Raw genomic sequence first — 69,107 nt, forward strand, 5'->3', positions numbered from 1 at the left:
GGCGGCCGTGGGGGTGGGCTGGAAGGCCCATGCCTGTGAGATGGGGGCAGCACAGAGCCAGTGACAGCCACGGCCTTTGTCTTGTGGGCCCCCCAAGCTGGCACAGGCGGCCCCCCAAGCTGGCACAGGCTGGCCTCGCCCGCGAGGGGGCCCCGGACGTCTCGGCGCTCAGCCAGCAGGGACCCGATTCCTGAGTCAAGCTGTTCCCCAAGTGCCCGTGGCCCCGAGACAGGAGCCCCGCTCCCAGCAGGGGGAGGAGGAAGCTGCTGCCCGCTGAGTGCCCCACAAAGCCCGGGCCCCTCCGGTGTGTCCTAGCAATAGCCTCATCTGGGCCTGATCCTGCCCGGGGCCTTCTCTGGGGAACTGGGAGAGGAGGGGGCCCAGAAAGTCCTGCCCTTGGGCTCATCCCTCTCAGGGACCCACCCTTTGCCTTGCTGGGCTTCGGGCAGCAGTCGCTGCGACAGGGCAGGCCTGGCACCAGCTCCCGCCCCCTCCGTGCATGCCCCCCCCGCCAGCGTGCCCCCCCCCGCATACCCCCTGCCTCGCTGGTGCACCCCCCTGCCCCCCCCGTGCATGACCCCCCCCGTGCATACCCACCCCCCCGCCGGCACGCCCCCCACCCCCTCCGTGCATGCCCACCCCCTTACCAGCATGCACCCCCCGTGCATGCCCCCACCTCGCCGGCACGCACACACCCACCCCCTCGCCAGCGCGCACACACAGCCGCCCCTTTGCACGCTGACGGCTAGACACCTGCGCTTTCCCTGTGACACACTTGGGGGCTGCTGGGGCTGCAGGGGTGGAGAGTGGGGGCTGAGGTAAAGGGAAGGGATTAGATCCAAGGTGGCTCCTTGCTGTCTGGCAGGGGGGAGGGGCGGGGTGCCAGGGGCACTTCATACTAGAGACCTGCAACAGCACTTGGGCCCTTCCTGCTCCATGGGGCCTCCACGGGCTCAATTGCCCGTTGGGGTGGTGGGGTTAGGGCAGGGGTGGGCAAACTGCAGCCCGGGGGCCACATCCGGCCCTTCAGACGCTTTAATCCGGCCCTCGAGCTCTCGCCGGGGAGCACAGTCCGGGGCTTGCCCTGCTCCGCACGTACCGTGGCTCCACGTGGCTCCCGGAAGCAGCGGCATGTCCTCCCTCCGGCTCCTACGCGTAGGGGCAGCTAGAGGGCTCCACACACTGCCCCTGCCCCTGCCCCAAGTGCTGCCCCACAGCTCCCACTGGCTGGGAACCAGGAGCATTCATGGCCAGCCATACAATTTCCATACCCAGATGTGGCCCTCGGGCCAAAAAGTTTGCCCACCCCTGGGTTAGGGTCTGCTCCAGTCCCCCAGTGGGGGAGCCCACTGGAATGAAAGGGCAAAAGGCCAACAGCTGAGACAAGGAAAAGGTCATGCACAATTCACTGTTAGCCTGCGGAACTCACTGCCACAAGGAACCACGGAGGCTAAAAGCTCAGCAGGTTCCCCCAGTCGTTTCCTGTGGCTAATGAGTGGGTGTCCCAAGTGTCATCACAGGGGACGTGGAAGGGCCACAAACCCTCCTGCCCCAGGGCATGAGCCAGCCCCTGAATGCCACAGCCAGGGAGAAACTCTCCCCAGGGGCCAGATATTCTATAAGTCTCCATCGGGGGGCATCTTACACCTTCCCCTGGGGTCAGCCTTGATGCTGGGCTTGACAGCCCCTAGCGGATCCAGTCCCTGGTCTGGCAATTCCTAGATACCTAGTGGGGGGTTGGCAGCCCCAGGACAGAGGCGGGGTCCCCCCTCCCTGCCCCCTGGGCACCAGCCCCAGCTGCCTATCCCGGGGCAGGCTCCGCCTGTCATTAGGGGCGGGGGGGAGGGTGTAGCTCAAACTCCCCTCCCCTCATGACGCCTGTGCATCTGGGCCAGGAGAGGGCTGGCCTGGTGCCAAGCAGAGGAAGTGGCCCAGAAGTGGCAGGGAGGGGGATGCCGGGAACCAGCCCTGTGGGGGCCCCAGCTCCCGCCCGTGCCCCTCCATGCGTGTCTCCGGCAGCAGCTGGGCCCAGGGCTACGGCCCCGGGGCCTGGCAGGCAGCACTGGGTACAGGACCCAGGGACCCTGGCCTGTTCTAGTGGGGGCAGCTGCAGAGGGAGAGCGCGGACCCCTAGCCCTGCTCCGGCGGGGACGGGGGTGGGAGCAGCTGCCCTGGGTGCTCCCCTTGGCTGGGCTGCGGGGAGCAGGGCACAGCTGGCCCACTTGAGCGGGGAGGGGGGCTGCAGTGCTCAGGGATCCTTCAGGGAGACACTGAGGCAGCGCCAGGCTGGATGCTTGGAAGAGCCACACGCCCGAGACAGTCTCTCCAGCGGCCTCCTTCCCCACTACGGCCTGTCCCTCTGTGTGTCTGTCCCTCTCCCTGGCCCCTCCGTCTGTCTGCCCAAGGAGACGAACCTAGGGCTTCAGTGGGGAGCCTTGCCCTGCTCCCACCGGGACCTACTGTGTGGAGAAGCAAACCCAAAGCTGGTTTCCAGGGGGCATGATCCCTGCAAGGGACTGGGGGTCTAGGGGCCAGGATGGGACCCGGGGCAGTCCCCCTGCAGAAGAGCCAGAGCTGGATCTCCGAGCTCACTGGGATAATGGACCCCGGGGACAACACGCCCCTCCCAAGGAGAAAGGAGCCGGATCCCTAGGGCTCTCCAATTCTGCTTCTTCCCCTCCCCTGGGGCACTGTATTCCGGCTCCGTTGCAGGCACAGGGACCGAGGCGGGGCTCGTCCCCCCCGGGCACCGCGCAGGGCAGGGCCCAGGCGGGGCTCGTCCCCCCAGGACACAGCACGGGGCACAGGGACCCAGGCGGAGTTCCTCCCCGCCAGCACTGCGCGGGGCACAGGGACCCAGGCGGGGCTCGTCCCCCCCGGGCACCGCGCAGGGCAGGGACCCAGGCGGGGCTCGTCCCCCCCCCGGGCACCGCGCAGGGCACAGGGACCCAGGCGGGGCTCGTCCCCCCCGGGCACCGCACGGGGCACAGGGACCCAGGCGGGGTTCCTCCCCCCCCAGCACTGCGCGGGGCACAGGGACCCAGGCGGGGCTCGTCCCCCCAGGGCACCGCGCAGGGCAGGGACCCAGGCGGGGCTCGTCCCCCCCCGGGCACCGCGCGGGGCACAGGGACCCAGGCGGGGCTCGTCCCCCCCCGGGCACCGCGCGGGGCACAGGGACCCAGGTGGGGCTCGTCCCCCCCGGGCACCGCGCGGGGCACAGGGACCCAGGCGGGGCTCGTCCCCCCCCGGGCACTGCGCGGGGCACAGGGATCCAGGCTGTGCTCACTGCCCCGCCCCCCCTGGGCGCTGCGCAGGTGGGGCTCAGTGGCTCCTTGCTGGGCTGAACTGGGATTTCGGAGGCACATGGTATGACGAAGTGGGGGGGTTTCTTGTTTTCGGTGGGGTTTCAATGGTTTGCATGCGGAGGGGGTGGGACTCAGTGTCCCTGGGTGTTACTGGTTTAACGAGGTGAGGGGAGAGGGAGTTTGTTGTTGCAGAGGACCGGAGAGAGGGAACGTGGGACCCCAGCCAACGGCCTGGAGGATGGATACCCCAATGACCGGTGACCTGGCGACCTGGTGACCGGGAGGCCCAGCTGAGGAGACGCAGCCGGTTCTGACCAGTGGGCGGACAATGGGCTGCAGAGTGAGGACCCAGTGACCTAACCAGCCGGTTCCAGCCAGAGGACAGAAGCGAGGAGAGGAGGCCCCGGTTTACGACCCTGTTTACCTGGAGAGAAGACAATGGACAGAGGCGGGGCCTGGGGCCGGGGAGCTCAGATGCCCAGCTGGGAAGCAGAGGGGCTCTGGGCTGGAGAGGGGGAGCAGGCAGAGCCCACCTGGATGCAGAGAGACTGGGATGTGCTGGGCTGAGGGAGGCCAGGCCTGAGGCCCTGAGAGTTTCCTGTGCTGTGTTCAACTCTCAATAAACCCTCCTGTTTCATGCTGGCTGAGAGTCACTCTGGTCTAGAGAACAGGGTGGCATCAACCCCTTCGGGGGGTGGAGGCCCCGGGGGTCCAGAGCGGGTGGACTCCCTGAGGGGGCCCACGGCGAGAGACAGATGTGCTAAGGCTCAGAGAGGTGCGGCTCCAGGAGGTGGAGGGGCCTGACCCCGAGAGAGAGTGGACCCCCGAGAAGGGCTGTCGCACTGAAAGGGGCACCCCCCCCAGACCACACGGGGCCAAGAGTGGGCACGATCACCTCTGGCCATGGCAACGCAGCGGGCGCCGAGAGGCTGGACAGGCAGCCATGACCAGTGATTGCCTGTGAACTAGAAACAGGCATCTGGGCCCCAGCCCAGCCCCCCTCTACTGCCCTGAACCCCCTCACAGCCTCTTCCTCCCTGATCCCACGGTACACCTTTCCTTCCCCTCCCTGCCCCCCATGCTCCCAGCTCCCCACCCCCTCTTCCTCCTAGACCTCCCACCTCCTTCCCCACCCCACCCCCCTAGCCCTCCCCAACACGTTCCCCGACCCCACTGTATCACCAGACCCCCTCTAAGTCCCCGCCTGGCTCATGTTACACCAGGCAGCCCATGGGGCCCCACGGCTCCGTTCAGGTCCAGCCCCTGTATGCTGCTCTGTTAGCTCCAGGCCCAGGCCAGAGGGGTCAGCCAGTCCGACCCCCACGGGAAGGGGCTGCTGCACCCAGGCAATGCGGGGTGTCCTCACTCCTGTGCTGTGCCAGGGACAGCAAGGATGGGGTGCGCACACACATGTGCTCGCACACGTGTATGTGCACACGCACACACACATACATGGTCACACATGCATGTATGTGCACACACCTGCACACACCTGCACATAGTGTGCACACACACATGCACACATGGTCACACATGGGTGTACACACGCACACATAGCTGCATACACATGCATGTGCATACATGGCCACACATGTACATACACGCACACACATGGGCCTATGCGCACACCCAGATGCAGTCACACATACATGCACTCTGGCCCTGCCATCGCCCACCCCACAGACACGGGCACACACACGTACCTGCACACACATGCACATAGTGCACATACACACACACGCATAGGCGGCCACACATGCCCGTATACGTACACACACACCATGCACACACACATCCACGTATGCACACAAAGATGTACACACACATACACAGTCACACACGCAGGTATATGCACACACACGGGTCCATGCGCACACCCAGACGCGGACGCACACTGGCACTGCCTCCCCCACACGTTTGTGCACACGCGCGCGCACACACACACGTATGTGCACACGCGGGGCCACGCATGTACACAGCGCGCCCCCACACACGTCCACACGCATGCCCGAACGCACACGCACGTACACACGCGCACCCCCCGGGTCCGTGCGCACCCCAGACGCAGCCGCACACGCACGCACGCTGGCCCCGCCCTCGCACACGCACACGCACTCTCTCTCACACACACACGCGCACGCGCGCGCGCAGCAGCACAATCACCATGTCAGAGATTTCGGCTCCGGCCCGGTTTTTTCCGCGCTGCGTCACGCGCCCGTGACTCCCCCCGGGGCGGCCAGCGCGTGGGAGCAGCGCCGCGGGGAGCCCCTGCGCCGGGGGCCCCGCTCGGGGGGGCCGGCTCGTGTCCCGCTCGCCAAGGGCAGCCCATGCCCGGAGCCCGCCGCGGGGGCACCTCCAAGCTCGCCGGGGCCCGGCCGGGCATGTGAAGATGTCAGTGGGGTGCGCATGCCCTGGTGAGTGGCTCCGGCCTGTCCCCTTCGCGCGTGGGGGGGCGCTGCGGGGGGAGGGGTCGGGCTGCCCCCTCCGGCCCCCTAGAGCGGGGGGCGCAGGGGCAGAGCCCGGCACTGGGCACCCACGGGAGACGCGGGGCTGGGGTGCGCGCAGGAAACCCGCCTCTCCGTGGGGCCCGGGGGGGTACGAGCCTGGGGGTTGCAGCGCCTTTTGCGGGGGGGCGGCAAGCGGCGGGCCCCAGGGGAGCTGGCATGCGGGGCGCTGGGGGGTCCGTGTCGGGCTGTGTTTTGACCCGGGCTGGTGGAGCACAAGGGGCGTCGTTCCCAGCACAGGGGAGACGGACCCACAGAGTCTGGCTGCATCTAGTGGGCGGTGGTGCCCCTTGGCCCGGCTTGGGGGGCTCGGGGCACCGTGACGGGGGTGCAGTGGTGCCCCTTGGCCCGGCTTGGGGGGCTCGGGGCACCGTGACGGGGGTGCAGTGGTGCCCCTTGGCCCGGCTTGGGGGGCTCGGGGCACCGTGACGGGGGTGCAGTGGTGCCCCTTGGCCCGGCTTGGGGGGCTCGGGGCACCGTGACGGGGATGCAGTGGTGCCCCTTGGCCCGGCTTGGGGGGCTCGGGGCACCGTGACGGGGGTGCAGTGGTGCCCCTTGGCCCGGCTTGGGGGGCTCGGGGCACCGTGACGGGGATGCAGTGGTGCCCCTTGGCCCGGCTTGGGGGGCTCGGGGCACCGTGACGGGGGTGCAGTGGTGCCCCTTGGCCCGGCTTGGGGGGCTCGGGGCACCGTGACGGGGGTGCAGTGGTGCCCCTTGGCCCGGCTTGGGGGGCTCGGGGCACCGTGACGGGGGTGCAGTGGTGCCCCTTGGCCCGGCTTGGGGGGCTCGGGGCACCGTGACGGGGATGCAGTGGTGCCCCTTGGCCCGGCTTGGGGGGCTCGGGGCACCGTGACGGGGGTGCAGTGGTGCCCCTTGGCCCGGCTTGGGGGGCTCGGGGCACCGTGACGGGGATGCAGTGGTGCCCCTTGGCCCGGCTTGGGGGGCTCGGGGCACCGTGACGGGGATGCAGTGGTGCCCTTGGCCCGGCTTGGGGGGCTCGGGGCACCGTGACGGGGATGCAGTGGTGCCCCTTGGCCCGGCTTGGGGGGCTCGGGGCACCGTGACGGGGATGCAGTGGTGCCCCTTGGCCCGGCTTGGGGGGCTCGGGGCACCGTGACGGGGATGCAGTGGTGCCCCTTGGCCCGGCTTGGGGGGCTCGGGGCACCGTGACGGGGATGCAGTGGTGCCCCTTGGCCCGGCTTGGGGGGCTCGGGGCACCGTGACGGGGGTGCAGTGGTGCCCCTTGGCCCGGCTTGGGGGGCTCGGGGCACCGTGACGGGGGTGCAGTGGTGCCCCTTGGCCCGGCTTGGGGGGCTCGGGGCACCGTGACGGGGGTGCAGTGGTGCCCCTTGGCCCGGCTTGGGGGGCTCGGGGCACCGTGACGGGGGTGCAGTGGTGCCCCTTGGCCCGGCTTGGGGGGCTCGGGGCACCGTGACGGGGATGCAGTGGTGCCCCTTGGCCCGGCTTGGGGGGCTCGGGGCACCGTGACGGGGATGCAGTGGTGCCCTTGGCCTGGCTTGGGGGGCTCAGGGCACTGTGGAGGATGTGCCAGACTGGCACTGGAGGTGGAGCCGTGGGCACCCGCCAGCTCTAACTCAGAGAGGAAACGGTTGTAACCACCTGGCTGTTGAGGGGCATAAGCTGGGTGCAGGTGGCACCTGGGGGGAGTGGGTGGGGAGAAGTGTGATGAGGTGGCAAGGCCTCAGCTTTGTCCCAGCCAGGCTCTTGGCCCCCTTTCCCAGCCTCGGGCCCTTGCCCTGCAGGGAGGCTGCCCCGAAATGGCCCATGGGGAGCGTCTCTGGGCTCCGAGGGGCCTTTCAGCCTTGCCAAGCAGAGGGGGGGGCGTGTGGGGCGATAGTGGGTCTCCTGGAACAGTGCAACAGCTGCCCCATGCTGGGAGGAGAAGCGGGCCTCAGTGCCCCTCCGGCCCTGTGCATGGGTGCTGTGAGCTGGCCGGGGTAAAGGCCGAGGGTTGGGGCGGATGTGGAGTCGTTGAGGACGTGGGCAGTGCTGGTTCAGGAGTGTGGGGGCAGCGAGGAAGGGGTGAGATGTTGCTCATTCCCTCCCGTTCCCTCACTCCCTTCCTTTGCCCCATCTGCCCAAAGCCATTTGGGGACCTGCAGGGCACTGCAGACTGCGGGGAGAGTGTACTGATGGGTTAGGGCTGTTGTGGGGTCTGGCTGGCAGAGCCGGCAGCCAGTGAGGGGTGTGCGGGGTCTGGCTGGCAGTGGGGGGTGCCGGATCGGACTGGCAGAGCCTGCGGGCAGTGGAGGGGGTGGGGGGGTCTGGCGGGCAGTGGAGGGGGTGGGGTCTGGGTGGCAGGGCTGGTGGGCAGTGGGGGGTGCCGGATCGGGCTGGCAGAGCCAGCAGCCAGTGGGGGGTGCAGGGTCTGGCTGGCAGGGCCGACGGGCAGTAGGGGGTGCGGGGTGAGGCCCTTCCTCACGTGGGGCGTTAGCTGATGCCCCCTGAGCCTGGCCTGAAAGCTCTTGTCTTTGATGTGCCTGGAACCTGTCTGGGAGCAGCCTTTGGCAGGGCCAGCTGGGTCTCCCGGGCACGGCCCGGGGGCTGGGTATGGGCTGAGCCCCCCCCAGTGCTGCCCTTCCCCTGACCGGGAAGGGTTTGGCTGGGGCTGATGCTGTCGTCTGTGGGTCCTGTGCAGACCTGGGGGGGGGGGTGGCTCGGGGGCCAAGGCACTAGCCTGGGACCAGGCGACCTGGATTCAAGTCCCTGCTCTGCCACAGACTCCTTGTGTGACCTTGGGTGAGTCACTCAGCTCTGTGCCTCAGTTTCTCTGCCTGTCCAGTGGCTGCCTCGTGGGGCGGGTACAAGGAGAGCGTTGCATGTGGCCATGCGATTGCCCGGGCGCGATGTGGCTCCAGCCGCCCCCACGTAGCGCTGTGCTGTGCGTGGGGTGAGGAGGTGTGCTCGGGGGGGGGGGGGTCGAGAGCCCGAGCACAGGGGCCTGCCTGCCCCCCGCCGTGGGGCCAGCCCCCCCAGCAGGGCACAGTGCAGGCTGTGCAGCCCCTGGGCCCAGCCCCCCATCCAGCTCCCCCTCTGTGCGGGGGCAGGGGGCCCCCCGTGGTTCCTGCCCAGCTGCCCCTCCCCCGCACTGGTTCAGGCGGCCCCTTCCCCCACCCGCCCCCCCCAGCTCCCGTGGAAACTGCCAGAGTGCTGCTTCCTCGAGCAGAAAGTCACGTGAGCCTCCCTGCCAGCCCGGCCAGCCTTTAAAGGGCCAGCCGGCGCCGTGCAGCCCCCCAGGCCGGGCACTGCCCCACACGGCGCACAGGGCCTGCGCACAGGGCCTGCACCCCTTCTGTCCACGCTGCCGGGGGGCCCCCTTGGACCTGAGGCGGTCCCGCTGCAGCCTGGGGTGTAGCACCGGCCCCCCACCCAGCTGTGCCAGGAGGTTGTGTTGGGGGGCAGTGCCCGCTGCAGGGCACAGCAGGGGTGACAGGCGGGAGTTGGGGGCACACCCTGACGCGGTGCAGAGCCCTGTGGGGTCACCGAGTCCGGCCCCTCCCCCCACCCCTTGCCAGGGCAGCGGTAATCGTTTCCTAGGGCTCCCAGAGCACCAGCCAGTGCTGTCCTCCCCACACGTCTCCCCCTCCCCGACTGGGGTGTGTGTGTGTGTTATGGCCCAGGGGAAACAGCCGGGAGTGGATACACATGCGTGTGTGTGTGCGTGTGCGTTATCCATCCCTGCCTCCCTCCCCACGCAGGGCTCGAAATGCAGCGAGAGATTTCCCCGCCAGCCGCCTCCTCGGCCCCCCGCCCTGCCTGGGCTGTTTATGGGAATATAGAACAAGCAACCTCTGCCTCTGGCCGCCTGCCAGCCAGAAACATTTAATGAGCCTCTGGGCCCAGGCTGCGCGCTGGGGCTGCGTTAACTTGGAGCAGTTTCCTGCTTGGGATTGGCCATTGGGGGGGTCTGCTGCTCCTCCCCCCCCCCGAGGAACCGCTCACCCCATGGAGGGAGTGGGGTCCATGCCCACCCCTCTCCCCCTGCTCTGTTAGGGGCGAAAAAGCAACGGGGGGAGGGCAGATACCCTGTCCCCTGGAGGGAGCGGTCCCGCTCATCCCCTTCCTGCACCCCCCGATCTTGCATCAGCAATTCCCACCCCACCCCCCTGCTCTGCGCCCGGGTGAGAGAACGGAGCCTGGGGGCCGGTGCAGTGTAACGAGTGGGGCAATGCCAGGGCCCGAGCGCTGCCCTCGGCCCGGTGGGATTGGAGCAGCTCTGCTGCGTTGCACGGGGATCATAGGCCCTCTATTGCTAAAGGGGGGGGGATTCTCCTGCGGCTCGGGTGGCGGGGGAGGGTTGCTTTGTGGAGCAGGGGGGTCAGAGCTCTGTGCCCACTGGCACCGTGGATACCCGTGCGGACAGCGGTGGGCGTCGGGTGCTTGCCCCGGTTCCCCTTTGTGCTGAGCCCACCGTGGGGTGAGGTTGGGGGGTGAGTGTATGCATGCCCCCCGCGCCCCAGCAACGGAGAGACAGCAGGAGAAGGGAACAGGCCCCACTCGGGGCTCGGCCCTGTGCTGAATCGCAAACCTTGGGGGGCGGGGGAGTCTGGCAGCTGCCGGAGGAGCTGGGCTGAACTCAGACCCCTGGGGGCAGCAGTTTCCATAGTGCTCCGGGCTAGTCCCATGGTAGCTGAGTCACAGGCCCCGGGGAGGGGGGCAGTGAGCAGAGTTGCTCTCCCTGCCCTGCCCTGCCCTGCGTGTGGGCCAGGACCTCGCTCAGCCGCTCTGCTATGCATCCGAAGAAGTGAGGTTTTTACTCACGAAAGCTTATGCCCAAATAAATCTGTTAGTCTTTAAGGTGCCACCAGACTCCTTGTTGTTTTTGCAGAGGGGAAGTGACTTGCTGACACAGGGACCTAGTAGCAGAGCCAGGGAGAGAACCCAGGTGTCCTGACATGCAGGCTTCTGCTCTAACTACTAGTCCTCCTTCCTCCGGTGCGCTGGGCACCCCCGTCAGCCCCAGGACGCTGCCCTAGATCAGCCCCTCAGTGCCTCTTGTCCGGCCTCCTCCTCTTGCCCAGCAAAACGGAGAGCATGGGGGTGTCTCGGGAGGCGCTGGGGTGCTTTGGGGGAGCAGGCGGGGTGTCTGGGGATGTGGGGCTGGCTATGGGGGAGATTTCCCAGCAGGGCTGGCTGTGGGGAGCGGGGCAGGGCTGGCTGTGGGGGAGGGTTCCCAGCACATGCGACGGTATATATGCCCCCCCCCCCCCCGCGCACATGACTGCGCACGCACACACACACCCCCCCCTCTCCAGGGGTCTCAGACCCATATCCTGTTGGCTGCAGGGTCTCCGGCGCATCCCATGGGACAGGGTCTGTGGGGACTTGTCTGTGGGAAGAAGGCAGGGCTGGGCCCCTCCACTCCTGGTCCCCGAACCCAGCTCCCTGCTGTCTCTGGGTCTTTCTCTTTCTAAGCAGAACTAGAAGTTTTCCACCCCCCCTTGCCTCCTCCCCCACGCTCAGCTGCTGGGCCTAGATCAAAACAAGAGGGACCGTTGGGGAGGGTTTGAACTCCCAAGTGTCCCAGACACCAGCCCCACCCTCCGGGGCTCCGCCAGTGACCACAGATAACAGCCTGCCCCTCCCCTAGGGCTGCCTTTCCAGGGCCCTGGCATGGGAGGGGTGAGTCCCGCAGCCCCCAGGGCTGGGTGCAAGAACAGCAGATAGCCAGAGTGCAGAAGGACGTGTGGGGGGGTGCAGAGCCCCTGGCATGGGGTGGGGGTTGCAGGCATTCCCTGACCCCGAGGGGGATGCGAGCGTGGTGCGCAGGGAGCTTGGAGGCTGGAGGGATGCCAGGAGCTTGGTGGTAGAAGCTGTAAAGTGGGGGGACCCTCGGCTTGTTTTACAGATGGTGATTTGTTATCTGATGGCGGCAGCTCCCAAGAGCCCAGCCAAGGCCCAGGCTCCCGCTGCGCCAGGCGCTGTACAAACAGGGGACAGAGAGACGGTCCCTGTCCCAAGCGCTTAGGTGGAATGTTCTGCTTTATTTCACGCCCCCCATTGCGTCTGCCAGGGAAACGAACTGGAAAGGCCAGGGCGCCCTGGCTGGGGGCTCAGGGCAGAGTGGGAGCCAATGGTGGGGGGCCAAAGCAAAGCGGGGTCAAGCTCCTGCAGTCGTCCCCTGTGCATGGACCCTGCTGGGGTTTGCCAGGCCCTGGAGGGGGTGGGGACGAGCAACAGCCTTGATGGAGGATTCTTAGAACTGGGAACCCAGCGTATTGTCCTGGGCTGGCCAGTGGGCGGAATCAGAAGTGCCCAGCTGTGTGTCATAGGCACTTCACTGCGTGCAGCTTGTGGGAATTCTCCCTGAGTGCAGGGGCCTGTGGTGTTGGAGGCTTGGCGCTCTCCCCAGCCTGCGGCTGTGAAGCTTGGCGTGATTGGCAAGGGCAGTGTGGGGAGAGGCGCGTGGGCCACGTGCCTCGGAGCCCCCAGGTCAGCGTGTTACGTGTCCCCCTGGGGGGGTCTGATCCACAGACAATGAGTCCGGTGCAGCCAGACACCGGGCCTGGCTTTTTCGCTTCAGCTGTAGGGACTTGTGCTTTCGGCTTTGGAGGCCCCCTTCAGTGCTGAGGTGTGGGCCAGGATGGTTCTCGTCTCAGTGTCCTGTTTGCACCTCACCTTCCCCTTGTGCTGTGGGTGCTGGCGTGAGGAATCCCTAGTGAAACTGCCCCCCGGCAGGTGTGAATCACGCAGGGAGGCCCTGGGCTCAGGCTCTGCAGGGCGGGGAGCTGGCGGCGCCCCTTGGAAGGGGCCCAGAGCGCACTGCAGCGGAGGATCTGGTTGTCTCTGAGTGGCTCCCGGTGCAGACCGGCTAGCCGTGCCAGGGCACTGCTGGGGGGAAGCTCCCAGCGCAACACACGGCTCGGAGGGAGGTCGCGTGGCACTGGATTTCCAGCACGGCTCTCACCGCCGTAGGGCCTGCCTGGCACATGTTGCTCCAAGCCCCGGAGAATCGCCTGCCGGTGCAGCAGCCCGGTCCCTCCTCCAGGCCCTGTGAAGGAGGAGAGGCTGCAGGCACAACTCAGCAATGGCTGCAGCTGCCTCACTGCCCCCCACCGGCCCCGAATGCTGGCAGTGAATGGCTCCTCCCCCCAGTGCACATCCCCCCCCCCCCCCCCGGGTCCCAGACCCAGCCTTCCCGCTGGTCCCCCGGGCGTGGGAGAGGGGTGGAGTGTGGCCCAGGCCGCAGGACAGGCTGGGGCTCAGGGGCAAGCTGGGGCAGGGCTAGCGGGGACCTTGCCCCATTGGGGACTGCTGCAGGAAAACTCGGCCTCAGAACCATTGCAGCTCGCAGAGGGAGCCGGGGACAGACGTGAGTTAGTGGCTCTTAGGAGCCATCCGAGCCAGGGCCTGTGGGGTCTCTGGGGCAGCCTGTTAACATTGTGGAGGGGGCCAGGGCAGGTGGCCCTTGTCCTCAGCCTCACGTGGGGTGGGGGGCAGAATGCCCTGAGGGCAGAGGGACAGGCAGAAGCAAAACAGTGTCAAGCTTCCCCCTGGGGCGTGGGGGTGCAGGGATGGTTGCATCAGGACTGCCCGTGGTTCACTGGCAGAGCGGGTGTGATCAGGAGCCCAGGGCTGGGGTAACGGGGCTGCAGGTCAGGAGTGAGGGGCACCAGCAAAGATGGGGTGGGAGGAGCCCAGGGCTGGGCTAGCAGGGGCTGCGGGTTGGGACTGAGATGGGGGGAGGTCAGGGTTGGGCTAGCAGGGGGCTGCGGGTTGGGACTGAGATGGGGGGAGGTCAGGGCTGGGCTAGCAGGGGCTGCGGGTTGGGACTGAGATGGGGGGAGGTCAGGGTTGGGCTAGCAGGGGGCTGCGGGTTGGGACTGAGGGGCACCAGCAGAGATGGGGGGGGGAGGGCTGGGCTAGCAGGGGGCTGTGGATCAGGACTGAGGGTGATTTTGAGATCACAGGGTCCCCGAGCAGCCTGTTGGTTTCCCCTCCGTCAGTACAGACGTGCCTTGCCGTGCTGGTTTTGCCCACACCTGATCTCCGAGTTGTGCCTGGCTTCCTCCGTATCCTGGTTCCATTTGCAGGCTCCATCGGTGCGTTTGCTGGGACACGTTGAGCTTGTCAGTGGCTTTAATTATCCTTCCCCACCCTTGAAACTCCGGCGAGCCCCTGGGTGTCGCTTGGCCCCGGCGTGTGGGACCAGGGCAGGGGTTCTGAGCCCCCGTGGGTCTGCGGACTGTGTCTAAGGAGTCCGCGAAAGACTTAGACTGAAAACTGACGCAACAGAACTGAACTATAGATACAGACAGTAGATTTCCAGAGGGGGCCGCACCTGCATTTGAAAATGAAAAGAGGTTGAGAACCACTGGGCTGGGGGATATTTCCCGCCCTGCAGCCCCCCCGGGCAGGGCGGAGTTGGCGGTTGGGGTGCCCATTGGTTTGGTGGGCGCTGGCGAGGAGCTCCCGGCTGTGGCAGCAGGTCGCCTTTGGCCCAGCTGGCAGAACCGGGGCGGCTGTTCCACAGGAAGGACACACGTATCAGTAACAGGAAAGAAGCAGCAAAAGGAAACAGAAGCGATACATTATTGATGGGGCCGTTTGCTGCTGCTATATTCGGAGAGCAGCTCTTGAGCACTCAGCCGCCCGGCACTGAGCGGGGGAGAATGCGCGCGGTGAATGGCCTGGGGAAACACTGAACCCCGCGTTGCCCTCATGGGGGATGGAAAAGCCAATTTTAAAATAAATGTTTATAGTTTATGGAGTTAACATTCTCCAGTGGTTCGAGCCGGGGTGTCTGGGAGCCAGGACTCCTGGGTTCTGTCTCTGGGAGGGGAGTGGGGTAGAAATGGGGGGAGGGGGACTGAGAGCCAGGACTCCTGGGTTCTGTCCCAGCTCTGGGAGGGGAGTGGGGTAGAGCAGAGAACTGGCAATCGGGTTCCTGGCTCTGGCCCTGACGGGCAGTGTGACTCTGGGTGAGTGATGTGCCTCAGTTTCCCCTTGTGTAGCCTGGCGGTGATGCTGCTCACACTGGGAGCGTGAGGATTAGCAGATGGGTGCTGATGGCCTGAGGTGGAAGTTGTGCTGGGTTTGCAGGAGGCCAGGGTCTGTTCCCATCTATGTGTGGCTCCTGGGCTGACGTGACCAAAAAGCTCCCAGAGAAACCAACATAAATGAGGGGGAAATGCGCACAGTCCCGGGACACTGGCCCAGCCAGACCACCCTCCCACCCCCTTTCTGTGCGGAGATAGCCAGAGCGGACTGGCTGGTGAGATGAGCCTGAGGCTGGGAGACTGGTCAGAAACCGAGAAAATCCAGGTTGGGAGCTGTCAAACCCAGAGGTTCTGGCTGACTCGCCCGGGCCATGGGCCGCTGAGCTGCAGGCGCCTCTACCCCGCTCGCAGGCCCAGCGTGCAGTGCCTGGCGTGGGTCAGAAATCCAGAGAATGGCAAAGACCTGCTACGGGGTGTCAAAAGACCCACTCGCCACGGGGGGGCTGAGCCATCGATTTCTGCAGAATCTGACTTTTAATGTTTTTTTTACAAAAACCCAACGTTTCTGGCCCTGGTGTTTTGGGAGCAGCTGTCCCCGTGGGCGAGCAGCGTAACAGTGCAGTGATACCTGCCGGAGACTGCAGACAAGGGCTCCCAGCCCCGCTGCTGCCCTGCCAAACTGGGAGTGAAATTCACCTGGCTCCGGTCAGTTTCAGGCGGCTCTGCCAGGCATTGTGCCCAGCAGGGAAACTGTCAGGCATCAGGTCGGTTTCACCCTGGCCTCACTGCCAAGGGGTGAAGCTCTGGACCCAAAGGCAGAGGCTTGCGGGGGGGAGGGGAACGCATAGCAAAGACCCCCTCCCCCCCCTTCTGCGGCTGCTGGGTGGCCCAGGGGACAGAAGACAGAAAGCAGCTGGAGTGGGGGGAGCCCAGATTTAGCAGACAACATCTGGCTGGAGGCTGAGGGATGGAGCTGGCCCCAGGGTGCAGCTGCCAGCAGTTCCAGCCCCTCCCCATCCCCCCAGGAGTCTGAGGGCTTCCCCCTCCCCCATTCCTGGAGAGCTGATCGCAGCCTGATCCAGCTCCCTGGCTGGGGGTGTGTCTGACAGGTTCTTCCCCTTGCTCCTGCCTGCATGCCCAGCCACTCCTGCAGGATGCTGTCCTGACGCCGCACACCCTCCACCCGGCCACGCGAGGCACGTCCTGCAGCTGTGCCTTCCCCATGGGCCAGTTCCCCCAGCTCCTCAGCTACTAGCCATGTGTGTGAGAGCGGCACCTAGCGCCCCCCTGACCGAGATCCGGGCCCCGCTGTGCCGGGTGCGGCACCTAGCCCCCCCCAACCGAGATCCGGGCCCCGCTGTGCCGGGTGCGGCACCTAGAGCCCCCCCTGACCGAGATCCGGGCCCCGCTGTGCCGGGTGCGGCACCTAGCCCCCCCCCCAACCGAGATCCGGGCCCCGCTGTGCCGGGTGCGGCACCTAGAGCCCCCCCCAACCGAGATCCGGGCCCCGCTGTGCTGGGTGCGGCACCTAGAGCCCCCCCCCCCGACCGAGATCCGGGCCCCGCTGTGCCGGGTGTGGCACCTAGAGCCTCCCCCCCCCCCCCCGACTGAGATCCGGGCCCTGTTGTGCCGGGTGCAGCACCTAGAGCCCCCCCGACCGAGATCCGGGCCCTGTTGTGCCGGGTGCGGCACCTAGAGCCCCCCCGACCGAGATCCGGGCCCTGTTGTGCCGGGTATATAATCAGAACCAGTCCTTGCCTGGAAGCGCTCGCGGTGCAAACAGCCAAAGGGGGGCGGGGGGCAGAGTCTGTCTCCCCAGAGGGCGAGCTCAGGGGACCCCCCAGCTACAGAGGGAGTCTCTCTAGTTCTGCTGCTCTGTGCTGAGCTCCCCCACTTTCCCCGTCTGTAATGTGGTGCGTGGGAGTGAATGTGACATTGCCGCTGTGGTTACACCAGAGCCTCCCTCCCACCCACCGTGTGTGCGGCTCCGGTCTCCTTTGCAGCCGTCTCAGATTGCAAACTCCTCACTGCCTGCTGTCACCCTGTCCCCAGCTTTCGCCGCTGGCTGGCTCTAGGGCTGGGGTTATTTCCCCCGCCCCCGGGATTTACTTGTCTGTTTCCCAGCCAAGTCTCTCTGTCGCTATTTGTCAGGTCTCGCTGGATCCCCTTGGGTCATCTCTCTGTGCTCCCTGCCCTTTGCAGCTCCTCCCAGCTGGGCACCCCGCTGCCCGTTGGCGCTGGGCACCCCGCTGCGGGTGGTTGAATAAGGACAGTCCTAGTAACGATGGCTTTGGGCACCTCCCGGTCACTCACCGTCCTCCAGCCATTTTCGCTGCACGTCCCAGAGTTTTGCCCTGGCCACTTGGAATGATTTTTTCCCCCATTCATACTCCAAGACACCGGATCCAAAGGGCTAATTGCAGGAGCCCAGCGGGATCTGATGTCCGTGATGACTCATTTCTATGCACAAATGTTGGGTTCACAGGCACAGTCCAGCCGCCTCGGCCTGATGATCCAGCGGGTGGTAGGATATTTTCAGGGTGAATGATTCATTCTCTGTGAGAAATACTGTCTGTGTGTCTGACTGTGCAGCGCCTGGCATGGCCTGGGGCTCCTGGGGGCTTTGAGAATACAAATAGATAATCATAAAAAGGCTCCATTCCCTCCTCCCCACCCCCCTACAGCCAGAAGCCAAAGGGAGTTCACAGACCCTTCCTCTGAACGTTGGGGGGTGGAAATTCTCAGCGGAGAGCCCTCAACCCTGCAGCTTGGTCCTGCCGTTGGTTTGACACAGTCTGAGTCTGTTGATCTGCGGAGCATGATGTGAAGCCATAAGAGCGGCCAGACTGGGTCAGACCAAGGGTCCGTCTAGCCCAGTCTCCTGTCTTCCGACAGTGGCCAATGCCAGGTGCCCCAGAGGGAACGAACAGAACAGGGAATCATCCAGTGACCCATCCCCTGTCGCCCATTCCCAGCTTCTGGCAAACAGAGGGTTAGAGACACCCAGAGCATGGGGTTGTGTCCCTGCCCATCCTGGCTAATAGCCATTGCTGGGCCTGTCCTCTGTGAACTTACCTCGTTCTTTTCTGAACCCTGTTATACTTGTGGCCTTCACAACATCCCCTATCAAGGAGTTCCACAGGCTGGCTGTGCACAGTGTGAAGAATTTCCTTGTGTTTGTTTTCAACCTACTGCCTATTAATTTCATTGAGTGACCCCTGGTTCTTGTGTTATGAGAAGGAGTAAATAACACTTCCCTATTCACTTCCTCCACACCAGTCATGATTTTATAGACCTCAATCATATCCCCCCCACCCCTTAGTCATCTCTTTTTCTAAACAGTCCCAGACTTTTTAATCTCTCCTATGGAAGCTGTTCCATACCCTTCATCATTTTTGTTGCCCTTCTCTGTACTTTTTCCCATTCTAATATATCTTTTTTTGAGATGGGGCGACCAGAACTGCATGCAGTGTTCATGGTGTGGATGTACCATAGATTTATATAGTGGCATTATGATATTTTCTGTCTTATCTATCCTTTTCCTAATGGTTCCAACATTCTGTTCGCTTTGTTGACTGCTGCTGCACATTGAGTGGATGTTTTCAGAGAACTATCCATGGTGACTCCAAGATCTCTTTCTTGAGCTAATTTAGACCCCATCATTTTATATGTATAGTTGGGATTATGTTTTCCAATGTGCATTACTTTGCATTTATCAACATTGAATTTCATCTGCTATTTTGCTGCCCAGTCACCCAGTTTTGTGAGATCCCTTTGTAGCTCTTTGCAGTCTGCCTGGGACTTAACTATCTTGAGTAGTTTTGTATCATCTGCAAACTTTGCCCCCCTCACTGTTTACCCCTTTTCCCAGATTGTTTATGAACATGTTGAACAGCGCTGGTCCCAGTACAGATCCTTGGGAGACCCCGCTACTTACCTCGCTCCACTGTGAAAACTGCTTATTCCAACCCTTTGACCAGTTACTGATCCATGAGAGAACCTTCCCTCTTATCCCATGGCAGCTTACTTTGCTTAAGAGCCTTTGCTGAGGGACCTTGTCAAAGGCTTTCTGAAAATCTAAATACACTATATCCACTGGATCCCCCTTGGCCACATGCTTGTTGACCCCCTCCAAGAATTGTAACAGCTTGGTGAGCCCAATGTGCTTTGCCTGCCGGGGTGGCTCGCAGCGACCTGTGTGTCTAGGTGCGTTATGTGATCCCAGGCCCTGCAGTACCTGAGCCCCCTCCCCACAGAGCAATCGCTCTCTGCTTCTCTGCTTGGGGGAGTCATGGAGAGAGTTAGAATTTTTTTTTATTTGAATGTGAGTGAGGTTTGTGTGTTGTGTGTGTCTGTGCCATGTAGTGTGTGTGTGTGTCTGTGCCATGTAGTGTGTGAAAGCCTGTGCCATGTGTTGTGTGTCCCTGCGGGGATGTGTGTGTGTGTGAAGAATCTCAGTCCCAGCTCTGAGCGTCGTGAGGCCCCGTCTCTCCTCTCTTGTGGCAGTGAGTTCCATAGGCCCCGGCACCGGTGACAGTTCTGTCTCCCACGCTCACGAACCTTTCCTGACGGTCGATGGGGTCACTGGTCCAGTGGGGGACAGCTGTGGCGGGAGGTTGTGCTCACACAGCGGGGGAGGACGGGGTGTCTCAGAGGAGCCAGGGTTTGAATACCAGACACCTTGCACTGCGTGCTGGGAGCTGGGCAGCGAGGGGGCCCTGGGATGCTGGTCAGTATGGTGCTGAGGCCTGTCCCAGCTGGCGCTGGCCCAGGGCGCGTGGCAGCTTCATTCCTAGGCTCGCTGATCCTGGCAGTGGCAGATGTGCGGGTCACCGTGACTGCGTCTGTGCCTGGCTGGAGAGGACCGGCTCTCCTGGCCAGGCCGTTGGAAGGGCTGGCGGAGTGATTGGGGGTGGGGCCGAATTCTCTAGTTCTGCCAAAGGAGTTTCCTGATGTGAATGTGCTGGGACTCAATCGATAAATCCCTAGGCCTGTGTTTAGAGACGAGGCGGGGAAAGCAGCCGCAGGCATTGATGGAGCGTAATGCTCGGGGTGGGGTATTTTCCCGTATTAATTTACTTGCCTTAATGGCTGCAGGGGACTGCTGGGAATGCAAAGCATCAGGCTTTGGACTAGCTGGTGTCCCTGGAGCCCCAGGCTGAGCTCTCCGCCAGGCTCCCTCGCTTCCCCCGCCCGGTGCCGGCAAGGACGCAAGGCCTTCGATTGCCGTATTCGACTGCGGGGGCAGCGGCCGGGGCTCGGCTCCACCTGTGCAGCTCCCAGCCCGAGGGGGCCCCTTCGGCCCCCCACGCCAGAGACCCTGGTGCTCCAACCCCTGTGGCCAGTAGTGAGCAGCCAGCTGTTAGCCTGGCAGGAGCTGGCCGCGGGGCTGGGACGGAGTCACGCACGGCTGGCGTTACACAGCGGTCAGCTACTGACCTTCCAGCGTAAGGACCGTGCCTGGTGCAGGCTGGTGCCTGGGGTTTTGCAGTGTCTGCTCTACCTGGGGCTGGAAGATCCCAGTGGCGCTTTTTGGGAGGAGCAGGGGTTTCCCTTGATCAGAATATCCCCACTCGTGCAGCCTGCTGCCGGCAGCTGCTTGCAGTGCTCCACCCCAGAGGTGGCTGCATTTCAGCAGTGCTGCGTGTGTAGGGTTTGTGAAGGGCTTCGGCCTGAGAGGTGTCATATACCTGTGACAGGTGGTTACTCCCTGTGAGACGAGCCCTGAGCGAGGTGTGTGTGGGGGGCCCTGTACTGTATGGGGCGTGGCCCATTGGAGGGGCAGAAGGCTGGGCCAGCTCCTAGGTGGGTGTCCATACTCCCCCTCACTGCCCCCCCTGGGGTCTGCTGGATGGGACTTTGTTCTCCACTCCCTGGCCCCCCGGCTGTCCCCAGGGCAGGGGCTCTGCAGGGCAACGGCTGACAGGCTGCCCTGGTGGTGGCAGCTGCCGTGTTCTGTGTGTGCAACACGGCTGGTGTGCGAGGGGAGAGGGTGCTGCATGCGGGGGCACTTCCAGCTCCTCCTGGGGGATCGGGGGCTGGAATAGCGGGGGACTGCAGGGCAGGACCTGGACAGAGCTGGCTTTGCTCTGCCTGTACTAAGGCCTGGCAGGGTGCAGCAGAACAGAGGTGAGGGGGCTGGCAGGACTCCATAGGACTAGGGGGATCCCATGCTGCTGGGGGGTAGCCCCCTCAGGTCTGGCTGCGAGGGGGAGCAGCCCCTGGGAACGAGTGCCACCCAGGATTGCCTGGGCTGGAAGACAGACTACCCCAGACAACAGGGTCAGATTTTGTAATGCCACCACCTGGCCTGTGGCCCCAGTGAGTCCGCTCTGGAGCCCTGTGTGTCTGGCTCTCCATTCCCCGCCCAGCAGTGCCAGGGAGCTGCCGGTAATTGGCTGGCTGAGCCAGGCCCCATGTGCAGTGAGTTTGGTGGGTCTCAGCTCAGTTCCTACCAGATCACAAGAACCCCCTGACTGAGGCTGCCTGGGGCCTCGGCTGCCTGCTCACCAAGGAGACCCCACAAGAGCAGGGCCCTTCCGGGGCAGGGCTGGGCAGCGGTGGAGATACGCGGAGGCATTCGCTTCCCAGGGCTGTTACACGCTGGCCTTGGGATTGGAACAGGCCTGAGTCCCCCCAGCCACTCTCGGTGCCTCTGACGTGTTCCATTGGGTCTGCCCTGGGCCGGTGTAAGCGACACGCCCCTGCCAGCTGCTGCCTGTCGCTCAGCCCAAGATGGCCTGGGTGCCACTTGGGCTGCTCAGTAGCCATAAGCCCCGCACTGCCGGCTCGGAGACCCTTCCCCCCCTCCCCCGCACACCCAGAACGCACGGGGCAGAGCCAGGCTGTGGAGGGATCTGGGGGGCCGCAGACAGAAGTGGGATCAGGGCCCCAGAGATGGGGGGGATTCAAGGTGAAGGGGCCCCGCTGGGCTGCACCCCGTAAATGCAAGAAGGGGCTCCAGTGCCCCCGGAGGGAGGGAATGGACACGCCCCTCCCCAGCTGCAGCCCAGCCTTCCCTCTCCAGCCAGCGCCTATTTAATTATTAACTCGGCTATAACCATAAACAGCTGGGGCTGCTGCAGCCACGTGGACCCAGTGTCGTCAGAGCCGGGCAGGACCGTGTGAGCAGCCACCCAGGGCCGCTGAGCCTTTGTGGGAATCACAGGGATGTACTCCCTCTGGGTGTCCTGGGGTACCGGCCTTCAAGCGCTCGGTGTGTGAAATTCGCGCATGCGCCGTGCACGTCTCTCTGCGCCATGTGACCGTCACACGGGCGCTGGAATCTCTGGTGCCCGGCTAGATCTTATAAGGCGGAAAATTGCCCAATTTTGCAATATTTGAAAATACAACAGCAGCCCAGCTGCTATGTCCGCATCCCCACTTAGCACAAAGAGCATGTAAACACGTGGAAACGAACAGACAAGTGTTGTTTCATTTCAGGCACCATCTGAACGGGGAACGTGTTCGAACACTTATCTGCCTTCCCCCACCCATTGTTGTTACTGGGTATGTGTGCTGTGGAAGTGTGTAGCTGCGAAGATCAGGGCCCCCTTGTGCTGGGCATCGCACAGACGCAGAGATAGAGAGAGACCGGCCCTGCCCTAAGAAGCTTGCTAGCTAAATAGGCAACGTAGACAAAGGGTGGGGGCGGAGGGGAAACTGAGGCATGGAGCAGGGAAGCGACTTGGCCAGGGTCACCCAGCAGGACAGTGGCAAAGTCAGGAACAGCACGGAGGTCTCCTGAGCCGCGGGCTAGAGCTTTGTGCACTGGACCGTGCTGCATTTCTGTAGCTTTCGGTGCCCGGGCCCGTCGGCTGCTCGGTGCACGGACGCTGCACCAGACCTGATTTACGTTTAACAGCCCTTTTGGTCTGTTGGCGGCAGCGTGCGGTGTTAGACGCGTGTGCACGTCCACGTGCGCACGCAGGGGAAGCGGATCTGAGCGGCAGAGCCTTGAGTTGCTTGCGGGGGGCGTGGCACGCTACGGCAGGGCCGAAGGAGCGGTACTTCGGCATGATCTATATCTGTGCCCCAGGTAGAAGGTGGCTGGCCATGCCTGGCGTGTCGGGAGGGCACAGAAGACCAGGCACAGCCTAGGAGCACGGGCATGCGGGGGCTGGGCGTGGGTAGCCTGGCCAGCTTCCCAGAAGGGGGGACCAGCAGGGTGAGAGCAAGGCCACATGAGTCCCCCCTGCCCTGGCTGATGTCCTGCGGGAAGATAGCTGGCCTCCTTCAGGGAGTCCCCCAAGCTGCCTCCCCTTATTGGCTGGCTCTGCATGGGGTTTCCCCCGGCCCGGGGGCTCAGTGGGATGGTCACAGGGTGGCTGTGCCAGAGGGGTGGTCCTGGGTGGCCCCTAGGAGAGGGGTTAGCTCCGGCACGGCTGACCCAGGCCCTGATCCCATGTGAGGAGTCTCAGCGGCTTAGTGGGAGTGGGCCTTGTGAGTATGTCTACACTGCAGTTAAACCACTGCAGCTGGCCTGACTCCGGCTGGCGGGGTCTAAAGGGCTGTGTAGACGTCTGGGCTCGGGCTGGAGCCTGAGCTGTGGTACCCTCCCCCCTCGCAGGGTCCCAGTTATACAGCCCCACCGCCCGATCCCTGTGAACCCGAGTCAGCTGGTCTGGGCTGGCCACGGGGGGTTAATTCCAGAGACAGGTTGGTGAGGACGCACCGAGCACCCCAACCTGCGTCGTGGGGTTAGCCGTGCGTCTCCTGTGGGTACCACGGCAGAGATGTGTTACTCGGAGAGGGCCTGGCCGGCTGCGTCCGCATGCATGGGGTCACGTGTTGTTTTGTGCCTGCCTCCGGGCGGGGAGGAACACGGGCGGACAGAGAAGTGTGAGGTGCTGCAGCATGCTGGCGTGTATGGGTAAGTACTGGGGTCCCCCAGTGCTGTCTCCCTGCGGAAGAGAAGGGACCCCATTTGCTACCTACGGGAGTGGCCCCCCTGTTACCGTTCCTGGGAGGACAAGGCGCCCCGATGCTGCTGCCCCAGGCTCTCGGGGGAGGAGGGGGCCCCAGAAGGATGGTGGGGTCAGAGGGCAGCGCATGGGGGGTGTTCTGGCCCCAGGTGTGGAGCTGAGATCTTTAGCTTCGGCTGTGCAGACTCCTGTTTTGGGTCCAGAGGGCCTTGGTGTCAGCCTGGCTGATGGCTGTGACATAACACAGGGAGCCGGGTGAAGCTGATAACATCAGGGCGTGTGCGCAACAGCAGGATTGTTGGTGTGTGATAGGGGGTTGGTTTGTGCACGTGCTTTCCACTGGAGGGTTGCTGTTTCCTACCACCTGCATTGCCCGACGTGGACAACACTTCAGTGATGGGTGCGCCAGAAGTACTGTAGGCAGACAGATGTCTTAACAGCCTGCCGCTGCGCCGGCACCCCCCTCCGCGAAGCAGCAGTGGTACAGGTGTGGGGAGTTGCGGGGGAGAGACTCAGTACAATACGTGTGCCATTAGCTAAACCCCAGGGATGGTACGTTCTCCTGCCTACACCTTGTCCGTCTGGGCTGTGAGCTCTGTAGGGCAGGGACCTGGCCTTCTAGACTGTAAAGTGCCTGGCCCCGGGGGAGGCTAAGATAACCTGGGCTGGGGGCTCACAGTACCACAAGCCGAATGCTGTACAACGCAGAGCTCCCATTGGCTGAGCCCCATCCCCAGCGTCCTAACCCAGCCCAGCACTGGGGTGACTGGAAAATTTCCATTCAAATGTTTGTTTTTCAAAATGAAATTGGATTTTTGACCAAATGCAGATTTTTCATGAAAACTCCCATTGAAAAAATAAAAAGGGATGTTTGTCAAGAAACTGGAAATATTCGGGGTTTTAGAAACTGAAAACCAACTTTTTAAAATTTCAAATAGGAAAAAAATGTGATTTCCGGTTGCGGAAAGCTGAAAAAGATGCAGTTTTCTGATGAAAACCTGAAAAAAATCTAAGAAAAAAAATGAAACAATAAAAAAATTGTAATTTTCTCTGGGCGGGAAAACCCCACAACCATTTCCCGGCCAGCTGTGCTCAGTGTGCAGCTGTCTTCGCCACACTGACGCTCCCCTGCCCCGCCCGGCCCGGCTGCAGGCATGTCACCGAGGGGGCGGGAGTCTCTTATCGCCCCGGAGCAGCAGTTCCCAGGCCTGGGTTGTATCAGCCGGTTGCAGCGCGTGGGCCTGAGCTCCGCTGCGATGGACGGTGGCTCCTCTTTAATATGTGCAGGCAGCTAGACGCATTTAGTTGCTGGATTTCTGTCCGTCCCCCCCGCGCCTTCCCTCCATTCAGTGCCTGACCCCGCTCCTGCACAGGGCGCAGTGGGAGAGATGCCCCAGAATACCCCAGCGCAGCCATGGTTGGCAGGTGTGCTGGGTGTGACCGTGGCTTTGTCAGAAACCACGGGGAGGGTTATACTGGTGCAAGGACAAATGAGCCACTGGCCACTTCATGCAGCCAGTGTCCCTGCTTCGTGCAGACACCCCGAGAAATGAGGAGTCACGTTGTGATGTGAGAACCTCAGTTGTCTTTCTTTGTTAGAAGTAAGTTCCTAGCCCTCCTGGTTGCAGAGAAGAGCTTGTAATAAAGACCCCTAATGCTCAGAACCTCAAAGGCAAATAAAAGACGCAAAACACGTTACTTTTAAAATCATGATTTGTAAGCCAATCTCATGATTTTTAGTGCTGGGGGGTTGGCTGTGTCTGTTTGTTTTCTAGAGCAGCCCAGTATGAATGACTCTTCCATTTAGTTGAGGGGAAAAGAAGAAAGAACAAAAGCAAAGTCTCCAGGAGAGAGCACAGTGTGTGTGTCTCCTCTGGATCATACCACATCTGCGCCGCCTCACAAAATGGCAGCTGCTTCTAACCGTGTAAAATTGCCACAGGCAGCCAAACGGACTTGGCTGACACGAAATAGGGTTAGGAAGTGAACGGGGCGGTTCTTTTGGAGACTGCTGATTCCTAGCGCTTTGCATCTCTGCAGCCCAGCCACTCCTGCCCCTCTTGGTGTATGGAGCAGGACAGAAGTGGAGGCAGCTGCAGGAACAGGATGGAGAGGGGAAGGAAGCAGCATGGTCCACTCACCCTGCACAGGGTGGGGAGCCAAAGCCTGTTCCCGGCTTGTGGCTCTTGTTATAACGACCCGGCCTGGACACCCCTGCACCTGGGGGAGTCCAGCTCTGAATTTCACAGCGCAGGCCCCTCCCTTGTTAAAAATCCACAGCAGTAGCACAGATTAAAGGGGTACACCTCTCCCACCCCCGATCCTTCCATCAGCCTCGGTACCAGCTTTGTCCCAGAGCTGCAGGCCGCGTGAGCCGGTGAATATGTGATCAGATTGATTGTTATTTTCTCAAGGCCTTTTCTATTCAATTCCCAAACCACCCGCCTCTCAGAAAAGCCTCCGAAAGCCCTCACTTTATTTCTTTATTTTTTATTTAAATGTGGCTGCTCCAGATTGATAGCAGTTAAGGGGAGGTGGGCGAGAGCCATCCTTTCATGGTGCATCCTCCCTGGGCCCATACACCAGGCTGCCTTCTCCTCCTAAAGACCCACTTTCCCTGTGATTCTAGCCGTGCCCGGCCATCTCCCTGCCTCCCTCTCCTTCGGCCTGGGCTACAAGCCGGTTTTGTACCGATTTAAACAGAGTTACATTGGTGCCACCCCCTGGCTCCTGCGGATGCAGGCACAGCGGTCTGACAGGGCAGCTTATTTCCACCTTGATGGGAAGCACCTGGCACATCACTGGGGCTCCCACAAACAGACCATCCTTGCAGTGTCCCCACCTGAGCCCTGGCTGGCTCCGGCCCCTGCTTTAGTTGAGCATGATCCTTGGCTCCCAGGCCCGAACCCGGCCAGCGTTGCCAACTCTGGTGTGTGGCTTAAAGCCCTAGCTCCTGGAGGCACGGGAATGAGGGGAGACCCTTAGCTTGCCTTTAGAAAGGAGAGGACAAGGTCCTAGCCCTCGCCAGAGAGCCGCTGGGAAAGGGCAGTTCACAAAGGCTCAGGCCTCACCCCCGTTTCTGATTTTTGAAAAGCCTGGTGATTTTTTTTAAGCCGGGCGCCTGACTTTTGGGGGGCGCCTGGCTCATGGTTTGTAAACCTTTGGGGCTGGCCCTGCCTGGCAGGACCCCCCTTTGCACCCCGCAGCCCCCCGCGCCCAGGCAGGGCGGGTCGCTGATCCGAGGGGGGCTCTGCCCTTTGTCTGCCCAGCCCGGCCCGCCCCTGCCGGGCGGCGGCGCAGCGAGGCGGGGCGGCGGCGGGGCCTCTCGGGCGGGCTCGGGGAGGGGGTGGGTCTGTGCGTGCGGAGCTCGGAGGCGGCTCCATCCCCCCGCCGAGGGCCTGGCAGGCGAGCCGCGGCAGCAGCCATTGTTCCCGGGGAAGCTCGCAAACAAAGGAAGGGGCTGCCTCGGCCCGGCGCCCCACGCGGCCGGCCCCACTCGCGCCCGCGGCCCGCCGTGGGCAGCCCGGCGCGCTCGGCTCCGGCCCGGGGAACTTGGCAGCCGATGGCCGGCGGGGCGGGCGGGCCCGGGGCCGGGGCGCGCTAAGTTTCTGCCGGTCCCTGCGCTCCCCGCGGCGGGAGCCCGGCTCTTCTCCCGGGTAAGTCGGGCCGGGCCGGGCCCACGGGCGAGCGGCCCCGTGGGGTGCAGGGTCCCGCTTGGGAAAGCCGGGGGGGGCCCGATCCGGGGGCGCTGGGGCCAAGTGCGGCCTTTGGGCTCCGGGGCACCGTGGCGAGTCCGTGGCCCCGCCGCGAGGGGCAGGGGGCGCCCCCCCCCCCCGGGGAACTCCTCCATGGCGCGGATCTGCCGCTAGGTCGGGGGGGTCCATGTACCGGGGACACCCCTGCCCCCATGTCCCCACCTGCTCCGTGTTCCTGGCCCCCGGGGTCCCCCCCTTCAGTTCTTCAAAGTTTGGAGGTGGGACAATGGCTGTTGTCTGGGGTTCGTCTGTCCTGAGCCCCCTGCCGGGGGCATCCCCTGCTCCCTCCCCCCGTCTTTGTGTTTTAAATTCTGGAGTGAATTGTAGGGCCCAGGGGAGAGGGACTGACAGCAGTTCCCCGGCCCCCTGTGGGGACAAGGGGTGTCCTGCTCAGCCCCCCCTCAGTCCCCATCTGCTGTACCCCCTGGCTGCTATCCCACACCTGTACCCCGCTGGGCTACTTCCTCCTGGTCGGCTGCCCCCTTTGCTACTCCACTCCAGCTGGCCCTGTGGCTTTGTCAGGGCCCCGCCGTCCCCTCCCTTTGGTACAGGACATTGCAGGGTTCCCCCATTCCCCATGTGTGTGCGGTGACAGGGCAGGCGCTGCGATATGGTGGGCCAGTGTCCACAGGGACTAGGCTGAGAACTCCAAACTCATCCCACTAGTGACTTTTGATCAAGTACAATGTGTCAGGGATAGAACCCCCTGGGTCCAGGATTCGTGCCCCAGAGCCGTGTTACTGTAGCACCCTCCCTTAGCGGGGTTTCACTCTCGGTGCTGAAGCATCCCCTGTCAGAGACAGGATCCCCGACTCGATGGACCAGTGGCTAGATCAGACATGGCAGGAGGCCCAGGCACTGCCACTGTACAAATTACTGATAATAAATAGATGAAGCATGGACCTGATGTGGGGTGACGGTCCCGCTGTTCGTGGCCAGGGCTGGAAGGCGTGTGCGGCGACCCACCGTCGGTGCCGGCCAAGCCCCAGAAACTCCACACTGAGCTGGAAATCCTGCTCTCCGGTGACACTGGAAGCTGTCTGGGGCAGGGACTGGTTTTTTGTTCTGTGGCTGTTCAGCACGTAGGGTTCTGCCCCGGGATGGGGGATCATTGGTGCTAACACGGTACAGATTATAATCACCCTCCATCTGTTGCTGTGAAATGAACGTGTGGGAGTGTTCGGCTGGTGGCGTTCTATCCGAGCACCCGTTGTGACAGTCCTGGATACGGTACCGCAGACCCAGGTGCTCCCTGAACAGTCTTGCCCGGGGCACCCCTGGGTGGGGAAGACGCTGCACTGTAGCAGGGGAGTTGGACTCCGGGTGAATCCCACTGGGTGCTAGCGGACCCATTCCGGCTAGCGTTGTAACTCTCCAGTGTGGAGCAGATTGTGTAGCATCGCACACATGCTAAGTAGGTGGAGTTGAATTTGAACTCCCCCCCCACCCCCCACCCCCAACCCCCGGCTTGCCAGCTAGCACGTGTCTTGTCGGAGTGTTCAAACACATTAGCTAACGCCCTCTAACAGCCTGCCCGCCAATCCTGTATTGACTGCGTAGCCGTAATGCCCGGGTGCTGAAGTCATGGAGCAGGACCTGGTACAGCCTGTGACCAGAGACAACAGGTGGATGCGGACAGACCGGAGAGGAGAAGAAAATGAGAAAGGACGGGCCAGCATGATAAGCAGTGGTCTCAGGTCTTGGCCGGTTGTCTAGCACAGCTTCACTTGTAAAGTCCGCGGGGCAGGGACTGTTTGCTCTGGCTTTGTCCAGCGCCCGGCGCGCTGAGGTCGTGGTCTGTGGCTGGCGCCTCGGGGGCTGTACCGCAATACGGGTGATGTGAGCTGTGCGGCGCGGACAGTCTCCCCTGAAATACCCCCAGTGCAGCAATCAGCACGCAGCTCAGGCCACCGGTAGCAAACGGATGAAGGTTGGAGGTGAGCCTGTGTTCCCTGGGATTCCCGCTGGGGCTCCCTTCTCACAGGAGCATGCGGAGGCCCCGGCTCAGCAAGGCTCTGTACCTATGCACAGCGGGCACATCCACACTGCAGCGTAAGCCCCGGGTTCAAACTCTGCCTCAAACCGAACCCCTCTTCCGCCTACACGCCAGTCACGCTAACCCAGGCTCGGACCCAGGGCCTCATGGGGGCGGAGAGTCCGACCCTGAGTCAAGCCGGGACCCAGGGTTCAAGCCCTGTTGCTTTGCAGTGCGGACGCAGCCCCACTGCACCCGTGCTCTGGGAGCTCACCAAAAGTATCCCACAATGCCCCAGGCCAACTTCCTTTGTCCTTGGGCCAGTCGTGTTCCCGCGCTGCCCCTCGCCCAAAGGGCCGAGCGGCCCCGTTTCGGGAGGGCGCTGGGAAATCTGGGATATGGGTGGTTGGACTTGTCCCTGCATAACGTTGTGTAGACGCTGGAGCCCGGGCTCAACAGTTCCACACCTGGGGTGACAGAGGAGTGGAGCCGCTCACGCCCCAGGTTAACAAACCCAGGGGCTGCTCCCTCGAGCTCTGCTAACCCGGGGCTTGCACTCAATGTAGACAGACCCAGTAAGAGCGAGTCTCTACCCCACAGAGCTCCCAGCCTAGACAGACAAAGGGGTGATTATGGGAAACTGAGGCACGGGAGATTAAGTGACTTGCCCAGGGTCCCGCGGTGAGAGTTGCGTGGGGATCTGGCTCCCGAACCCAGTTCATGCTACTTCCCCTGTCAGATTCTTATAACTTGTCTTCTCGCGCCTTCTAGTGGGAGCTAGGACGTTTGTTACTTCGTCCTGGGTATTAAGTGCAGTCTCTGATACCCGCTCTGCCAGGGGTCTGTGCCCTGCGTGGGGGGGCTGAGCCCCGGGCGTTGTAGCTAGTTTTCCGATTTAAAATAGCAAACCTATTTTGTGATCTGTCCCTCCCCCGCCCAAAGAAGTGGGGGTCTGTGTGTGTAGCTGGGGTCGCTCCTGGGAAAAATCTGTTTCAGATTAAGCCCCCAAAGCTGCAGTGTATTGGGAATTAAAATAGTGGGGGTGGGAAGAAGTGCAGTGTGGATCCACAGCTTATGAACGCCGGGGATACGGGTCTGTCTTCTTCCCTTTGGAGTCGGTGGGAGGCTGTCTTGGGGGTCAGGCCATGGACTGGGAGATCTGGCTTCAGTCCCTGGGGGTGTGTCCTTGGGGGAGTTGCCCTACGTCTGGTCTGCACCTGTGAGCTGGGGATAACATCACAATGACCCGGCTAGGGTGCCTGTGTCACCATTGCACTCTGCTGCACAGAGACACCTGCCTCGCTATTTGTCATGGGCCCAGTACTGCAGGTAGCTGAAGGAGAGTCGCGGGTCCCTTTGGAGTAGGAAGTCCCGAGTGTTGCTGGGAAATTCTGACTCTCCTGTGTGCAGCAGTGAAGCGAGAGGAGCCTACAGGTCCGGGAAGATACTTAACTCCCTCGCAGCGAGGTGTGAGGGCTGGTTAATATTTGTCCAGGACTTGGTAGATGGAAAGCGCTACAGATATATGGGGTGGGGAGATAAACCCACAGTATTCGGGTTGCCTCAGTGCTTGTGTGTTTGACCTTGTGACTTGGCCCTGTAGTATCAGTGGGTCTCTCTCTGGGACCCAGACCGGTAGCTGCCCTGCTTGTTGGACTTGTGAGTTCGTACATTCGTGTACGAACTCACATTTCTCCTGCCATCGGAGCCAGAGCTGCTCTCGCCAGTCAGCATTTGGGGCCCGGGTGGGAAATTTGTAACCTCTTCCATTTGATCTTTGCTCTCTTCCCTCGCCCTTCCCCAGATCTGTCTCATCTCCCAATCAATGCACTGTACAAACGTAGGTCGCCATCAACAGACACTGCCTGGAGTGGAGAGGTCGGAGGAGCAAATGACTGGTGGCTGTTTTTTCTAGTTTGTTTGCTTTGTGCGAGTCTCTTTGCTGCCTCTCCTGCAGAGCGGGTCAGTTTCCTCCTCTGATCCCGAGTCTGGCACTTCTGGTGGTTTTCTCAGGCCCAGCTCTTGGAGTCAGGAGATTCTGGGCAAACCTGGGCTTTTGTTACAGTAAATTACTAGGCCTTGTGGGAATGGACAGGGAGGACATCCTGAAGCTGTGACCCAAGTGTGACCATAAAGGCTCAGAAACTAGAAAGCAAGTGAGAAGACCCCCAAATTCATTGTTTTTGAAAGAAATCTCATGATTTGGGCGGCCTGACTCAGGTGGGGAAAGTGGCACAGGGAGGTGAAGTGACTTGATTAAGGCCACATGCTGAATGCCTGGCAGAGACAGGAATGAAACTCCAGCGTCCTTGGCTTCCGGTCCCGAGCTCAGCTTTATGGACCACGTGTCTGTCTCTCTCTGTCAAGGGGCTTGTCGTTCCGTCACGCAGGAGTGTGGAGCGTGTGTTGTTGTGCAGGAGATCAGAGGAGCGGATCGTTTAGACCAGAATGTATCCCTGTTCACCCTCCGGGTTCCCTTCTTTATCCCTGGAGTACGGGAGCACCCCCTCGTGGTCAGAGGTCGCTCTGCGGCACGCTGCCTCTCTTCCCCCTCTTCACTGGGCACCAAAGAGCCACCTCCTCTCCTCTGGGATCAGGGCTGACTGAAGTTCCCACGTTCTGCGCCAGCTTCTCCCCAGTGTAACAAGCCCTCGCTGCCAGGCCCCGTCTCCATTAAGTAGGTTTATTTTTCCAGACAAGCACATAACAGACAGAACTGGCCCTCAGCTCACACTTTGTCCTGGGGCTTCTCAGCCTCCCTCCTGGGATCTCTGGTAATCCTGCTTCTTGCGGCTTCCCAGTCCCGCCAACTCCTTTCTCACCGCCGGTTCGGCTGGAACCCCAGCCCCAGGGCGGCTTCCCGAGCACCCGGCTCCTTGTTCCGGAGACCCACCACTCCTCCCGCCTGGCGCAGCCTGCCCCACTCGCGCCTCCTCTTCCTGCCCTCGGGTAGGCCGCTCCTGCCCCAGTAATTAATAATCACCGTCCCGTGTTGCGAATGAAGTGACGCTGTCCGAGCAGCAGCATCCCAAAGGTGTTAGCTCAGCGAGGAAACCCACCAGGCAGGCGTTGTTCACGGGCCTTTCCAGGCCCTGGGGAGAGGGATGGTCAGGGATTGTCATGGCACACATTGAGCTTTGAGCGAATGCCCGCGGCTGAGTAATACGTGGGGCTAACGCTCTGTCCCTAAGCCGCGGTCGTGGCCCCCTGAGCGTCCTGTATGTGGGAGCGACGCTCCAAGGGTCATTCCGCCCCGGCTACCTGGACGTCGAAGGAAGCTGCTCCGTGTTCTGTTGAAAGCAGAATCCAAAAGTTGTTACTCGTGTCACAGTAGCACCCAGAGGCACCAGTCAAGCCCAGGGCCCCGTTGTGCAGGCGCTGGACAGATGCAGTGCCAGGCGCTGGACAGATGCAGTGATTTAAGGCCAGGTCTGACTTGTAACGATTGAGTTACCCGGTGCACACCCCTGCGTGCACACTCTGATTTCTGTTCAAGAGCGGCTGATTTCAGTTTAGTTTACACTGATTCCTAATGGTCTGAAGCTAACCTGGAATAATCCAGAGTGGGTCAGGAACAAGTTAAATTAAACTGACACCACTTCTGCATGTAGACAAGACCCAAAGCAGTGTAACAGACAAGTGGAGAGCGTGATAGGAACGTGAGTTGCACACACTGGCCCTTGGGGGTGCCCTGTCAGTTTTGTCACTCCCACCGAGTAAACATTGCTCCTGGCGCGTCTCTCCTGGCAGTGGAATCTGAACTCTGTGCCCCGGATTCCGCTGGGTGTTGCTGAGCCTGGGCCGGGGCTCCCGGAGCGAACATCGCTGCGAGCTGAAAGGGTCGGGTTGTTTAAGAACTCCGTCCCCTCCCATTCTGCAGCCCGCCCTGTGCCCCGACACGCAGCTTCGTCCAGACGCTCTGCGTCTCAGGACTTCCAGCGTTGTCCCATCTCGGCGCAATAGGCGGGAGCGTACCAGGGAGCTCTGAGACGCCGGCTCCATCAAATCCGCTCACCGAGAGCTCGCAGCGAGGGGCTGAAGCGTCACCCTGATAGGAAGGCAGCGCTGGTGCTTGGGCAGCTGTCCTCGAGGTGGCTCCTGGAGACTACATGTCCCAGCATGCAACACTCCGCCCTGCTGCAAATAAAAACTGCTTGGCTCAGGATGGAGCACTGCATGCTGGGATCTCCAGTCTCCATGGGCTGGGTGGGTGCCCAGCTGGACTTGCGAGCAGGCTGGTGTTTCCAGACCAGCCCTGGGAGGAGATGCTGGGCAGATCTCTGCCTTTCCAGCCAGTCCTGAATGGTGCAGTCCACTAACATACTCAGGCAGACCTGACACCCGCTAGCCAGAGACCAATACGCCAGACAAAGCGGGAGGAGAGTGCGTAATGCCCTGGTGCTCCAGCCCAGCCCTCCAGCTGCCAGGGACAGAGGAAAGTGCTGGGAAGGCTCCCAACAGGTGCTGTCCTTGTGCCTGTTCTGGGGCGTCCGTATCCGGCCGGTGGGGGGGTCTGCTGGAATCCACATGCCCCCTGCTCTCTCATCTCCCCTATGCAGAGCCCCCCGACGGGGAGAAGAGTCTCCCTCGCGCCGCCTCCCCGGCCTCGGGGTTCTGGGCTCTGCTCCCGACGACGCTCCAGCCGTGCAATTCATGACAGCCTCCCTGCTGGTGCCAGCCAGGGGCTCAGAACAGCAGCAGGGAACGCGGCCGGAGTCTTGCTAATCGGGCTCTGCTGCTCTGGGAAGGTGTGCTGGTGGCACACTCAGGAGGACAGTGCTGGGTCAGGTCACCCGGGGAAGGTTTTCTTTGCTGCCACGAAGGTGAAAACCCCTTTTCTGAAGAGGAAGGCTGCCTGCTGCCTGGAACGTTTTCTCACTGGCTGCTGGCGAGGGCGTTTTTCGAGTGTGTAACAGCACAACAGCGTTATTGGCTCAGCTCCGTAGCGGTGCGTGGTGCTGAACGGTCAAAGAGACCCTGTCGCAAGCACTCTGGTTTGGAGAGGGCTCAGCCAGGCGCGGGGTGGAATGGGGTAGGAGAACTCTGAGACTCTTCAAGGGGGTGGGGAGTGTCTAACAGGGTTCTTGTGGCTACCGTTGGCCAAGACTTGGAGCATGGATCTTGTTAAAGAGACAGAAAGTTTAAAGGGATAAATAGGGGCTGAGTGGCTATTTCTTGGAACCAAGGAAATTTGTGAGGCCGTGTCTGCTCTGCAGAAGAATTCTTCCGTCAGCCTCGCTGCATCTGCACCGGCGGTTGGGACAACCTCATGACAGCGCTCAGGGGTGTGAATTTTTCACACCCTAAGCAACGTGTCTGCTTTGATCTAATTTTTAAATGTTAGACGAGGCCTAACTGACACTCCAGAGACACCAGTGAGGTTCAAACTGGTTTAAAACCCCGGTTTCAATAGGGGCTGGCACTGGTGGAACTCACTCCATCAGTTTTACATCCGCTTGTTACCCCAGTGCAGATCCCTTCCTGGAGTCCACTGGAGGGAGCTCCCTCTCCATGGCTCTGAGTGAACTACAGGGAGAAGGGGGGGCCTGACGTTCCAGGGATTTCTACGGTGGAAAAGCCCCCAGTTTTCAGGTCTTGCTTATAGAAGATAAAGAAGCAAAATATTGCCGCAAACCCAACAGTGTAATTAACCCGACAACTGCACAGCTAGGCACATCAAAGTCAGGAAAGGCAAGTATTGAAGTTGCAGACGCACCCTTAACTCTGGCCCATTGTACACATGCAGTCTACAAGAATACCGCATCTACTACATTTTCTTCTGCAACTTCAGATGCACGGTTTGCATCCTCTGGTACTGCATACCGCTCTGTGGGTCTGGTCCATAGCCCATTGAAGGCAGGGGGAATCACTGACTTCATGGATTTGGGATTAGGTCCTGTGTGCCCAGCACAATCCTTGTAAGTCCCATACGTGAACTTTTCTTGAGTCATTTACTACAGATTAAGTACAGACTCAAGGGAAGGGGAAACGTGCTGGTGTGTACGGGCTGCCCTCGTTTCCAACTAAGTTACCTGCTTCGTCCCCAAACTGCACCTCAGGAGTCTGTGCTGCAAATTGAAAAGAGAACGTCTATTACAGAGATGGTGACAATTATTAAAATCTGTGCCTGGGACCTTGTCAGGGGGAAAAGTCTGAATCAGCCACAAGGCACTGGACCACGATGAGAACAGAAATAGTGTAAGTGCACGAGGGAGAAACCCTGGTGAGACGCCACGCATGTGTCTGCGCCTTGAGAGGGTGTCGTGGTGTTTGACTGAGCGTGACTGAGCGCTTCTCCTCAGGCCACGTCTCCCTCGTGTGAGTCCGGCATCCAGCACGGCGGGGCCCTGATCCGGACACGATCCTTTCTGCGCTTCTGCAGACGCAGGCAGCAGCAGCCGGGAACTGTGCTGTTGTTGCGAGGAGAGGAAATACCACGAGGTGTCGCGATTCATCGCGGACCAAGTGCTTTTGTTTTAGCGTCCACAGCTCCGTAGTGAAACTGGGGACGGAACCGTCGCTGTGGGTCTCGGAGCCTAGGGGCTTCAGCGGCCGAGGGCTTTCCGAAGGAGGAGAGCGGTCAGTAAGGATGACGGAGCGATTAGGGCGCGGGGGTCTCTCTCTCTCATGCACACACAGCGCTGGGGGTTTAGGAGGCCGTGAAGATGCAGGAGTGGAGCAGGCTGGAGACCGGGGCGCTGGCATGTGGCTCTATGCATTGCTTGGCCTCCAGTAAGCACCAGTGTTAACGGCGTGATTGGCCAACGGGGTGAGATGGGTGCTTGTGGCTGCAGCTGTGTCTGATTTGAACATGGATGGTTGACTGGGAAATACAATGGGAAAAATCTTGCCTTGAAGATGTTAGTGGTGATATGGTCCAGCACTGGGCAGTCACTGGACTTTTGGGTACAGAGACCTTGGCTGCTTGGCACCTTGGCAAATGCGCCATTCAAATTTCCAACACCCCTGTTTTGGTCCATGAATTTCGGGCTCCGTTCTCCACAGCGCAGCCCTGGGACGAGGACACTTCTCTGTCCGTCTTTGCGTCGCTCTGTGGTGCCGTTCTCCTTCAGCGTTCGGGTTCAGAGGCGATTTGGGACTTGTCAGTGGCTGATCTCACACTGTGGAAGCCTGATGGGCCCTGGTCGCTCCGGCAGCTCCAACACCCCCCTGCTGCTCCCCGAGGCTTTCACAGCCCCGCTGTTGGTCGTTTGGGTAGCAAGGAGGGTTCTTGGGAGCAGCCCCAGTGGAGGTTGTGGCCCTGGCAGTTCCAGGGGGCAGGATGATCCTGTGCGGATGGAGGTTGCCAGGTCTGCCTGGCTGCTCCCAGCTCCCGTCTGTGCCACTGGCTCTGTGCCCAGGGGAGAGGCTGGTGGGGCCGGGGGGCTGAGTTGCCGGCTTGCGGCATGTAGAGGGAGCCAAGGATGGGAGTGACGGGGCCAGGGAGAATCCCTCCCCACATCATGCGCCTCCTTGGCTCCAGCTGCTCCGGGGGGAGCAGGCGTGCCGAGCCCGGCGCTGGGCCGGGGGATCAGGTCCCGCTGGGACTGCAGGAATGGCACCGGGCAGTCACCGCTCTGGCAGTGACCCCGTGATCCAGGCAGGGCGGCCTGGTGGGGCACCCCACGCTGGCCGGGGCTGGATCCCACTGGGGCTCGGTCCTGATAGGATGAATTACCTGGGTCTATCGGACACGCGGCCCTGCCTGCTGGGCCCTACGCACCCTGGGGGGCTTCCCCCCTTGGCCTGGGCATGCTGGGCACCTTTACTGTCTGCTCTGGTGGGGGCGGCTAGGGGAAGCCGGTACCTGCGAATGGGGCCCTGCCTGCACCTCCTAGCCCAGTGCCCCCTCGGTGCCCGCCCACCTCGCCGCAGCAGGGCTGGGGTCAAGAGAAGCCACTTGGGGCTGAGGCCCGATCGGTGACCTGCTGCCAAGGGCCCTGCTCTCAGAGACAGGGGTCTCCCTCGGGGATGGTGTCTTGGATCTGCCGGCCCGGACTGGCTCCTCTCTGAGCAGTGTCAGGCTGGGTGCGTGTGAACCCGGCTCCGGCCAGCAGGGGCGCAGTGCCTGTGGGGGAAGGGCTGGGTGTATGCTGGGGGGAGGCAGATATGGGGCTGCGAGCTCTGTGCCGTTCTGATGCCTGCCTGGCCGGCCCCAGGACCAAGCCTTGGGGGTGCTGAGCGAGGCCAGGCTGGCCCTGGTTGAGCGGGCAGCAGGCCGGGTTGTGGGTGGAGCTGGCGGGTGGGGTTGCCGACCCAGCCAGGTGGCAGAGGGGGCTGGTATCCGTGTGGGAATGGCCAGAGGGCCCATCCCATTCCCCCCAGTGCCCATGGCTGGAGGGGGCAGAGGGATCTCTGGGAACGTGAGCCCCTGGGGCTGAATTGGGCCCGGAGAGCTCTCTGGGAGTGTTGGCTGGGCCAGTACATGTGAGCAAAGCTCTGGCAGCCCCTGAAAACCGAGCAAAGAGCAAGGCACAGGCTTGTCATCCATCGGGGGCAGGGGGTAGTTAAGTGGTTCCTGACCCGGTGTCTGGAACCCGCGAGCTTCCGAGCCAGACTAACAAGCCCTGCACAGACCTCCCAGCCCCCTTGTCCGTCCCAGAACCGCCCTGGCCCTGCTCACCAGAGGAGCCAGCGTGGCCCAGGATGGGCCTGGCCCCCCCTGGCCCCCCATGCCGTGCTGATGCAAAGACCCCTCTGAGATAGCGGTGACCCGAACGCAGCCAGCTGCCCCTGCCCCTGCCCTGAGCCTCTCCGGGGCGGCCGCCCGGCACCAGATATTTATAATGGAGCTGGGAGTCTCCGGGCTCCTCAGTGCATCCAGGCAGGCCCCAGACACGCCGGCTCCAGGGCAGGCGGGGCAGGATCAGCCACCCCTCCCCTCCCCTCCAAACTGGTCTGTCTCTGCCTGCTGCCAGACAGGGACCGGAGGGGCGGGCACGCCCCACGCCGCCCTGCATTGCTCACATTCCTGTCGGAGCCGCCAGGGGAGGGGGTGGGGGGGAATCCCGACCCTTGTGCCCCACCCCAGCCTGTCGGCACCGAAAGCTGGGGGGGGAGGGGGGCTGGTTCTTTCGGACCGGCCTGAGCTGTGAGCTGGGCTCGCCAGTGACCCCTGCTGGACCCACAGTGTCAGTGCGGTGTGGGGAGCAGTGCCTGGCCCTCTGGGGCTGCTGTGACGCAGGGCCCTTGAGAGGACCGGAAAGGAAACGAAAATCTACCTCTGCCGGCGCCCCTCACTCCCGACCCGCAGCCCCTGCTATCTCCCCCCCCCCAGCTCTGCCGGCGCCCCTCACTCCCGACCCGCAGCCCCTGCTATCTCCCCCTCCTCCCCCCCCAGCTCTGCCGACGCCCCTCACTCCCGACCCGCAGCCCCTGCTATCTTCCGCCCCCCCCAGCTCTGCCGGCGCCCCTCACTCCCGACCCGCAGCCCCTGCTATCTCCCCCCCCCCCCCCCCCCCCAGCTCTGCCGGCGCCCCTCACTCCCAACCTGCAGCCCCCTGCTTACCCCCCACCCCTCCCAGCTCTGCCAGTTCCCTTCAGTCCTGACCTGCAGCCCCTGCTAGCCCAGGCCTGGGCTCTCCCTCTGGTGCCGTCATTATGCCCCCAGTGTGCCATCGCTCAGCGCCCCCTCAGCCAAGGACTGTGCAGAGATGATGCCCGGCTCTGCGGCAGTTTGCAGAGGTGGTGAAGCTGCCCCCGGAGCAGGCTGAGGAGACCCCGTCCCACGGGGCGGTGTCCTTCGCCCCCGGCGCAGAGCGGCTCCTTCAGGCCCCTCGGCCCCTCCCGGCTGCACCGCCTGCAGGGCTCAGAGCGCCGGGGGGGGGGGAGAGGGTTGTGCCTAGCCGGATGGGCCCGATCCTGCCGAGGCCCAGCTGCGATACACGCTGCTCGCTCCGTCACGTGCCGAGCGCTGCGGATCCCACTGACCGGCTCCCCCCTCCCTCTGTCTCTCCCACCAGGCTGTTCCTCTAAGTCGTTCAAGCTGTACTCGCCAAAGGAGCCCCCCAACGGCAACGCCTTCCCCCCTTTCCACCCGGGCACCATGCTGGATCGAGATGTGGGGTGAGTGACGGCGGCGGGGCACGGAGCGGCGGGGCCGGTGACTTGCCGGGTTCAGGGTCTTCCCAGGCCATGCCGCTGGCCTCCCCCTGTCCTTCGAAGCAGAGGGCGGATGTGGCACGACCGGGGCTGGGAAGGTTAGATACACGCAGGCTGAGGGGCCGGGTGGCCGGCGTGGGGTTAATAGCCCTGAGAGGTGGAAGAACAGCCCGGAAGACCCAGTGACCCTTGGGGTGTCCGACTCTCCTGGGCTCAGGGGGGGAGCTGAGGGGGCTCAGCCTAAGGGCGGCTCCGGGGTGGGTTACGCCCCACAATGCAATGGGGCAGCCATTGGCACTCATGCCCCAGCCCCTCCTCCCTGGCTCCCATGGGCCCCTGGGGCGGGAAGTGCCTCCAGCCTGCTCTCTGCTCCGGGCTGGGCTCGGGGCCCGTGTGTGGGGAGAATCTGCCCCAGTGCAGAGGGACCTGCCAGCCCAGGCTGGGGGCAGAGACCCCCGGGGGGCAGGGGGGCGTGGTGACAGCACAGGCTAGGTCCGAGGCTCCATGGGGACCTGCCCTAACTGCCCGTCGGCGCCTCTCTCCGCAGACCTACCCCCATGTACCCGCCGACGTACCTGGAGCCCGGGATAGGGTAAGAGCTTCCGCGCCGGGGGTCACTGCTCGCGCCGGGGGGGTCATGCCTAGTTGTGGGAGGCAGCAGGAGTCCTGGCGGTGCCACCCAAGCTGGGGCCGAGAGGGGAGTGTGGGGCGGGCTGGGGTGGGGAGCGTGGGTGTGGGCTGAGGCAGGGAGCGTGGGGGGGGGCTGGGGTGTGGGGCAGGGAGCGCGGGGGTGGGCTGGGGCTGAGGCGGGGAGCGTGGGGGGGGCTGGGGCTGAGGCGGGGAGCAGTGGGGAGTGCGGGGGCGGGCTGAGGCGTGGGGCGTGGGGGGGACTGGGGCCGGGGCGGGGAGTGTGTGTGTGGGGGGGCAGGGAGCGTGGGGGGGGGGCTGGGGCCGGGGCGGGGAGCGTGGGGGCAGGCTGGGGCGGGGAGCGTGGGGCGGGGAGCATGGGGGCAGGCTGGGGCCGGGGCAGGGAGCATGGGGGGCAGGCTGGGGCCAGGGCGGGGAGCGTGGGGCGGGCTGGGGCCAGGGCGGGGAGTGTGGGGGGCGCTGAGGCGGGGAGCATGGGGGGCGGGCTGGGGCTGAGGCAGGCAGCGTGGGGCGGGCTGGGGCCAGGGCGGGGAGTGTGGGGGGCGCTGAGGCGGGGAGCATGGGGGGCGGGCTGGGGCTGAGGCGGGGAGCATGGGGGGCGGGCTGGGGCTGAGGCGGGGAGCATGGGGGGCGGGCTGGGGCCGGGGCGGGGAGCATGGGGGGGCGGGCTGGGGCTGAGGCAGGCAGCGTGGGGCGGGCTGGGCGTGGCCGGGCCCCGCTGAGAGGCCGTGCTGTGCTTGCTTGTCAGGAGGCACACGCCGTACGGGAACCAGACCGACTACAGGATATTTGAGCTGAACAAGCGGCTGCAGAACTGGACAGAGGTGTGCGGCGGGGCTGGGGAGGGGAGTGTGGGACCCTGGGCGCTCATGGGTAGCCTCATGCCCTCTCCCGGCCCCTTTGCGCTGGCCCTGCTCCCTCCTGCTGGGGGCTGGCTCAGGGTGGGGCGTTGCCTGCTGGGCCGTGGCCACACAGCCTGTGTCTACACTGGCAGAGCCCCTGCGAGTGACTGGCAGGCCCCAGGGGCCCGTGGGCGTTCGAGCCGGTCTCAGCCCAGCCAGGATGGAGGGTCCCAGGCCCCCCGGCGGGGCGGGGCAGGGCGGGGCGGGTTCTCTCCCCTCCCCGTGACACCGCCCGTCTCCCGCCCCCAGGAATGTGACAATCTCTGGTGGGACGCCTTCACCACGGAGTTCTTCGAGGACGACGCCATGCTAACGATCACCTTCTGCCTGGAGGATGGACCAAAGAGATACAGTGAGTGGCCGTGGGCCGGCTCCCTGGGCACTTTCAGCCAGTCTGCGATGCCAAGTGCTGGCCGGGCTGGCCGGGCCCCTGGGCTGCCGCGCTGGGTCTGTGCCCTGCGCCTCTGGGGCTGGTTCCGGGCTTGGCTCCAGGGTTACTCTGGGGCAGAGCTGAGCTCTGTGTCAGACCCTGATACCATGGTGACGGGCACCTTGCAGTCCCGTGGACGGGGGCGAGGACCCTGCCTGTATGACCTCAGGGACAGGGAAACGGGCAAAGCGGCGCCAGTCGCGGGGAGCCCAGGGCGGCTTCCTGCCACAGGGCCGTCTCGTCCTGCAGGCTGCCCACCCTGCACCTCTCAGGGCAGCTCCCTCTGCCCCACGGCTGCCGTGTGAGCCGGGTTCCTCAGTGCCTGGCTCCCGGCCCATCGTGCTGGAGGACGGGGGGTGGCAGGGCAGTAGCCGGGGGCGCCTGGCCCGAGCCAGGGCTCCAGGGAAGCCGGGCGCTGACTCTCTTCCTCCCTCTCTCCCCTCCCCGCTGCAGCCATCGGCCGGACTCTGATTCCCCGTTACTTCCGCAGCATCTTTGAGGGGGGTGCCACAGAGCTGTACTACGTCCTCAAGCACCCCAAGGAGTCGTTCCACAACAGCTTCGTCTCGCTGGACTGCGACCAGTGCACCATGGTGACCCAGCACGGCAAGCCCATGTTCACGCAGGTACTGGAGGGCTGGAGAGCCCACCCTGGGCCTGGCGCTGGGCACCGCGGCGGTGCTGGCCCTCGGGAGCCGATTAGCCGCCGAGTACTTACCAGTGCGAGAGGGTATCTGGGGTTCCTGGGAGCTGCCGACGTACCAGCCTGGGCCCCCCCCGTGTGCTGGCAGGTTGGAGCGTGTTCGGGCGAAGGCGGGCGGGCGCTGGTGCAAGGGGGGCCAGCAGGTGCCAGCCTGGAGTCTGTCTGGGGCTGCAGGCTGGCAGAGTGGGAGGCCTGTCTGCTGGCACCGTGGGTGAGGAGGCAGGCGGGTGCGCAGGCTTGAATGGCCCTCGCCGGGTGGGAGCCCAGGGGCGGTTTATCCACGGGGAGGGGAGCAGCAGTTCAGAGCCGGGAGGGGTCGAGCTCGGCTGGCTCTCGGGCGTTAGGGTTTGACAGCCTGTCCCCCCCCAGGTGTGCGTGGAGGGGCGGCTCTACCTGGAGTTCATGTTCGACGACATGATGAGGATAAAGACGTGGCACTTCAGCATCCGGCAGCATCGAGAGCTCATTCCCCGCAGCATCCTCGCCATGCATGTGAGTGCCTGGCTCTGTGCGGGCGGCGCCCGGCGTGCGGCTGACCCAGGGCCCCAGCAGGGCTGCGGCATGGCCGGGGGCAGGAGTCCAAACACACACAGACACCCCCGGGGCCGTAGGCGTGGGTACTGTGACGCTGCTTGTTCAGCTGTCTCTTCCCCATGCGAATCTCCGGGGGCTGCAGACCTGCAGGGACCAGCCTGGGTTCCCTGGGTGCACAGGCCGGGCAGACCAGAGTTCAGGTGGGGCGGGGGGCTGGGCTGTCTGGCTGCCGTTCCCAGCCCGAGCGTGGCTGAGGTGTCCCTGTCCCCCTGCACTCTAGGCCCAGGACCCCCAGATGCTGGACCAGCTATCCAAGAACATCACCCGCTGCGGGCTCTCCAACTCCACCCTCAACTACCTCCGGGTACGTGTGTGGGGGGCTCGGCTCTGTCGCCAGGGGGCCCCAGATTCTTCCTGCCTGAGGGCTCTGTGGTTATCGCCCAGGGGGGCGGCTCTAGGACTCTGCCCTGCGACCCCAGGAGTCCTGCCTGGAGAGCAAAGCCCCCAGCCCTAGACACCACCGTGGTAGACTGTTGCTGGCTGGGCAGAGACCTGTGGGCAGGGAGAGGGGGACCTGAAGGGGTGGGGGAGTAGTTATGCAAATATGGCAATGCATATTCATGAGCTGTGCACATTGTAGGACATGTCATGCCCCCCAGGACCTCCCAGTGTTTGGTGGCCTGTTATTGCCCCGGGGAGTCCCACCTGCCTGGGGGACGGTCCAGAGCCCGGCCCCTCTGCCCTGGCACCACGGAGCCCGGCCCCTGTGGTGGGGGTCTGGCGGAGGGGATACGTGGGGCAGGGCAGGGGGGTGCGGGTGGGGCCCTGTGTGACGCTGGGGGAGGGGGCGTTCTGTGGCTGGGCCCGGGGTCCTGGGGCGCTGGCTAGGACGCAGCGGTGGCATTGCGCTGGGCAGCGGACGCTGAATCCCCTCCCCCCCCAGCTCTGCGTGATCCTAGAGCCGATGCAGGAGCTGATGTCGCGGCACAAGACCTACAGCCTCAGCCCCCGCGACTGCCTCAAGACCTGCCTGTTCCAGAAGTGGCAGCGGATGGTGGCGCCGCCAGGTGAGACCCCAGGGCCCGTAGCACCTGGGGAGGTCGGTGCTGTGTGTGCATGGCCTGAGGGTGCTTGGCAGGGAGCCACGTGGGCTGCAAGGGGCTGGGCGTCAGGACTCCTGGGTTCCGTTCCTAGCTGAGCAGCGGGTCTGAGAACCGGAGCAAGTGCCATGGGGCGCAGGGGCTGGGCAGGGCTCCTCGGGGTAAGGATGGGGAGCCAGCGAAGGGGCGGGCCGGGGCCCCCCTCCCGCTCCAGCCCAGCCTGGTTAACGGCCTCCTCCCCCCCCGCAGCCGAGCCGGCGCGGCAGCAGCCCAGCAAGCGCCGGAAACGGAAGATGTCGGGGGGCAGCACCATGAGCTCCAGCGGCGGCAACGCGAACAACAGCAACAGCAAGAAGAAGAGTCCGGCCAGCACCTTCGCCCTGTCCAGTCAGGTACCTGTAAGCATCCCGTTTCCATTTCTCTTCCCCGTCCCGCCGAGCCGCTCCCGGAGCCCTCGCCCAGGCCGGGCCTATAGAGCCCAGTCTCCAGGGGGCTGAATGTGCAGGAACCGTCCATGTCCCGGCCCCCGACCGCCAGTTCCCCCGCATCAGGCTGGAGCTGGGGGGACCCGCTGGGGCAGAGCTCCCGTCCTGCCGTACCCTTCCGGGGCCACGTGGCATCCCAGGCTGGGCCCGGGGCGGTCCTGCTGGTGCACAGTGATTCCAGTTTGCGTGGGGGTCCCAGCCCGCGACGGAGCAGTGACCCGGGAGGGGGGAGGTCGTAGGCCCAGCAGGTAACGCCGGGACCCCGCTGGAAATAGCGTGGGGCTGGGGTGTGGGAGAGGGGCTGTGGGGGGAGCGGGGGCACTCGGGGCCGGAGCCCCATCCTGTTGAGGGGGGGGGCCGATGGCCGGGGCTGCCTCCGCCTCGATTATGTTTCGGGACCGTCTCCCCTCTCAGGATGTGATGGTGGTGGGCGAGCCCACGCTGATGGGGGGCGAGTTCGGGGACGAGGACGAGCGGCTCATCACGCGGCTGGAGAACACGCAGTTCGACGCCGCCAACGGCATCGACGACGAGGACAGCTTCAACAACTCGCCCGCGCTGGGCGCCAACAGCCCCTGGAACAGCAAGCCGCCCTCCAGCCAGGAGAGCAAGTCGGAGAACCCCACGTCGCAGGCCTCCCAGTAACGCCCGCCCGGCCCACGCCGGCCAGGCCCAGCCACCCGGACGCTTGCAAAGGAAAGGGACTGGGGAGCGGATCGGCGCTGCTTGGTACCAGGGCATGGGGCCCCCAGCCCTGCCAGCTGCCCTGCCCCCGCTCTCTGCACTCCTGCCTTCCCATGGGGCCCCCTCTCCCCCGCGCAGGGCTGGGGCATTGTACACACCCCCCCTCCCCATGTTCCCCGGCCTGCCCTTGCCAAACGGGAGAGCCCAGCCCTGGGGGAGGGGAGTCTGCTTCCGTGGCTCCTGCCCGTTACCACCTGACCCCCTCCTTCGCTGGGGAAACCAGCAGCCGGCGAGCGCCCGAGGACCAAGGGTTGCGGTACACTGAGGCAGGGCGCGATGGGGAGCGAAGTGAGTGCGCCGCTCCAGCCCCACAACCCACGAAGCGGCTGCTTCCCCTGTCCCCCTGCGAGCTGGTCCGGTGCAGCCTGCAGCATCCCCTACGCGGGGTGGGTTGATTGGGCTTTGGGGCAGGTAGCCATTCGGGAGGCTCGTTCCTGTCGCGCCCCCCCCCCGGCCGCTGGGGAAGTGGCAGCCAGGCAGGGCCGCGTTTCTCTGCTCGCCTGGCTGGGAGAGGTTTGCCCTCGGGAGCGAGAGCGCCGGGCTGAGGTGGAGCGTTGTGTATATAGAAACCCGCCACGGAGACGAATCCCCTTCAGTCTGGGGCTGGGATGGGAGGAGGGGTCAGAGGCCGAAATGAGAAAGCGCCCCAAGTCCACGCCTGGTTTCCTTGCTGTTCCTCTCGCTCTGTGTGCGTCGGCCTGGGCCCCGTTACGGCCCCGGGCTCCTGGCCCCCCCAACTGTTTTTTTTTTTAAATAATAATATTAAAATTGTAAGTTTAAAAAAAAGGACCCCCCCCTCCTTCACCCTGATCCCCCCTCACACCCCTCCCCCCCACAACCTGCCCTGATTTTTGTACAGGCTTCTAGGTCTCTTGGGAGTCTTGTTTTATATACAGTTCAGAGAGCTTCAAACCAAGGAGAGACTTTGCAGACTTCCTTTCTAATCCCTCCAGGGGTGGGGGGAAGCCCCCCCACCCCTCCCTCAATGTAAATCTTGTGTGCTGTAGTCCCCACTCCCCCCGCCCCCCGGGTTTGTGTACCTCGTGCTTGTACATTTCCGCGCTGTAGACGGTGTATGATCCTCTTCTTTCAATGTGTTCTCACTAGAGCAGCTGCCTCCTTTGATGTTAGGGGAAACCAGAAGAATAATAATGATTTTTAAAAGGAAAATCCTTCCCCGGCTTCTTCCGCGCAGGCAGGTGGGTGGAAGGGGTCGCCGTCACCAGTTCACCCCCGGGGCGTTCGCGGGTGTCAGGGCTATGCCGGGAGGTGGGGACCGGCGGGTGGAAGGGGTCGCCGTCACCAGTTCACCCCCAGGGCGTTCGCGGGCATCAGGGCTGGGTCGGGGGGTGGAAGGGGGCGCTGTCACCAGTTCACAGCTGGGGCGTTCGCGGGCATCAGGGCTGGGCTGGGGGGTGGGGACAGGTGGGTGGAAGGGGGTGCTGTCACCAGTTTGCACCTGGGGCGTTTGCAGGCGTCAGGGCTGGGGACAGGCGGGTGGAAGGGGGCACCGTCACCAGTTCACAGCCGGGGCGTTCGCGGGGGGTGGGGACAAGCAGTAGGGCGTGGTTGCCCGGCACTCTGCAGAGGGAGGGGTGATGGTCGCCCACGACCCTGCAGTGGGGTAGCTCTGTGTGGCCAGGTGAATTACTGGGCGCCCAGCCGGGATGGGCTCAGGGCAGATCAGCTGCAGCAGGGCCGGTTGAGCCTGGGGGGCGGCGAGTGGGCGGGCGGGGGGTGGGTTGTCGGAAATGGGTAAGGGTGTGGGGTGGGTGTTCTCTGCTCCCACCTCTCCCCGACAGAGCGTGGTGGAGCAGGTGCCATCAAGGGGTGCCCTGCGGGGCAGGGCTGGGGAGCGCAGCAGCAGCAGATCTCTAAAGCCCCAGGGGCCCCCATGCCCTGGTGCCAGCCGCTGCCTGCAGGCTGGTTTCAGGCCCCAGCTCCGGGCTGGGAGAAGGAGACAGTGAATTTCCCAGCCCAACCTGCAGTGTTTGGCTCCCAGTGACCACCAGGGGGCGCTTCTGCACCACACCAGGGGGCAGTGCCCCCATCCCCGTTCTCAGGTCACCCAGACGGGGGGGGGCGGCCCCTGTGGGTCCCTCGGGTTGCCCCCTCTGGGGATGGGGGCTCAGCGTAGGTTCCATCTCCTGCCCCCTCGGGCTGCTCTCCCGGGTCACTTCCCGCCCTCTGGGGGCCTAGAACCGGCGGCTGGGGACAGGCGGGCCCTGGCTCCGCCTCTGCGCATCCCCAGCCCGACTCCGTTGCTGTCCTGAGCCGGGGACTGGTCTGAGCCCCGCAGGGAGCCCCATCGATTCTGCTTGTAAGGCCCAGGGGAAAGCGCCGCCCCACGCATTGGAACTGTGCCCTGCGGGGGCAGCACCGTCCCTCCGCCATCCTCCCCCGTCCGATGGCCCAGACTAGCTCTCTGTCTGGGGGGAGTCCTTGGGAACCCCCCCCCCCGGTGTCCTTCCGGCGTGTGTCCCCACCGAGCTGCCCGGCCAGCGCCTCTGCCTGGGGCTGGGCCAGGTCGGGGCCGGTTCCTGTGGCCTGCAGGAGGCTGTGAGAGGAGCAGGAGCCTGGACGCTCGGGGGGGGCCTCTCGAGGCCTCTCGGCTAAGAAGGAGCATTGGGGCCAGCCTGTCCGGGGCAAGGGGGGGGGGTCTGTCACCTCCCCATTGCTGTGGTTTGGCATGAAATGGTGACGCGTGCCCCCCGCATCACCCCCTGGGCATCATAATGTGCCCCCGCCCTGCCCCCTGCCTCATCCCTGGGCAGCCGTAATGTGTCCCCCGCATCACCCCCAGGGCAGCCGTAATGTGCTCCTGCCCTGCCCGTGCCTCATCCCTGGGCAGCCGTAATGTGTCCCCCGCATCACCCCCTGGGCAGCCGTAATGTGCCCCCCGCCCTGCCCCCTGCCTCACCCCAGGGCAGCCGTAATGTGCCCCTGCCCTGCCCCCGCCTCATCCCTGGGCAGCCGTAATGTGCCCCCCGCCCTGCCCCCTGCCTCACCCCTGGGCACTGTAGTGTGCCCCCACCCTGCCCCGCATCACCCCCTGGGCATCATAATGTGCCCCCGCCCTGCCCCCTGCCTCAGCCCTGGGCAGCCGTAATGTGCCCCCGCCCTGCCCCGCATCACCCCCTGGGCACTGTAATGTGCCCCCGCCCTGCCGCATCACCCCCGGCACACCCTAATCCTGCCTTTTTTTCTTTTCTTTTTTGGCCTGGTTTGTGCCATTTTGGGGTCATGTACGGTACCAATAAAAACGACTTTTTGGTTTGACGCTGTCCTGGGCTGTTCTTTCCGAAAGCCGCTCAGGCCCAGAGGCAGGTGTCCCCAGCAGACCCTGCTCTGTGGCCTGCCCGGGGTGGCACATCCCCCTTAGCGGGGTTACCCTGCCCCCAGCACTGCTGAGCAGTAGGCAGACGTCCCGGCCTCGTTGACTTCTGCCCAGTTTGCACATTGACTCCAGCCGAGGGCCTGGCCCCACACGCGGGATTAGGAAGCTGCGTTTTCCTCTCGGGCTCCTGTTCTCCACCCAGGCAGGGAGCCCCCAAAATGCATTGCCTGGTGCCTTTGCTACTCCCACCCATCCCCTCCACGTGGCCCCATCGCCTGGAGCACTCTCCTGCTGTGCGTAGCCCCCCGAAGCTGCAGCCAGGCCCTGCGGCTCCTCTGCACCAGCTCGACCCCATTTCCCGCAGGGGGACCGTCCGCTGGGATTCCCCCAGCTCTGGGGGCGCGTGGGGCTGCAGCCTGGAGAAGGGCTGGGCTGCCCAGCGCCGCCTGCAGCGCGGTTACCACGTTCCCTGGAGACTCGCCAAGCTGCCGGCGTCTGGCTCCAGCAGGGACATGGCAGCACCAGCTTGTGCCTAGGGAGCGGCTTGGCCTCGCGTTCTGCCCCAGCCTCCCGCTGTGGCCACGGCCCGGGGCAGGCACCGGTGGCCGTGACGGGCCGGGAGCCTCAGCCCCAGGGAGGGGGGTGTCTCGGCACGGGCTGTTGGGGAAGCTCACTCGGGCTGTCAGTGTGGTTGCAGCTAGACCAGCAGCTCCCCCCAGTGAAAGCCCAGCTTTGCCAGTGTAAGCGGCACCTGCCGGCCGCGCTATTAGGGGATCACAGCCCAGCACACCCGAGCGACACAGCCCCGCTGCAGCATCCGTCCGGCAGCGCCAGGCATGACAAATAGCCCCTTGAGAACCCAAATCCCGGAGCCGAGGGTCTGTGTCTGCGCCGGCCCCAGAGCCGTCGGGGCCGCGGCTCAGGTTTCGTGGGCTGCAGGGTGTTGTGCTGAGCCAGCCCTTCGCCTTCACTGGGCCGCTCTGGCACTTCCTGCAGCTGCAGAACGGGGGTTGGGTGAACCCTGAGACTGGCACCTCTCCCCCTCTGCGCTGCAATCCCCCAGCCACCAACAGGGAGCGCCAGTGGGCACGTGCCCGTGGCTGCTTCATCGTTACGGGCAGCAGCTTTTTGAGGTTTGTGTCTCTATGTAACAGCAGCGATTGCAGACCATCCTCGCTCCTGGGGTGCCCCACAGCCCAGACCCGGCCGCGGTGCAGGGCTGATGCTTGCTGCCCTCCACCTGTAGGTTTGCGGGGTGCCTTGGGCCCGGAGGGCCCCGCATCTCCGGGCAGATGGGACAGCTCAGGCAGATAACAGAGCAGGTTTTTGGCTTGGGGCCTGCACAGCTGGCCAGTGGGAGCGCGGCCTGTCTCAGCCGGGTGCCAGGATGCGCGGGCACTGCCCATCGTGGAGTTCAGCTGGTGCAGACCCTCTCCCTGGTGCCCGCCGCAGACCAGCTGGCAGCCTGACCTTCAGGCACGTGGCTGCAGGAGACCAGACTTCACGTCCAGCAGCGGGTAACTGGCAGGAGAGCCCTGCGACTGCCCAGAGCAGATGCTGGTGAAGGCAGGGCCGTATCTACAAGGAAGGGCCTTCCTGCAATCCGAGGGGGAGGGGAGGGAGTGAATGGGGAGCCAGCACCATGGGGGGTTGCCCGGGAGAACTGTCTGCAGCCGCACCAGCCCCGACCTGCTGCAAGCTGGGACAGGCAGAGGGGTTGGCACGTCTGGCTGGGCCCGGGCACGTGGGGTGGGGCACATGGAGTCGAATCCACCCAGCTGCCTGCAGGAGGGGAGCTAGCAGCAGCCAGGCAGGCGGACTACTGCAGACCAGCCCTGAGCAGGAGCGGGCACCTGGGTACGGTCTGAGGGGGACAGGGCCCCTCCGCGCTGGGAAGGAACAAACAGGCCTGGGCCTGCCTAGCCTGGCTCCCAGCAGAGCAGGAGGCTGCCCCTCCCCTGGGTTTCCAGCTTCCACCCACCCTGTGCCGAGAACGGTGATCGCGGTGCGTGCCGGGAAACGCGCCCGCCCAGGAGCCAGCGTGGCAGGCAGGCTGCTCCGCCGAGGGGCTTGGGCCTGCTCCCGTGCCTGGCTGCCCTGGACCCACGCCCCTCTGCAGAGCCGCCCGCCTGGGTGAGGGTTAGCGGTGCCCGTGGCCCAGCACATCCACTTCTTCGAGCATTTGCTCACGTCCATTCCATGTTAGGTGTGCACTCGCCGCATGCACCAGGGCCAGACGTAGGGGACCGGCTCTGGTGCCCTCTGGAGTGACGCGTGGATGCGCCGGTGTAAGGGGCTGTCACAGAGTGTGGGGGAGTCAGGGCCCTGCACCCCCGGCTTCCTGCGATGCACCGTGACTCTCAGCCAGCCAGTAAAGCAGCAGGTTTATTTAGACAACAGGAACACAGTCCAAGACAGGTCTTGCAGGTACAGACAACAGGATCCCCCCCAATTAGGTCCATCTTGGGGTCCCAGGGGCACCACAGCCCCACTGGGGGGGTCAGAGCCCCGTCTGGGCTCCCTCCATTACCAGCCAGCTCCTGAGACCTCCCACTCCCTCCAGCGTCTCTCACCCAGCCTCCCCCGGCTCCTTCCCCGCCTTTGTCCAGTTTCCCGGGCAGAGGTGTCACCTGGCTCCAACCCCCTTCCTGGGTTCTGATGTTACATGCTCAGGTATCTCCCCTCAAGGCCAGTCTCCCATCCCCCAATGCAGACCGTCCCAGCCAACCTCCCCACTCAGCCACATTAAGAACAGTCCCAGTTTGTCACGGGGCGGAGCCGGCTTCCTCCGCCCAATTCCTTCTTACCGCCAGTGTCGGTGCTGGAGTGCTCCCTTCCCTTGGCCTGCTTCCACCTCTCAACTGCTCGTTGCGAATGTCGCTGGTTAGAGTTGTTAGTTTTCGAGTCCCCTTAGTGTGGTTTCGTGTTAGTTTGCAGTCCTGGACGGGATGTAGCCTAGAAATGAGGCACGCCCCGATCCCCGGGCTTCAAACCTTGCGACTGTTTCAAGAAGCCCCCGCCAGTCGGGGCCCCCCAGAGGATCTGTTTGAAGTGCTCGGGGGAAACCCACGTTAGCGACAAGTCGCGTCTGTGAACGTTTCAAACCGCGGCTCGAAAAGGAGCGGGACGCTGGTCTCCGGGCGCTCCTTATGGAGTCGGCCCTCGCACCGGCCCTGGGGCCGACCGGGTCAGACTCCACCCCCAGCGCCGTGACCTCGGTGTGGTGCACGCTGCTGGCACCAGCATCGACCCCCAGCCCCGGGACCGGGAGGGGACATTCTCCTATGTCCCCCAAAGGGAAGGAGAGGGCAGGAGGAGAGCAAAGACCCACGAGGGGCAGCTCTTCCCCTCCGGACGGCGGTCGGGCCCCAGCTCCTGTTGAGTGGGTGAGCCCACTCCCTGACCTGCCCACCGCCGGGAAGCGCCGGACACCCGACGGTGCCGTCCACACCGGAGGCCTTTCAGGCCGCAAAGACCATCCTGTTGTCCCTACCGGTACCGGCCACGGAGGGGCCCTGCTCGAGGGGTAAACCTGCCTCAGGGCCCTTCCAATGGTCCCATGGGTGCGGCTCCGCTCCTCACCTCAGGGAGTGTCCCGCCAGCGCTCACCTGCGCAGAGCTACCAGACACTGGCCACAGGTCGGCCCACAGGCTAGAGAGCCCAGCGTCGGTCCCCACCCTCCAGGCAACGGTCCTCGGGCTCGAGGCAGCGATCAGCAGTGGGTGGCGCCGACCTGCGGAAGGGCAGCACCTGTCCCCACAGCCTCGGTGCAGGGAGCGCCCGAGCCGGTCTAGTCGCTGAGTCCCGGAGCCGGTCGCCGGAGCGTTGTTACGGGTCACCCCGGGCACAGCATCCATCCCCGACACAGCCGTCGTCTTGCACCGCTCATTACGCGGCAGGCATAGATTGCCGGGTTACCGTCGCCGATCCGCCGAGTGCCGCCGCCAGTCACCGGGATTGCAGCATCCAGAGTCATCTCCCTCGCTCAGATCCTCAGCGGAGGTCCGGGGTTGGCACCAACGAGACTGGGGTGAGCAGGCGGTCTCAGCACTGGCCAGCTCCCCCAGCCATGTATCCCCCTCCTCAGGCTCCAACAGCGAGGAGGAGAGCCTGCCCGCGGGCCAGAACCACCCATCGGGGGCACCGGCATTCCCCGCAGGACCACCAGGGGTAGCTTGGTCTCAGACCCAGGAGGTGAAGCCGTGTGAGCTTCTTGCCCTGAAGGCAGTCTGCTCACAGAGAGGAGATTTCACCAGAGTCCTGACTGGCTTTGTGGGGAGCAGTTCCAGAGCATCGCCCGGGGACTCCGTGACACCAGGCTCACAGAGGGTCGCCTCAAATGGGGGCTGGAGGCCAAGGAGTTGGCGGAGCCCCGGCCTCCCTCTTTGATGTTTTAAGGTTGGCAGCCCCAGCCAGGGTGGCATTGCCGGTACACAAGGGGGTGGCAAAGATCAGAAAAACCCTGTGGCCGGCGCCTTCATCGCTGCCCCCCATCTCCCAGCGGGCAGAGCGTAAAGACTATGTCCCCGCTAAGGGGTACCAATATTTGTACACGCATCCTGCCCCAAGCTCTCTAGTGTCCGCAGTCAAGGAGCGCGACAGGCAGGGCCAACCAGGTGCGACACCCAAAAACAAAGAGGCAAAGAGGCTCGATCATTTTGGAAGAAAAGTTTCTTCAACTTCCAGCCTCCAACTGCAAGTGGCCAACCACCAGGCCTTGCTGGGCCGCCATGACTTTAACTCGGGCAGTCCATGGCCAAGTTCTGGGACTCGCTGCCAGGGGAGCCCAGGAAGGAATTCTGGCCATCCTCGATGAGGGCAGAGGGGTGGCCGGGCAGCCCTCCCAGCGGCCTCAGAGGCAGCAGACTCTGCGGCCCGAGCCCTGGCCTCGGCCGTCTCCATGAGGCGGGCGTCGGGCCTTTCAACGGAGGTTCAGCAGTCGATCCAGGACCTCCCCTTCGGCCTGGCGCTGGTCTCTGAGCAAACAGACACAAAACGGCCTGGTCGCAAAGACTCCAGGGCAGCCCTGCGCACCCTGGGCCTGCACACCCCAGGGCCGGCTAGGAAGCGGTTCAAGCCGCAATAGAGCCAGAGGTTTGGTAGCCAACGTCGGTCGCAGCCCAACTGGAAGAAGGGCAAGGGCTGTAAGTGCCAGCAAGGTCACCAGTCGGCACCCTCTGCTCGTTCGAGCTCCACCTGCAGTCAACGGGGGGGAAGCAGGCGTTCTGAGGGTGTGCTTGAGGGTGACCTTCCAGCCTGTGTCCTGGATCCTGCTCCCCTGTTGTTCTCCAGCCGCCTGTCCCCCTTCCTCCCTGCCTGGGCCTCTATAACATCAGACCGATGGGTTCTCAGCACAGTAGCGGGGGGGGGGGGGCAGGGGCATATCCTCCAGTTTATTTCTACACCCCCGCCCCCCGTATCCCTCTTCAGGGACCCGTCTCATGAGCATCTGCTCGCTCAGGAGGTGCAAAGCCTTCTGCAGGTGGGAGCCATGGAAGGAGTCCCGCTGCTTTTAAGTGGTTTTACTCCTGCTATTTTTTACTCCCAAAGACCAAAGTGGGTCTGCGGCCCATCCTAGACCTGCGAGGCCTCAACATATATCTCAAGAAGCTGAAGTTTCGCATGGTCTCCCTGGCCTCCATCATCCCTTCCCTGGTACGCCGCCCTTGATTTGAAGGATGCGTACTTCCACGTATCGATATTCCACGGACACAGACGTTTTCTGCGCTTCACAGTGGGGACCTCCCGCTACCAGTTTGCAGTGCTCCCGTTTGGCCTAGCAGCAGCGACGAGGGTGTTTACCAAGTGCATGTTGGTGGCGGCGGCTTATCTCAGATGTCGGTATCCAGATTTCTCATAGACTCATAGACTTTAAGGTCAGAAGGGACCATTATGATCATCTAGTCTGACCTCCCGCATGATGCAGGCCACAAAAGCTGACCCACCCACTCCTGGAATAATTCTCTCCCTTGACTCAGCTGTTGAAGTCCCCAAATCATGATTTAAAGACTTCAAGTCACAGAGAATCCTCCAGCAAGCGACCCCTGCCCCATGCTACGGAGGAAGGCGAAAAACCTCCAGGGCCTCTGCCAATCTACCCTGGAGGAAAATTCCTTCCCAACCCCAAATATGGCGATCAGCAGAACCCCGAGCATGCGGGCAAGATTCTCCAGCCAGACCCACATTGACCATTGATACTAATTACCAGCGATGGCACATTATTGACCTATTGACTAAAATCACGTTTTTTCCCCATACTTCGATGACTGGCTCAGCAAGGGCCACTCCAGGACCCAGGTCCAGCGCAGCGTCACCGTGCTGCAAACCACGTGCCGCACCCTGGGCCGGTTGATAAACGAGCAAAAATCAGCGTTAATCCCGGTCCAAAGGATAGAGTTTATTGGAGCGATGTTCGACTGCCCGAGCCAGGGCGTTTCTGCCACAGGCCAGGTTCAGGACGATGTCAGATCGTCTCAGCTCACCTGCTCACCGCGGCCCGGGTCGGCCTCAGACTATTGGGTCACATGGCAGCGTGCACTTAGGTTGTCTGCCATGCGAGGCTCAGACTGTGGCTAGCCACAGTCTACTCCCCGTCCAGGGATCACCTGGACACGGTCATCCCGATCCCGCCAAAGGTACTTTCCTCTCTGCAGGTGGACCGACCCAAGGTTGGTGCCGGAAGGAGTGCTGTTCCAGAGTCCGTGGTCCACGTTCTCCCTGATATCGGATGCTCCGACCTCAGTTGGGAAGCACATCTCGGTACGCTGCAGACCCAGGGGACGTGGTCTCCAGAGGAGTTGGCGTTACATATAAACGTCAGGGAGCTCAGGGCCGTCCGCCTAGCCTGCGGTGTCTTCCTTCCCCAGCTGTCCGTCAGGTAGTGCAGGTGTTGATGGACAACACGGCCTCGATGTTCTATGGCAACAGGCAGGGGGAAGTGGGCTCATCGGCGCTCTGCCAGGAGGCCCTACACCTGTGGGACTTTTGCATCCAGCACGCGATCCACTTGGAAGCTTCGCATCTCCCCGGCGTCCAGAACACGCTGGCGGATCGCCTCAGCAGGTCCTTTTCCTCTCACCACGAGTGGTCGCTCCACTCGGAGGTTGCCCGGACGCCAATGGTTTCCCCAGGAATTGAAATTAGGGGGGGTGTTCGAATTTACAGGGGGGGTGTCAGGGCCGATGAGATATATAAAAGAGATATGAATAAAGTAAATGTTTTGTTAGGATAATGCAAATTTAACATAAGGATAATGCAAGTTACACCAAAACACATAACAGGTCTAGATTTCTAAAAAAATATATAATTAAAAAAAAAATGTATTTAATTTAAATTGACTTTTGAAAAGTAAGCCATCATGGGATAAGAGGGAAGTCCTCTCATGGATCAGTAACTGGTTAAAAGATGGGAAACAAAGGGTAGGAATAAATTATCAGTTTTCAGAATGGAGAGAGATAAATAGTGGTATCCCTGAGGGGTCGACTGGGACCATTACTGTTCAACATACTCATAAATGATCTGGAAAAATGGGTAAACAGTGAGGTGGCAAAATTTGCAGATAGAACTGTTTCATAGAATATCAGAGCTGGAAGGGACCTCAGGAGGTTATCTAGTCCAACCGCCTGCTCAAAGCAGGACCCATCCCCAAATGGCCCCCTCAAGGATTGAACTCACAACTATGGGTTTAGCAGGCCAAAGCTCAAACCACTATTCAAGATAGTTAAGTCCCAGACAGACTGCAAAGAGTTACAAAGGGATCTCACAAAACTGGGTGACTGGGCAACAAAATGGCAGATGAAATTCAGTGTTGATAAATGCAAAGTAATGCACATTGGAAAACAATCCCAACTATACATCCAAAATGATGGAGTCTGAATTAGCTGTTAACACTCAAGAGAGAGATCTTGGAGTCATTGTGAATAGTTCTCTGAAAACATCTACTCAATGTGCAGCGGCTGTCAAAAAAGCGAACAGAATGTTGGGAATCATTAAGAAAGGGATAGATAATAAGACAGAAAATATCATATTGCCTCTATATAAATCCATAGTACGTGCACACCTTGAATACTGTGTGCAGATCTGGTCACCCCATCCCAAAAAAGATATATTGGAATTGGAAAAGGTACAGAGATGGGCAACTAAAATGATTAGGGGTATGAAACAGGAGGAGAAATTAAAATGACTGGGAATTTTCAGCTTAGAAAAGGGACGACTAAGGGGGGATATGATAGAGGTCTATAAAATCTTGACTGGTGTGTAGAAAGTGAATAAGGAAATGTTATTTAATCCTTCACATAACACAAGAACTAGCAGTCACCCAATGAAATTAATAGGCAGCAGGTTTTAAAAAAAACAAAAGGAAGTACTTCTTCACATAACATAAAGTCAACCCATGGAACTCTTTGCCAGGGGATGCTGTGAAGACCAAAACTATAACAGGATTAAAAAAAACTAGATAAATTCCTGGAGAATAGGTCCATCAGTGGCTATTAGCCAGGATGGGGAGGGATGCAACACCATGCTCTGAGTGTCCCTAGCCTGTTTGCCAGAAGAATCATAGAATAGAATCATAGAAGATCAGGGTTGGAAGGGACCTCAGGAGGTATCTAGTCCAACCCCCTGCTCAAAGCAGGACCAACCCCAACTAAATCATCCCAGCCAGGGCTTTGTCAAGCTGGGCCTTAAAAACCTCTAAGGAAGAGATTCCACCACCTCCCTAGGTAACCCATTCCAGTGCTTTACCACCCTCCTAGTGAACCAACCTAGACCTCCCGCATTGCAACTTGAGACCATTGCTCCTTGTTCTGTCATCTGGTACCACTGAGAACAGCCGAGCTCCATCCTCTTTGGAACCCCCTTTCAGGTAGTTGAAAGCAGCTATCAAATCCCCCCTCATTCTTCTCTTCTGCAGACTAAACAAGCCCAGTTCCCTCAGCCTCTCCTCATAAGTCATGTGCTCCAGCCCCCTAATCATTTTTGTTGCCCTCCGCTGGACTCTTTCCAATTTTTCCACATCCTTCTTGTAGTGTGGGGCCCAAAACTGGACACAGTACTCCAGATGAGGCCTCACCAATGTCGAATAAAGGGGAACGATCACGTCCCTCGATCTGCTGGCAATGCCCCTACTTATACAGCCCAAAATGCCGTAAGCCTTCTTGGCAACAAGAGCACACTGTTGACTCATATCCAGCTTCTCGTCCACTGTAACCCCTAGGTCCTTTTCTGCAGAACTGCTACCTAGCCATTTGGTCCCTAGTCTGTAGCTGTGCATGGGATTCTTCCGTCCTAAGTGCAGGACTCTGCACTTGTCCTTGTTGAACCTCATCAGGTTTTTTTTGGCCCAATCCTCTAATTTGTCTAGGTCCCTCTGTATCCGATCCCTACCCTCTAGTGTATCTACCACTCCTCCCAGTTTAGTGTCATCTGCAAACTTGCTGAGAGTGCAGTCCACGCCATCCTCCAGATCATTAATGAAGATATTGAACAAAACCGGCCCCAGGACCGACCCCTGGGGCACTCCGCTTGATACCGGCTGCCAACTAGACATGGAGCCGTTGATCATTACCCGTTGAGTCCGACGATCTAGCCAGCTTTCTATCCACCTTATAGTCCATTCATCCAGCCCATACTTCGTTAACTTGGCGGCAAGAATACTGTGGGAGACCGTATCAAAAGCTTTACTAAAGTCAAGGAATAACACATCCACTGCTTTCCCCTCATCCACAGACCCAGTTATCTCATCATAGAAGGCAATTAGGTTAGTCAGGCATGACTTGCCCTTGATGAATCCATGCTGACTGTACCTGATCACTTTCCTCTCCTCTAAGTGCTTCAGAATTGATTCCTTGAGGACCTGCTCCATGATTTTTCCAGGGACTGAGGTGAGGCTGACTGGCCTGTAGTTCCCCGGATCCTCCTTCTTCCCTTTGTTAAAGATGGGCACTACATTAGCCTTTTTCCAGTCATCCGGGACCTCCCCCGATCTCCAGGAGTTTTCAAAGATAATGGCCAATGGCTCTGCAATCACATCCGCCAACTCCTTTAGCACCCTCGGATGCAGCGCATCCGGCCCCATGGACTTGTGCTCGTCCAGCTTTTCTAAATAGTCCCGAACCACTTCTTTCTTCACAGAGGGCTGGTCACCTCCTCCCCATACTGTGCTCCCCAGTGCAGCAGTCTGGGAGCTGACCTTGTTCGTGAAGACAGGCAAAAAAAACATTGAGTACATTAGCTTTTTCCACATCCTCTAAGTTGCCTCCCTCATTCTGTCAGGGGCCCACTCTTTCCTTGACTTTCTTCTTGTTGCTAACATACCTGAAGAAACCCTTCTTGTTACTCTTAACATCCCTTGCTAGCTGCAACTCCAAGTGTGATTTGGCCTTCCTGATTTCACTCCTGCATGCCTGAGCAATATTTTTATACTCCTCCCTGGTCATTTGTCCAATCTTCCACTTCTTGTAAGCTTCTTTTTTGCGTTTAAGGTCAGCAAGGATTTCACTGTTAAGCCAAGCTGGTCGCCTGTCATATTTACTATTCTTTCTACACATCGGGATGTTTTTTTCCTGCAACCTCAATAAGGATTCTTTAAAATACAGCCAGCTCTCCTGGACTCCTTTCCCCCTCATGTTATTCTCCCAGGGGATCCTGCCCATCAAAGTCTGCTTTTCTGAGGGAGTCAAAGTCTGCTTTTCTGAAGTCCAGAGTCCGTATTCTGCTGCTCTCCTTTCTTCCTTGTGTCAGGATCCTGAACTCAACCATCTCATGGTCACTGCATCCCAGGTTCCCATCCACTTTTGCTTCCCCTACTAATTCTTCCCGGTTTGTGAGCAGCAGGTTTAGAAGAGTTCTGCACCTAGTTGTTTCCTCCAGCACTTGCACCAGGAAATTGTCCCCTACACTTTCCAAAAACTTCCTGGATTGTCTGTGCACCACTGTATTGCTCTCCCAGCAGATATCAGGGTGATTAAAGTCTCCCATGAGAACCAGGGCCTGCGATCTAGTAACTTCTTCTTGTTGCCGGAAGAAAGCCTCGTCCACCTCATCCCCCTGGTCTGGTGGTCTATAGCAGACTCCGACCACGACATCACCCTTGTTGCTCACACTTCTAAACTTAATCCAGAGACTCTCAGGTTTTTCTGCAGTTTCATACCGGAGCTCTGAGCAGTCATACTCCTCTCTTACATACAACGCAACTTCCCCACCTTTTCTGCCCTGCCTGTCCTTCCTGAACAGTTTATATCCATCCATGACAGTACTCCAGTCATGTGAGTTATCCCAAGTCTCTGTTATTCCAATCGCATCATAGTTCCCTGACTGTGCCAGGACTTCCAGTTCTCCCTGCTTGTTTCCCAGGCTTCTTGCATTTGTGTATAGGCACTTAAGATAACTCACTGATCATCCCTCTTTCTCAGTATGAGACAGGAGTCCTCCCCTCTTGCGCTCTCCTGCTTGTGCTTCCTCCCAGGATCCCATTTCCCCACTTACCTCAGGGCTTTGGTCTCCTTCCCCCGGTGAACCTAGTTTAAAGCCCTCCTCACTGGTTTAGTCAGCCTGCTTACCTGGCTGGGAATGGGCAACAGGGGATGGATCACTTGATGATTCCCTGTTCTGTTCATTCCCTCTGAAGCACCTTGCCTTGACCACTGTCGGAAGACAGGATACTGGACTATATGGACCATTGGTCTGACCCAATATGACCATTCTTATGTAAAAATTAATTATAATAATAAAAATGTTTAGTACAGAAACTCCCCAACATAATGACCTCTCAAGATAGCAACCATGTGAGATAACAACCTTGGCAAATAATGCATTTTAAAAATCTTGGCCTACTAGGAAACATATTTATATAAGTTTCCATTTCCAGTCACAAATCTAGCATTCTGGAGCAAAGTCACTACAATATAGTCGCTCTGGCCACTGCTGTTCATTGTGCCACCGTTCACTCCACCACTCTGTTGCCAATGGCCCTGCGCCGTCACCTTCTGCTGCCACCTGCCACTGTGACCTCTGCGAGTTGGTCTCTTGCGGTTCCATCCAGCTCTCAGTGATTTCAGCTGAGCTCTCAGTGGGGGAACCTCGCTGCTAGTGCAGTCTGGGCCGTCTCTTCCACAGAAACACTGTCCCCACAGCAGGACTAAGCACTTAGGGCTTGGCTACACTCGAAACTCCAAAGCGCTGCCGCGGGAGCGCTCCCGCGGCAGCGCTTTTAAGGTACTCCACCTCCCCGAGGGGATTAACTTACAGCGCTGGGAGTACGGCTCTCAGCACTGCGGCACTGTTTACACGGGCGCTTTACAGCGCTGTAACTTGCTGTGCTCAGGGGGGTGTTTTTTCACACCCCTGAGCGAGAAAGTTGCAGCGCTGTAAAGCGCCCGTGTAGCTGATAGAAAAGGCCTAAAGACCTAAATAGAACTAAGGACGTGCATTTAACCATGTCAGCTATTTGTTATCCAATTTAATTGGCTCACTTGGCTCACAAGTATATGCAGCTGTTTCACCATATCTCCCCAAGGTTTGTAGTGTAAAGGGTCAACAAATGTACCTTGTTTTCCCTTCAAAATGACAAATGTATCTGTAACAGATGTCTCTTGTATCTTCTTCCCCAAAATAATATATGAATCCTGTATAACCTATTATCTATAGCTCAGCATAATGACGCAAAAGGATGAAGGCTAAGTTGTTTGTTACTGGTTATAAAAAGGGCCTGTTCGGCCATGTAAGGTGTGTCTCTCTTCTGGCATTAGCCGATCAGAGCACCCGCTCAGCTGATCGATCAATAAAGAACTTGGTACCCGTCTTCTTGTCTCTCCGTGCCTCCTTGGTGTAATTAGGTAAGCTCCGGGGAGAACGGCCCCTATTTGGCCAACAAATTGGCGACTCCGCCGGGACTTCTCTCCCTGTAGGGGACGCTGACCGCCGGCCGAGGACGACTCCGGAGAGTGGCCACCTTGAGCTGTTGGTTTGCTCGAGCTCCGGGTCGCCACAATCGACCGGGATGGCTGCGCCCCCTCTATAGAGAACTCCAAAGGACACGGAAGCGAGACGGTACCAGAAGAAGGGGAGGTCCGACTGCTGGACGCAGCCACTCCGGGCGGTAAGTGCGTTTACCTCCTGGGTTTTGAGGAATAACGCCCCCGAAGTGTGGGTTGGACAGTGGAAGCCCCTTAGGCAGCCTGTGCACAGGAAGGGTATATGAGTGTTAAAAGCTGTGACAGTATTATGAATGTCTTGTTACTGTGTTGTTAAACGAATGAGTAACGTCCAATGAACAAATGTTTTGTGGTCATAATAACTAAACCAGGCAACGGCTTATGAATAATTTCACTAACTTCACTAGTCCGTGGGCCGTACTGGACAATTACTGGGACGTAGAAAAGCCCCAGGGCTTGCTTTTATTCCTGGTAGGGGTACTGTTCTTTTTCATTTTAATGATATGCTGGAAGCCAAAATTGTGATAACCAGGTCTAGGACTTAAACCGACTCTAGCCGCACCGAGACTCCTGCGAGGGGAAACCCCGTGACCAGGATATCTTGATCGCAAGGGGGGTCGGTCGAACCCGTGACCAGGTTTAATTAAACACGAGCATAATGGGGTCCGGACAAGGCAGATATGCTGGGACACCCTTGGAATGTATGTTAAATAATTGGAAGGCGTTTAAACGCCAGGCTGATTATGGAATGGTATTATGTAAAGATGATCTGATAAAATTCTGTACTGTGGAATGGACGACATTTGGGGTGGAATGGCCCATTGGGGGAACACTTAAATTAGAAACTGTGCAAGCTGTGCATGACATTGTAACTAGGGATGGACATTGGGACCAGTATCCCTATATAGATATTTGGCAGGATCTTGTAGCTACCCCCCCCCCCCCCCCGGCTGCGAAAATGTAAAGCACAAGCCATTGGGGCCTTGATGGCCCGTGCCCCTGTTAGGCACCTTGGTCGTCCCCCTGTTAAGAAACCCTGTCCACCAGCTGTGATTCCTTCTGCCCCTGATCCTATGCCCCCTCCTCCATTGTATCCTGGCCCTCCGGTCCTGCCAGAACAGTCCCCTTCCCCTGAAAGTGATACCCCAACGAAAAGCTCAGGAGAGAATATTAGAGAGGATCTCAGCGATCAGGACTCCCCTGCTCCAGAGCCCTCTACGAGCTCCACAGGCTCTGCGGTGTCTGACTGCACTAGGAGCAAAACTGGCTCCGGGACAGCCCAGGGGGAATGGAACTTAGCAGAAAACTACAGCCCTGGGGACACAAAATTAACTTTTATTAAGAGCCCCGTAGCAGCAAAGGTAGCCCCGGTGCGCCAACTGCCCCTAAGGGAAACTGTAGCCCCCGGAGGTGCGCTCACTATGATATATGTCCCCTTTACTACGAGTGACCTATATAATTGGAAGCACCAGAACCCCCCGTTCTCGGAGGATCCCGCTCCACTAACAGCAGTCTTTGAAACCTTGGTCTTGGCCCATAATCCTACTTGGGGCGATATGAGAATTGCTCTACATACCCTACTGACTGCGGAGGAGAGGCGTTTGGTCCTCTCAAAAGCCCGTGAAGGGCTAGCAGGAGGGGGAGCGAGCGCAGCTGATTTAGCCAACCAGCTCCCTGAGACTGCGCCCGACTGGCCCCATGAAACTGGGGAGGGTCGAGACCTCCATCGCAGATATGCTGTAGCTATAGTACAGGGGATGAAACGCTGTATTAGAAAAACTCCAAATTGGGCCAAGCTGTATAATATTCGACAGGAAAGGAATGAGAATCCAGCCGCCTTTTATGAGCGCCTGTGTAACACCTGTAAAAGATACACAGACCTCGATCCGGAGGATGCCACTGGGAAGCGGGTGTTGATTCCCCTCTTCATTGGGCAGTCCTACGAGGACATTAGGAAAAAGTTGCAGAAATTGGATGGGGCATCGGGTAAAAATATAGAGGAGCTCTTGGAGATTGCGTTAAAGGTTTATGAGCGCAGAGACGATGAGGAACGGAAAAAGGGGGCCTGCATGCTAGCGATGGCCCAGAGGGAGGGAAGTGAGGAAAAGGGGGACAAGACTAAGGGGCGAACAGGACCACAGGGGAAGGGAAAGGGCCCCCGTTTGGGACGAAATCAATGTGCTATCTGTAAGGAGGAGGGACACTGGAAGAACGAATGCCCCCAGCGACACACCATGGGGGAAGGATATAGAAACAAAGTCCCATCCGCGCCCATCTTCTATAACGGCGCGGAAGAAGAGTCGTTTGTATAGGGAGGCCGGGGGACCCAGCGGCCCCTTCTGGCGGCACAGCCCGCCAGTCTGGATCCCACGGTAACAATTAAGGTAGGGGGCCGCCCAATTGAAGCCCTTATTGATACAGGGGCTACCCTTAGTTTGCTTCCCCTCGCAGAGGCTCCCCAGGGAAGGGCTCAAGGGTGTACTATAGTTCAAGGGATAGAGGGACAAAACATAAAATTGGAAAAAACTCTTCCCCTCCTAGTGAGAATAGGGGACCATTATATTTCCCACCAATTCGTTTGTAGCCCTTCCTGTCCCATTGCGCTGCTAGGACGGGATGTCCTTACCAAATTACAGGCGGAAATCTCGTTCAACAATAATGGGACTATGGAAGTTAGGCTCCCTAAACAACAAACCTCTAATTATCAAATGGCCCTTCTGAGTGCTGAAAATCCCCCCCCGGCGCAGCCTCAGAGTGAGAGGGACCAGCTGCCGGGGGTTAACTCTGAGGTCTGGGCTGAGGAGGGAGGCTTCGCTCGGGCTCGAAACGCTCTATCAGTGCATATTTCCCTTAAGGAAGGAAGCCGCCCAGTCCGAATTCGACAATACCCCCTTAAGTTAACCACTCGGATCGGGTTGAAGCCTCTGATTCAAAAGTTTTTGCAGTACGGCTGGCTAAGGGAAGGCACTTCCCCGTACAATACTCCGATAATGGGAGTGCCTAAGCCTAATGGGCAGTATCGATTGGTCCAGGACCTAAGACAGGTTAATAAGTCAATAGAGGCCCCGTATCCAGTTGTCCCAAACCCTCATACTATCTTGGGCCAAGTCCCCAAGAGCCACAGCTGGTTCTCTGTGATAGATTTAAAAGATGCTTTCTTCTCTATAACCCTTGATCAGGAGTCTCAGAAACTGTTTGCCTTTGAATGGGAGGACCCAGATACCCATTACAAGGCTCAGTATCTCTGGACTGTTGTCCCTCAGGGACTTACCTGTGCACCCGAGATTTTTGGCAGCCAGCTAAAAAGAGATCTTGCTCCGTTCCTGGCTAGACACCCCTCGTGCAACATAGTTCAGTATTGTGATGATCTGCTCTTAAGTACTGAGATGGAAACAGCTTGTAGAGAGCAGACTATAGAACTCCTTAATTTTCTTGGGGCTCAGGAGTACAAGGTTTCCAGGGAAAAAGCCCAATTGGTTAGACAGCAGGTCACTTTTCTCGGGTATCATCTTTGTCAGGGACGTCGTAGCTTGGGTAAAGACAGGATCCAAGTTATACTCGAGAGTCCTCAGCCCCGAAGTCGCAGAGAGTTGAGAGCTTTCCTGGGACTAACCGGTTTTTGCCGGCTTTGGATCCCTGACTATGGAGGGAAGGCCAGACCACTATACGAGTCCCTTACTAAAGAGGGTCTGCTCCATTGGTCATGGACCAAGGAAAAAGAAAAAGCATTTCAAGAGCTTAAAGAAGCCTTAGTTCAGCCTCCCGCTTTAGCTCTTCCGGATTCCCGGAAGCCGTTCACCCTATACGTTCACGAGAGGGGAGGGGTGGCATCTGGAGTCCTGTGCCAAAGGTCGGGACCGACCTGGCGACCTGTAGGTTACTACTCAAAGGTATTGGACCCGGTTGCCAAAGGCTGGCCGGCTTGTTTACGAGCCGTGGCTGCGACTGCTCTCCTTGTGCAGGAGGCTGAAAAATTAACCTTGGGAGGGGACACTGAGGTTGTGGTGCCCCATGGGGTACCCCAGATACTGGGAACAGGAGCCGGGGAAAAGCATCTAAATCCCAGTCGGCATACTAGATATGAGGTGGGGCTTTTGTTGGCCCCTAACCTGACTTTCAAAACAGTTAGTTCCCTCAACCCGGCTACCTTACTGCCTGATCCCCAAGTTCCCTGTAGGACCCGCTCCACTCATGATTGTATTGAAGTCTTGCAACAAGAGACTAAACCTCGCCCTGATCTCTCAGATTTGCCCTGGCCCAATCCCGATATCGAAGGATACGTTGATGGATCTAGTTATGTAGTAGATGGGAAGCGATTCACAGGAGCAGCCGTCGTAGTTAAGAGTGGAGAGGTGTACAAGTTTAAGCTTAGCCCCAATTTATCTGCCCAGGCGGCGGAGCTGGTGGCTCTTATTGAGGCTCTCCGGTTAGGAACTGGGAAAACTATTAATTTGTATATTGACAGTCGTTATGCGTATATGGTGGTGCATGCCCACGGAACCCTGTGGAAAGAAAGGGGCTTCATTACGGCTTCAGGCCAAAGAATAGCCCATGGGACCCTTATTAAGTCATTGCTTGAGGCCCTGATGCTCCCCCTCCGGGTCGCCGTAATACACGTGCGTGCACATGGGAGGGCCCCGGAAACTGAACAGCGTAAATACAATCGATTGGCTGATCGGGCCGCGAAGGAAGCCGCACAAGAAGGAGCCACATGGCTTCTCTGGGTCCAAGGTACAGGAGTTAAAACCCCTACTCCCCACTATACAGCAGAGGAAGTGTCCCACGCGCGAGCTACAGGGGCCCAACAAGTTCCCTCTGGGTGGTGGAAGTTGCCAGGGGGGGAGATTTTCGTACCTAGACCAGTACTCCAGGAGATTCTCCGATCCTTACATAAGGAGGGACATTTGGGATCAGGAGCTATGGTCGATTTGGCTACCCGGTCCCTTAGGGGATTGGGTATACATATGGAGGCCCAAAGAATTGTTAATAACTGTTCTGTTTGCCAGCGAACAAACCAAAAGGGGTGCGGCCCCCCCGCCCCAATGGGAGGCCGGCCCTGGGCTGCCTATCCTTTTCAAAGGTGGCAGGTGGACTTTGCTGAAGTCCCCCCTTGTAGGGGCTATAAGTATTTGCTTGTTTTTATTGACCAACTTACTGGGTGGGTAGAGTGTTACCCTACACGGCATTGTCAGGCACGGGCAGTCACCAAAGCCCTGTTACATGAAATACTTCCCCGTTTCCATCTCCCCGAAGTAATTGAGTCGGATCGGGGAAGCCATTTTTAAACATTAAACATTTTTGGTCTACCACTAATAGCCCTAAATTTGGGTGTAATTGTGCCTGGAGGGAAGGGGCCGGGGCATGGAAATGTGACTACTGTAACCCTGACGGTACATCAATTGTATTAGGGGGGCCCCTAGAAACGGGTAGCCCTTTGTATTATGAAGAACCAGGCCCCGAAGACTACCCCGAGGCCTGGGATGGCCCCTTTACGAAGGGAGCATGGGCCCTCAAAGGCCACTATTGGATATGTGGGCAGCACGCTTATCGAAGATTGCCTCCAAATTGGTAAGGGATATGCTACGTGGGATATATCAGACCCTTGTTCTTTTTATTACCCCAATTACAGGGGAATAAATTGGGGATCAAGGTTTATGATGACTTGATTAGGGAAAGGCGGTCCGTTGATTCCGCATTGACCGCCGGAAGCTCCCAAACGTGGGGAGCTCAAGAATGGCCCCCTGAGAGAATTATAAAACATTATGGGCCAGCCACGTGGAATCCAAATGAATGGATCTCAGGGGCAAGGGAGCCCATTTACAATTTGAATCGGATAATCAGGCTGCAAGCCATTTTAGAAATAATAACTAATCAGACGGCTGCAGCTCTTGATCTTTTGGCCGATCAATCCACCCAGATGAGGAATGTGATCTACCAGCACCACCTAGTTCTCGATTATTTGCTGGCAGAGGAAGGGGGAATATGTGCAAAACTAAATGAATCTAATTGCTGTTTACAAATAGATGATAATGGAAAAGCGGTAAAACAGCTAACAAAAGAAATGAGGAGGTTAGCCCATGTCCCGGTCCAGACATGGGGTGGGTGGAATATGGACTGGTTCACGTCCTGGCTACCGCGATTGGGATGGCTCCGAGAAGGCTTCCTCCTCTTTGTACTCTTTATTACTACCTTATTAATCCTGGCTTGCTTTGCTCCTTGCATAGTTGCATTAATCCGATGAATGGCCAATCAAGTTATACACCAACGAATGATGGCGCTATACCGGCCAGTAAAGGCCGAAGATTGGGGGCCATAAGGCTCTCAAAATGCTTTTGAGGGGGGAGAATCTTGTTAGGCCAAAAGTCAAATATTCGCTTATTCCAACCCTTGCTTATTATCCCAGCTGCCCCTCTGGCATGCAAAGGCCTTCCCTTAGCCACGTATACAGGAAATATAGCAGAGGCCTTCCCTTACACGTATATAGGAAATATATGATGAATGGGGAATGGGGAACGAATCGAACAGATGCGTCCTGATTACCCTTGAGAAAGAATGGTGGGGAAGGGGAGTAACAAGTAACAGATGTATCCGGATTACCTCATGAAACTAATTTAAACAATGCATACGTTAGCAGAATTTAAGCACGACACGTTGTTTGTTACAGGGTATAAAACCCCCTGCTTTATGCCTGTGAGGTGTGTCTCTTTCTCTGGCATTAGCCGAGAAAGGCACCCGTTCAGCTGAATGAATAAAAGATCTGGTGACCGTCCTATTGTCTCTCCGTGCCTCCTTGGGGTAATTGGGTAAGCTCCAGGGTGAAACGAGCCCATTTGGCTAACAAGTGTGAGGAGAACAGGAACGGGACATCTGGGAGAGAGCTCTTGGTGTCTGCAGAGACTGGGCGTTCGCGAGAGATCCCACTGCTGTGGCTTTACCGACGTGGTCCTGACATAATTGTGTGACTGCAGATACGCTGGCGGCTGACGATGCTTCCCCAGCGCGGCCACAGCGCGCTTGGAAAATAGCGCTGGCTGGGTCACAGAAAGCAGCTGGATGATGGGATGAAACAAGCACCATGGGACATAAGAGCGGCCAGACTGGGCCAGAGCAAAGGTCCATCTAGCCCAGTCTCCTGTCCTCCGATGGTGGCCAATGCCAGGTGCCCCAGAGGGAATGAACAGAACAGGGAATCATCAAGTGATCCATCCCCTGTCGCCCATTCCCAGCTTCTGGCAAACAGAGGCTAGGGACACCATCCCTGCCCATCCTGGCTAATAGCCATTGATGGACCCCCTTATCCCACCACCTAGAGACTTAAGAAATGCATAGGGGAAACTGAGGCATCCCTACAGTATTCAGAGGAAACATTAAGAACAGTCCCACTTCGTCACAACAACATCCTGTGTCAAGGAGTTCCCCAGGCTGACTGCGTTGTGGGTTGGGAGAAGTGACACCTTCTGCCCGGGAGCCGGAACAAAGGAGAGGAGGAGGAGAGGGGAGGGGGAAGAGAGCTGCTGGAGGGGTTTGGGAGTTTTCAGTTTTGGGGGCTGGGAGGTGCAATGCAGGGAACCCCAAGCTGGGGTCTAAGCTCCCTGCACTCCCCAAAAGGACTTGATTGAGGGGTCCTGGTTGTATCTACAAGCTCTGCTGTAGAGTGTGTTCCTGTTATCCAATAAACCTTCCGCTTTACTGGCTGGCTGAGAGTCACGGTGAATCGCAGGGAGCCGGGGGTACAGGGCCCTGAGTCCCCCACACTCCGTGACACCG

At 60.7% G+C, this 69,107-nt stretch overlaps 1 protein-coding gene across 2 annotated transcripts; it reads left to right on the plus strand.

Moving 5' to 3' along the window:
- Window positions 1-5,643: 5,643 nt before the first annotated feature.
- LDB1 (LIM domain binding 1) lies at window positions 5,644-45,880 on the plus strand. 2 transcript variants are annotated; one of them, XM_065407164.1, is made up of 11 exons: window positions 5,644-5,719; window positions 39,386-39,488; window positions 40,072-40,116; window positions 40,921-40,996; window positions 41,324-41,426; window positions 41,958-42,130; window positions 42,577-42,699; window positions 43,022-43,105; window positions 43,685-43,808; window positions 44,091-44,239; window positions 44,741-45,880. In XM_065407164.1, the coding sequence occupies exons 1-11, from the start codon at window positions 5,695-5,697 to the stop codon at window positions 44,969-44,971; spliced, it is 1,236 nt and encodes a 411-aa protein (XP_065263236.1). In that variant the 5' UTR covers window positions 5,644-5,694; the 3' UTR covers window positions 44,972-45,880. The 2 variants fall into 2 exon arrangements, with proteins under 2 accessions (XP_065263236.1, XP_065263237.1); XM_065407165.1 differs by having other exon boundaries at window positions 44,091-44,233.
- Window positions 45,881-69,107: the final 23,227 nt, after the last annotated feature.

This window comes from Emys orbicularis, chromosome 7 (assembly GCF_028017835.1).
Source record: "Emys orbicularis isolate rEmyOrb1 chromosome 7, rEmyOrb1.hap1, whole genome shotgun sequence".
NCBI lineage: Eukaryota > Metazoa > Chordata > Testudines > Emydidae > Emys > Emys orbicularis.

What these genes read in the sequence shown, in the direction of transcription:
- LDB1 (XM_065407164.1), top strand. Translation starts at nt 5,695, where the DNA reads ATGTCAGTGGGGTGCGCATGCCCTG. An exon ending in AGTGGGGTGCGCATGCCCTG is followed by an intron (nt 5,720 to 39,385) that starts GTGAGTGGCTCC and finishes CTCTCCCACCAG; the next exon opens with GCTGTTCCTCTAAGTCGTTC. An exon ending in GCGGATGGTGGCGCCGCCAG is followed by an intron (nt 43,809 to 44,090) that starts GTGAGACCCCAG and finishes CCCCCCCCGCAG; the next exon opens with CCGAGCCGGCGCGGCAGCAG.